This window comes from Megalops cyprinoides, chromosome 17 (genome assembly GCF_013368585.1).
Source record: "Megalops cyprinoides isolate fMegCyp1 chromosome 17, fMegCyp1.pri, whole genome shotgun sequence".
Classification (NCBI taxonomy): Eukaryota; Metazoa; Chordata; class Actinopteri; order Elopiformes; family Megalopidae; genus Megalops; species Megalops cyprinoides.
The window spans coordinates 13,129,139-13,201,227 of NC_050599.1; the positions used below are offsets into that span (position 1 = coordinate 13,129,139).

The 72,089-nt window shown below is 40.5% G+C and overlaps 1 protein-coding gene across 2 annotated transcripts; it reads right to left on the reverse strand.

Annotated features, from left to right (window-relative positions):
- Positions 1-7,423: 7,423 nt before the first annotated feature.
- On the reverse strand, positions 7,424-41,200 carry fam49a (family with sequence similarity 49 member A). 2 transcript variants are annotated; one of them, XM_036549454.1, is made up of 12 exons: positions 41,047-41,200; positions 26,767-26,822; positions 17,502-17,581; positions 14,129-14,250; positions 12,023-12,128; positions 11,761-11,897; positions 11,422-11,499; positions 10,484-10,600; positions 10,197-10,276; positions 9,594-9,720; positions 9,338-9,408; positions 7,424-8,002 (listed from the first exon to the last, which is right to left on the reverse strand). In XM_036549454.1, the coding sequence occupies exons 3-12, from the start codon at positions 17,569-17,571 to the stop codon at positions 7,939-7,941; spliced, it is 972 nt and encodes a 323-aa protein (XP_036405347.1). In that variant the 5' UTR covers positions 17,572-17,581; positions 26,767-26,822; positions 41,047-41,200; the 3' UTR covers positions 7,424-7,938. The 2 variants fall into 2 exon arrangements, with proteins under 2 accessions (XP_036405347.1, XP_036405346.1); XM_036549453.1 differs by lacking the exons at positions 26,767-26,822; positions 41,047-41,200 and having other exon boundaries at positions 17,202-17,581.
- Positions 41,201-72,089: the final 30,889 nt, after the last annotated feature.

Genomic DNA, 72,089 nt, shown 5'->3' on the forward strand with positions numbered 1-72,089 from the left:
TGGCAAAGAAAAATACTGGTTTTAACTATGGCCTTAGCAACAGAGTAGGCAATAGTGGTTTTAAAAATAAGCAAACACAAATAACAAAATTCATGTTTACTCAATATTGCATTCATACATTTATTATAAATACTTCAATCCCTGACTTGTGAGGAGCATTTTGTCTGTCTTGCACAGCTGAGAAAATCGTTAAAAGTTGCTGTTTCGTTTTACAGGCCACGCCTGCCTGCAGGATACAGTCGAGCCTCACAGTTGCGACCACCTTCGAGCATACGGGCCTTATGAAACTGTCGGCACTCCACTGGAATTTACCATGACATCAGAGCGAAGCCTCCTCGGGTGGACTCATTAAAAGGGACCCTTATGCGCTACTGGCCGAAAAAAACGTCCATCCGAACGCAGTGAACTGGTACTTCTCTCTTTATCCCCTCCTGTGTCCTCTCTGTAACCCTGGAAATGGTTCTCAGAAAATGGAATGCCTGGAGCCTGTGTGCCTCTGTTTGGTGCCCTTTGATCCTCCAAATATTTGAGAAATGCACTTGCAGAGCCCTTCCTTGCTGGAGCATATCAGGTTTTTGTTTTTATTTAGTTTTTTTTTCTTCTCTGTGTAATTTCTGCTTTTTCTCTGTGATGCCAGGAGGGCTTGCACTTCCTGTCTCTGGGCCTCAAAATTCAACAACATGAGACTTGCTTTGTACACATGCAGTGGCCATACATTTTGTTCATCGAATGTTTCCTAGTTTTTTGTTTTTTTTTTTGATCTGGTGAAATGAGTGAAACCCTCTCCAGTGTACATGATACTCAGTTACAGAGGACCCCACACCTGGTCCTGACAAGGCCTTACAGTGAGGATTGCAAACAGCTCCATTTCAGCACATTTCAGGCCTCACCTTTGTTGTTATTCCAAATACACTATAATAAATTTTTCAAATGTTTCAATATGTCAAATTAATTGTGATGAACAAAACAAAAAGGCATCTAGAGTGATGCCAATGCGCTCTGGACTGCCTCAACCCAAAGCCCAAAATGAAAGTTAAATTAGTCTGACCTGCTTCTGAATCTCTGCTACTCAGCATCAAACAAACGTTTTATCTTGATCCAAATCAATTATAGCATGCACCGCGACGTATGGTGAACTTTCATGACCTTACGGGAAAAAAAAAGTATATCCTGGATATTTTTGAACAAAGGTATTTTTGAACAACGGCTTGCCTCCGCACGTGAATAATACACCTTCAATTGAATTTACAGTGAGACCACTGTTTCCCTTTTTTGATGTGAACATGTGTTTTCGATGAGTAAATATAGATCTGAATTTCAAATAAAAATAATGGGAAGCAGAGGAACTGTGGGAGGGAATTCTTACGACCTGATGTAAAGGATCTGAATTAAAAATATCCATTATACTTGGAAGGGCTCCAGGGTTTCACATCGAGAAACAGTTAACGCTGCATCAGGACCCCTCTGCTTCCTGAAAGGGGGAACGTCTCACGTCCAATTACGTTTTTGATGTACAGTGCCGCCTGACTGCTTAGCATATCAAACGAAAGCCAGCTTTTTGGATCAAACTTGATGATTAATGGTTTTGTATTTTCCTGACTCAAAAAATGACTGTACTTAAAATAAAAAATGAACATAACACATGTTGTGAAGCAAGACCAGGGAGGAGCTTTCTTATGTCTGCCTCAGTTACACTAAGCAATACTTCAGTTTACCTGCATGCATTCCACTTGTGCTTGTACTTGGTGCCGTCTGCACTCATGTGATATGAGGTGAGTTACTGTTTCAGAAAACTACGGTTTGTCTTTTATAAATGTTAGTCCAAAATATCAATTTACCATTTCATTATAACATGCTCCACTTTTATTTCACTTTCATCTACTAAAAGATTTGTTTCGCCTAAAAAATACTTTTTACTTAGCCCTTCGATCTATTTTAGTAAAAAATGTTTAGCTTTTCCAGTCAGCAAAACTGAGAAAAGTTGACCTGAGTCAAATCTTTCCTTTCCAAAGCTTCCACAACATTTTTTACAGCACGTTGAGGTTGTAAGACCCCTGTGTGACCAACATAAAGAGAAGTGTTACCATGGGTATCCAAGCGTGCACAGTGATGGAAACCAAACACTACCGTATTTTGACATCATGTGATCCATGCTTCCAGATGGACCCATGCCGGTGCCTGATGAATGACAGTCGCTAAAGAAGAATGTTTACAGCAAAAACATCCTACCCTTTTTTCCCCCCCTCAAGCTGCTCCTGTATAAGTCTGAGGTGGTCCTAGGGCAGTCATCAAAACTGTGCATATGCACACACGCACACACACACACAGACACACAGACACACACACAGACTGACCATGAGTGCTGTCAAGGCAAAAATGATCACTTCATACAATAGGTAATGATCTCTCTCTCCAGGATCATAATGAGGGTTAGATGGCACTAATTTGACAATCAACAGAAGACAATCAATTTTGTGCTCTGATTTCATATTTTGCATGCAAGGTGAGTGATTTTAATTTTGTAAGCAGATTTGCTGAAAAATGCACCAGGCATAAGTCACGTGTCGGAAAGCAGACACGCATGCTTCCTGCCCGGATTGATTCTGATCTGAGGCGTGAGTGGGTAACCGAAGACCGCGAGTGAGTCATGAAGGTAATGCTATTGATCTGAAAAGTGAGCTGGATCCTATTTCTCCTGCTCAGCATCGTGGAAGGTGGGCAATAGATCTAGGGTCTGTCTTCTGAAAGTGACCTACAGTGAAGTGGCGGGACCCTCCGGCCAGGAAGCTGCTCACTCAACAAATCGGGGAAAAAAAAAAAAAATCAAACCTCCATTTCCAAGTGAATACATTTACCTGGATATGTTACACAGAGACGTGGTCACAACTGACAGTGCTGTACATTGAACCACATTACATGTCCTGGTTCAACAAAATAAATGAAATACAGCAGCGACTGACACTCCAGTGTAATTGCACAGAAGATATTTTTTGTTTATATTTGTTCAAATTACTCCAAAACATCAAGCACTTACCATTCTTATTACTTATGTCTGACAAGATTCAAGACGGGTAATCTGCCAGCAACGGCACTGGCTGAAGACATGAATGCCTTTTTGTAAAAGAGGAATTCACTCTCACAGATGCTAACACACTGAGCATGTGACATCTAAATAACCTTTGACCTGCAAACCTTGTCAAGAAGCTAGGTTACATCTCCTGACCTCCGGATAAAATGGATCGCTGCGAACACAATAGCCATTGCCAATGGAGCCCTTTGTAGGAGTGGGCATTCAGATCTATGAAGGCCTTTGAAAGGTCAGACCTGAGAATCCTCCACAACAGTAAAGGCTTTTAGTACATAGAGGACGTGCTCTCTGGTATGCAGAGACAGCTTACCAGCGGAATGGGTGTACTGGTACCAAAGACCAAAGATCCCACACAGTTCAATGAAAACAGTAAAATGGAAAAGGTCATCAGTTTGTACAAGGCAGAATATTGAAAAACCTGCATGATCATTTTTGCTTGACTGCCCCACCTGTGGAAATCTAGAAAATGTTCATTCACTGGAAAAGAAAGCTACCACGTTGATAATTTCAACCAAATGGTTGCAAGCAGAGACTGTTCCAAGACATTTTTACAAGCTGAGCACAGTATTACAGCCACTGTCATTGCTGTGGTCATGCGCCAACTGCAATCCGCACAGCTGCCGTCCCCATCGCCGAATTTTTCCCTCCTTTTAATTAGCCCCTTCCTCCTCATGAAACACACTGGTTACATGATTACACGGGCTTTCTACACCCCAAGGTAATGCATACTGATTTTATTCAGTTTGGCTTTTCAGCCTTTTTAATCCAAGTAAAGGCCGGATTTGTTACCGAGCCTTGGAGCTGTTTTACGGCCTCCGTCGGAGAACTTGTGAAAAACCCATGACACATGTTAACAGTGTACAAGAGATTTAAAGCCCCCCTTGTATAAAAGCCAGTCCTGTGGATTGTGGATTTAAATTAGACAAAAATAGGACCAATCAAACTGGAACTTTTTTTTTATTTCATATCCATTTCTGAGCTAAATATAGGTCTTAATGGGGTACAACATAGGAAGTCTGCATTATACAGAATATACCTTTCCTGCCCTGTAGGAAATCCTCATTCCAGTTACTAAAATGTTAGCTGCTCATTTTACTGATTGTTGACAAAACCAAAATATTCAGAAATATCTTGAAATGTTGAAATGCAACAGACTGTATTTGTATTATTGTTGCTAATTATGGAGGTCTGTGTTAGTTGAAAATACATCTAAACAAGAGTTAAACTCAGTAGTCAGTAAACAACCACAAACTTAAGAGTAAAAAGTCTGGTCAGCTCTTGGTCAGATCACAAAGTGGGCAGTGTGCTTTGGTGCCAAGTGTCCTTGGAAGTCAACAAGCTTGCACACAGCTATCCAGCAGAAAACACATTCACTATCACAGGTAGGTTCAGTTTACATAAAAAAGGCTACACACATTGATTAAAGAGCCTAAAATTGACTCAGACAAAGTGAATTGCTAACAACATTCAACATCATCATCCTTTTCTGCTCTGCCAAAGGCTCCATCTTCATGCAGGAGCATTATGCTGGGCTCCCCATACTGCAGACATCATATATGGCAAATGGGCAGGACAAATGAGGAGGACAACACCAATATAAATATTAAACATAGATAGGCAAGTGGTGGAAATGTACCAGTTTTATTTTCACTTCACACATCCATTCAATACGCAATATAAATCAAAACCAATAATGAACATATAATCAGTTTTCAAAAGTACTGAACATATAACAATAATATCAGTTAAAACATTTTAATGCATTGAAATGTAACCTGCAGTTAGCTTAATTTGCACATTTTAAGCTTAAAGATGTAATTATTTTACTGATTTAGTCAATATTGATGCTGGAAGGAATTTCACAAACATATTTAATGGGATTGCTGAACGTTTTCAATCTTTTGTCATGTCATCAGGCAATTGGTGGATATATATCTACATAGCCAAGTTTTTGAAAAGACAGTTCTTGAAATTCAAAGAATTTCTAAGCATGTAAAAACTGCATTGACTACACTTGAGAGTATTGTGCACACACTTGAAATTATAGTCTACTAAGTATTACATGGTGGCAAAAAGTAATATGTTGTTAGTTACTGGTAACATTTTATGAGGCAAACATATAGTTATTGTTGATTTTTAGTATTACTTTCTATATTTTTATATAAATGCTGAAGGCATGTCTAGATCATCTATATGTCTGGTGTGTGAAGCCTGAATTCTGCATCAACAAGAGAATAACTGGTGTTGGTGCTGTCCACTGTCCACTACAAATTCAAAAGTCAAGATTTCTCTCATTTTATTTATCATAATCTGATGAAACAGTCTGAAGACAAACTACTAACCAGCAGCAAAAAATTTAATTTGTTTACGCTATTAACTGAACGAGCCTTCTAACAATTAATGTTATCTAACCAAGTGTTTCATTTCTCATTTAAGGGACTCATTTTGAGCAGATCTTTTAAACTAAGAAGTGTTTCATTGATATCCTCCAAAGCATTTTGGCAATTTAATTTGTTATCTTGTGGTTAATACTGATATCACTACTGTACCATAAGATGCGCGTTCCTGCATACACACGCAAAATGAGCTCAGGTATTCACATATCTATAATGCCCCTTTGGTCAACATTTATCAACAGGAAATAATGTTGCAAGAAAAAAAGGAAAAAAAGAAAAAGTACACAGGTTCAGACTAATGACAGGTATTGTTATATTCAACCCAACATCCAACAGTATACAGTCCCACAGTCACTTGTTCAGTCAAACTTGCTTTCTAAGAAATGGCACCTGTTATGTTTGAAAATTAAACTTGTATCAATCTGATGGGCACATTTGGCTGTTTAACTAGCCTGATGCCAATGGTCTTCTACCTCTAGACAGCACAGATAATGAATTCTTAAATGCTTCTGCTATTGACCATTTTTTTTTACATTTTTGATTACCCTCAAATGAACTGACTCAATTCTGTCAATACAAGCAAAGTGACCTGCTGAGAGACTAAACTTTGTTACCACAGAGTGAAATAGGTTATTACACAGTATTTTTAGTGGTAATGAGCTGTAAAAACGGAAAATTACGGTGATCTGCATTATCGCAAGGCTCTGAAATCCTGGACCTGCAGGGCCTCAATCCAGCAGGCTTTCCAGGCTTCTTTACATGAGAAGTTTCATCAGTCCAATCATGGTGATATTGGGTGGGTGGAAAACCAGATTCAATCTAGGACTGTGCTAAGGTAGCCATAAATAAAGCAGCCATGCAATAAAGGGCAGCCCATTTAAATCAGTAGTTCATAGGTAGTCCATGTTAATTGTGTCAACATCCAATTATCAATGTGTCATGCACTCAGTGACGCTATTGTACTAAAATGTTAAGCCTGTTTGATCAATAAACCCCAAATTAAATAACAGGCGAAAATGGGTAGTGTAGAGTTATTATGAAACTATTCAATGGCTTTCTTTAACAGCAGTAACTTACAACTGTTAAATAAACAGAATGTAAATAAATTATTGCTAAATTTGAATCCTTACAATATAGGGTGCGATATAATAATTATATGCTACTACTCACTGCACCCTTCTTGGTGATGTGAGGCACTACGATATTCTAACACAGCTAGGCAATTTCACCACTGATATACTGTTCAGGTGCTGTTGAGTGAAGAGTGAAGGTCAGGGTAATTTTAAAAATTATGGGGGAAATAGGTCACAGCTTGGTATAGTAAATATTGGTACAGGTTATGTATCTCAAATGAGTATGTTTTACAAGTGGGAATATGTCAAACTCTGTAATGCAGCCACAATACTGGTGAGATAGGACTGCTTTTCATTAGGAAACTACACCCTCATAGAAGAGTTCAAAAACATCTATTGGCAACCATTTCAATATGGCCATTACAATCTGTCGGTAAATAGGCCATTTATCCCTCCAACTGACAACTGACAACTATTTGTTCTTTTCTCAAAAATTGCGTGCAACTGACTTAATGGTTAGTCTCTGCATGGCCTTGCAGAGTATTGGCAGGGGTCTCCACAAACAAAGTAAAACCGGACTGTTAGTCAGTATGAACACTATTGACAAAACTGACTATTCATAGGCAAAACCCCAAAAGTATACACATTGCTCGACATTTAAATTTAGGAGCTACCTTTTGTAACCACAACGCACTAGCTGAAGAAACAATACCTTGAGGAATAATGACTTTGATCCACATAATGTCATTTTAAAAATACTTCATGTCACATTTTTATTTGAATTTAAAGCTGTATTTTCAAGCGATGCAATTATGTTAGATGCTGAAATATCACAAAGAACCAAATCAACAGGAACAACCACACACACATACCAAAAAAAAAAATCCCAACCTCAGCCACAACATGGTTTCAAATAACAAACAAAAACATTTGGTAGACATATTTCTCATGGCACACTGCCTTTCTTTGTCAGTTACCGCTCACAGAAGACAACTATTTAAACAAACTCACCAAGAATACCTCAAAATGCAAGTCATCACCATGGCTACCTTCACAAAGCTTCTCAGAGCACAATGACAACCAATGACTTTGCCCCTTAAGGTCTCTCACTTACAGTAACTGCGTATTTTTTTTCAAATGATGCACGCCAAGCACTTTGCATGTCTCAGTTTGTAAGGCCGAAAGGTATAATTAATTTGTGCTTCAAACAAACAATAGCATAGGCAATTAATTTTAGAATAAAGGTACACTTTCTAAGTTTCAGTAAATTGGAGGGAATGACTATGTAAATACACACAAGTATTAACATCAAGTCCTTAAATTATGTAAACATATACATCTCTTGAGGTCAGTACATAGATCCTCTTCATATAAAAAAATGTTACTGAAGCATTGCTCTGATGGCTTTTGGAGTCGTCTCATCATTCAGGTGTTTTGTGGTGAACCTGAAAGTTATAAATAAAATGATTAGCCTCAATCACTCTCTATAATGAGAGTTTAAAAGCATAAGGTTATATGCAGATTATTAAAAAAAATAAGACAACCCCCATGACAGCATTCCGTCAGACATGGTTCCTCTTCTAGAAGAGTTTCTCACACTCAGTTTGGGTAGCTATGCTTTATGCCCAGTGGGTGGTATGAACCAGTCTGCACTTTTTAATATGCAAATATGTACTGATAAAAACCTTTTAATGAAGAAAACTCCCCTATCAGTCACTATCAGGGTTAAAATCACCATTATCAATAAACCGATATTAATGGCAGATTTTTACAACAGTTGAAAAAATCTCTGGTTAGATTGCCCTGGTTAATCAAGCTGTTCATCAATGTCCACATACAATTTTCCAAAGTAACAGCAAATACTTGTCTCCAAAATAAGAAAAATCTACCACAAGCCATCATGGACAGTTTAATCTGTGGACTCAATTCCCCACACATTGACATATTATCTCCAATTATCTAGTAATGTGAAAATGTTTGATTGTCTCATGGATATTTTCCTACCATGTATATTTCTGTCAGGCAAATAATGCCATCCCGGCCCACAAAACTGTTTCCCCCCAAATAAGTGCCATCATACCGAATCTCAGAAAACCCAATCACAGAAAGCCAAAATAAATAAATGATAAATGCATTATTACACTTCAGAATGTTCTTTGTAAAACTTTCTTTGTAAAGCAGGGTTCTTTGTAAACTGCTATATTTGCAAAAAAAAAAAAAAACATGACAAATTATATCCTTATTCCATAACCATAACATAAGTTCACTGAAACTTTATTAAAAACTTTGTTAACATTAACTGTATAATCCCTAACATTTGAAATGGTGCATCCAAATAAGCTTCTACACCCCTGGTCATTACACTGGCCATCAAGCAAGTAACACACAGGACTACTGCAACCAAAATTGTAAACTTAATCTTGTTTCATGTTCAGTAACTAATGACTGCATTTTAGTGTATTAATTTTTTACTCAATTCAAATGTGGTATTGGTGACAAACTAACAGGTGATATTGGTAACAGAACACACGTTAAACCAATCAGAGTCTGTTATTCATCAAAGCTGTTGTAAAAAAGCATTTCAATGATTTCCTATTGATGCCACAATGTGGTCTTTACTAACAATTAACATGATGAATGTCCTGAAGGTAATGTGTGAATAGGCTGACTGATAAGGGGAAAGATAGAAAGACATGTAATCAGACATGAATAGGAAAGATATGGGAGAGCAAGCCTGTAGAGTTTAATGACTTAAAAGGAAATAAAGGAAAATAACCTACTTGAGGGCATTGAGTAGACCTTCAACATTATCTGCAGGCTGATCCTTCAGAACCTTGATGCACCCCTTCATCTATGAGAAAGATACAACATTTCCAAAGAATGGAAATTAAGAACTGATTCTAAAACAAAATTCTCCAAATCACTATTCCTTGCAATTTTCCGCACGGTTTTAAGTCACAGAGAACAGGTGTCACTGGGGGGAGAGGAGAAGGGGGAAAGACACAGCAGGAAGATAAATGCTGGCTGAATCCTTACATCGATTTTGGACGACTTTGTGAAGGCACCGGCAGGATGCACGTGGTCATAGAGGATTATGACCCCGACCATGACTCGCATACAGAAGAGCAGGGTGTCCTCACTGTTGAATCTGCTGGTGTACTCTCTAGGGGTCAGTATAAGATGAGGAAATTAAAGACGGTCTCAACAGGCTTTTTTAGAATGATGCACAGTAAACCTGTCTGACCGAATGTGAACGACTTCTCCGAACTGCAAATGTAGAAATGTGGAAAAGAAACCAAATTTTGTCAAACTGTTCACATAAATGCACACACACACACACACACACATGCACATGCACACGCACACACTGACACACACGCGCGCACATTCGCACGCACACAAGCACGCACACCCTGACTACTCTCTACTAAACAGAGAAGAATGGCAAATCTTGCAAAAACTGCTCTCTTCTTGAAACTGGTTTGTATCGCTGGGCAGGTTCTTCTGCAACAGTATATGAATTTACATTCAGAAAGACCGCGACAGTGAACATGAATAACTCCTTTTTTCTACACATTATTGCACATTCACTGGAAGCATTAAAAAGAAGTACACTCGTTCCAATGTGGAGGGACTTACGGTGTTTCCAGCATGACTTTACACACACTAGCCATAGTACTCAAGCAGTCTGTGGTGTTCTCCAAGGGCAATGTTTTGTTCTGAATGCATGAACAAAATAAAACTAAATAAGATTCTGCATGACATCAGGCAGTAAATGGAAACTCATCACAGAAAAATGTTGGGAAACAAAATGAAATAATTGCTTCAAAAATGGTGAACTACAAATAAAATATAATTTAAAATCCCAACGATGATAACTGAAATATAACAAATGCTACCAACAATAATACTAAAGCAAATCTTACCTCAGACACAAAATTTGTCGTTGCAGTGCTGAGGGTTTTCAGCATCGGCGTTGCCTCGGCGTAAAAGAGAGACATCCGATTCGCCATCTCATTGTTGACCTCGTTCTCGATGTCCAACTGCAAAAGCAGAAACAAGCCTTGGATTTCAGGGTCGCTGATCCTCTTCCGATGTAAAACTATACGGCATTCTATTCAGTGTAATACTGCTGTAAAACCCTTGGCAAAATAAACACCAGTACAAACACTTGCCATGCTTTTCTTATTTTAATTATAGATGGCATTCACAAGCAGTCCAAATTTGGAATGACTTGGATTAATCATCGTATTTACCAGGGTAAGAATTAAATTGGGTGTTTACGCTCATTTCATGAATCTGATGCGACTTTTTCATACAAATGTTTCCCCAACAAAAATTACACTCGTTTCTATGAACATTTTGATGAATGAGGCCCAATATGTTCATGAACAACCAAAGCCATACTTCATACCTTAACAGATTTATCAACTGTTTTATAACAGTAAAGCTGGGCACTTAAAATGATGTGTAATGACAAGACTTCATTCCATTAAATCATAACCACATTAATCTATTTATAACTTTGCCCCCACGTCTATGTATCAGTCTCTCTGTCTGACTGTGAACAGGATATCTTACAAAGTGACAGATGATTCTGGATGAAACTCAGAGAAATGCCTGTCCTCGAGACACATAAGAAATTATATTTCAGGGCTGCTAGGACGACGGTAAAGAGAGGCAGCAGTATGTACTCTACTGAGCGCCACTCTAGTTACAAATGAGATGATTTATCATAATATGTAATTACTGTACAGTCAACAAGCGAATTCATTAAGGATCTCAGTGTGGTTTCTCTAGCAGTAATAACAAGATATCACATATGAGAAGCAAAGACACTTTCAGCCGCAGTGATCCAACTTACATTCATGTTATTTATCTTGTTTCGACTAATGGTCCGTCGATAATAACTGAAGTCATTCTGAATGGCTGGAATTCTCATCTAAGGAAAGAGAACATGAGAACAAGAGCATAATGAATAGGTACACATTGTTTCAACATAAGCTACACTATTAAGTAGCGGGAGAGGCACTTCATTTGGTCAAAACTCATTTCCTGGGTCTGCTGTGGCATATTTGAAAAGGAAGAAAAACATTTGGTTGTTTCTGATAAACCATCTAATGACCAAAGTAGCCTCCAAGTTAAATGCAACAATCATTTATCAGGTGATAAATATCTTAAACTGAGCGTGAGGCGGCCAAACCTTGAGCTCGTCGAATCGCAAGGTGAAGTGCAGGATCTCAGCGAACTGCTTGGCCAGGGCCTGCTCTTTCTCCAGGTGCTGCGTTGGAGTTTGTGATGGGCACGTTAGAGACTCCAAGAGGCTCTGCAGGGCTTTCTCTGCATCACAGGAACGAATCGGAAAAAGAAATACCATAAATTCCACATGTGCACGACTGCAAAAAGCCAGAGAGAAAAAAGAAAAACATGAAAGGGCAATCAAGCGTTTGTCTCCATAGATGTACCTAGCCTCAAAGAGAACCCATAGAACTTCTTGAGGCGTATGACCAAAGGACAGACAGAGTTCCATGCTCTCTCCTGCATCAGCATGTCATTTGGATTCTGTATGGCCTGGAACAAAACCAAAGGAATATTTTACTTTACATTATTTAACAGCATTTGGTATTGACACAACAAAGTAAGAATTGGCGGTTTCAGTAAGCATTCACACTGAAGATCTAAAAACCCCCCACAATTATCAGGACAACCCAGGCAGAAAGCCAACTCTGCAACAAACAGTTCATTGTAATTATTTTGTCTATGTATAGGCCACAGTTTTACAACTTCATTTGCTCAACTGTCACTTGGTGGAATACTGAACACCAGAGTGAAATCATATGTCTAAAAGGGCTGTCTGTCCTTGCAGCAGCAGGTCAGGTAACAGAAGGGCGCATACAAAGGCCCCTCTCTGAACGTTTCCATCCGTGCTACTGAATTCACGAAACACTACAGCCAGTTATGTCCTAGCCTTTGGGGATAGTCTACAATAAAATGCTTCACTTCTGGTCAGCGCTCATTATTAAGTCACATTTCAGAGCTATTCCTGGTGTTGTCTTGAGAACTAGTTTACAAGTGCGGAATACTCTGCAAAAGTACTTGTTTGTATTGCTGTTTAGCCTGCAGACACTTCATTATTAAAATTTGTTTATATTTACAGCTCACTGGCAAGAACACAAAAAATGATGCTGGAAAGTGCACAGTTTTAAAATGTCACATAAAAAGGTAATGACACATTGCTTTGGTACATATAAATCATTAGTCAATGAATATTGAATAAACACAAAGAAACACTGTCAGCAGGGCAGTAACTACAGCCAGATGTTGTCCACTAAGGATCCCCATTATCTGTTAAACGGTTTCTTTCGCTACTGCTTCAGTTTATTCTGTAACTTTTCCTCGCAGGTCAAGCACACTTTGTTGTTGCTGTGTGACAGATATGTGCATATGAAATCACGTCTGCCTCTCGGGGGAAGGGCACCTCATTTACAAGGCTCGTGTGTGTGAATGGCTCTTTAAGAGCACAGCGTCTATCTTTCGCCCATATGCTGTTTAAAGACCCGTCTGCAGTTTTCATAGCAAACACGCCAGAGTTCAGAAGCCGATGACAGATTGACAGGTAAATTCATGCAAGCTGTTTTATTCGCTAATTGTGCCTTTTGCCAGGTGGTTCTGACAGTCGGCGGATATTTTTTTGCCACCATTACAGAAGTGCTGGCTGCCCTTTGAAAGACTGATCAAAGAGTTCAGCTCGCATTTTGGCCATCTGCCCAACCAAATGGGCAGAAGCTTCAGGGGTCAGGATATTCTGCATCCATTACAAGCGAGTCAATAAGGTGACAGCTCTTATCTGAAACTATAGACACTCAGTGGACGACAGTGGACTTGCTTTCCTCACAGATGCCCCGGGTATGGTCTGCCGGATCTGACATTTTACACCGTAGCCAGGGCAATAAACTATAAAAACCCTGTGTTAAATACCTGACTTGGGCTTTTAATCTGTATCAGTCCCTGATAACATGACCTTTTTATGCCAGGATAATGAAAAAACAGTGTCACATCATCCTGAAATATGGAGCTAATAATAGCTCTGTCGAGACTACTTCCGAGTTACTTATTTTTTTTTTTTTTTGGGTGTGTGTGTGTGTGTGTGTGGGGGGGGGGGGGTGGGGGGGTATTGCAGTTAAGCCCTTTGCCTGAGCTAAGCAATCAAACTAAGGTAATCAGGAAATAAAAACCACTAACTGTAAATTATGGAAAACAGAGGGGAGGAAACACACATACACACGCCTGCATATAAATGCCGGATGCTCCAAGGAACACTTTTCAAGCGTTCATTTGGCATGAAGAATTCAGCTGCATTTTATCCCCACCCGTTTCCTCTTCCAAGTTCTGTATCGCATTTGATACAGACTTTTTTCCATCCCGCAGAAATAAAATTACATCACTTTCTGGCCGGCTGTAATGCAAACCTCTTTCTTCTGTAATTGTGCCCAGCAGTGGTTTGCAAACAATCTGCGGGAGTACAGGGATGAAAGATGGGTTTGTGTGTACAGTAGCGCTGGCTGACTTACGTCTCTTATCTCCTGCCCGGCTCCCTTGTAGGCCTGGAGGCCAGAGAGAATGCTCTCGGAGTCCTGCAGCACCGCATTGACCTGGTTCCACACTTCTTTCTCACACTCTGTCGGCTGTGCGTCTGGGGGGGGGGGGGGGGGGGCAAGCGACAAGAACCAGCATGAACAGCGGCTAAACGGCAGCAGCTTATACCACAGTTACAGTGTAGATGGCTATTTGATTCATTTTCCAGGGCTTTGCATTGCTGATTTTACCGATTCAGATGTAATTCAGCCTCCAATATCCATCATGGGTGAAATGACAGTATGGTATTGGAACAAATTTTACATGTAGACCTATTAATGCCTATTATTTCAACTGCGGCCCATTCACCAATACAGTGGAGGTGATACTGAAGTTTCTCAGTGAAGGCACGGCTAATGGTGATATTAACATTTTATTCCAAACACCATTAAGTTAATGCTGAAAGTAATTTCCTCCTCCTTTCACTGTGTTTGGAGTGGCCTGCGACCAAACACAAACACATTTTGCCTTGTTATTTAGGTATTTATTGATTGGAAATTGATACCTTTAAAGACTTCATTCATGGAACTTTACAGTGAAGTAAATTTAATAATGCCTCTGCTGGATAGCAGTGCACTTCCTACTCCACAGTATTTTTAAATGGGCCTCAGAGAATCAAACCACTGTTGGCTTACCGTTCCAGTTGACACTTTTCCTGGATTTAGTTTAGCAGCACCTATGTGCAGCTCAATTCATAACCCCTCAAAAAACTTCATGCCATAATGAAAAGTGCTGCTTTGTATGTAACATTTACTACATGTTTATTTTATAAGAATTTAAATTGTTGAAATTTAGAGGAAAAAGCTTGTAGTACATTAATCTCTTTCGATCTAATTTAGTAGCTACTTAGTGACACTCAAAGAGAATTTTTTTTTTTGAGAATTTCATAGCAGGAATTTGTATCCACTAAAAACTGCTTCCATAGTAGTCCTGTTACAAATGAGAGGAAACTGGACTGTAATACACAGTGTAACTGCCACAGGCACCATAAACGCTCTCCGACTTACAGATGAGCAGCAGGATTCATAATAAGCTGAAAGCCTATACCAACCCCTCACTACTTTTCCTCCAGATCCGCTTTAAACTGCTTTGACATTTTCATTTAACATGCAAAGCGCACCCGACCACCAGCCTTTATGTGGGTTCAGGATGGATAATTAAACTTCATTTACCATTTCCAAATACTATAAACTTTAACGAAAAACACAATTTTACAATTACATCGTTAATTAAAGTTGCACCATGTATGTTCCATATAGTGTGACAAACCTGAGAATATGAGAAATGGTTATAGTACCACGAGGCAGATAATTACATTAAGTCACACTGTTGAAATAAATAAGCTGTCCTCTGAATGCCAATAATTTGTCCTCTACATATGGGGTAGCTGGAAAAGCCAATATAGGAAATGAAATGTAAGTCAAGCTCTGATGTATCTTGTAATAGTTTCTCTGGAGCTTCAAGGGCCACATAAAGGTTTAATTTGTTAAGCAGAGCTGATTTTTAGGTGTGATGCAAGAGGAAATGCAAAGCAATCCAGCCATTAAAGAGTTAAATAAAGACAGAGGAACACACAGCACTGTCACAGGCATGCAACAAGAGACATTCTATTGCTACAGTACACTGCAATACCACTGTACCAGCTGACAGCACATAAATGACAAAAAGAATCATGATGCACAAGCTGCCCCATTTCAATAATGCAACTTTGTTACGAGGGAAGTATTATGCTATCGATAATATTGAAGTTGAATCTTGTTTTAGTGAAATGTGATTTACAACTAATTCATTCACAAGTGCAGACACCACAAGAAAGCTGTGGACCTGATATTACATGCTAAAGTGGGACTTCCCAGACTAAATTCTTCAAAACTGTTAAAGCTGCAGTCAGCGTGAAATTTGATTGCGATTCATTCACCTGAATGTCCCTCTGAATGTCGGGCTGTATAAGGTTTAGCAATACATTTATGAGGAGTGTTTCAAGCAATATCTGCAGTACAAAGTGTGCCTCGTTCACAATCTGTGTTAGTAGTGCATGAGAACACAAAACAATGAAACATATAAGACGTGTTAGTTCTTTAATGGCTGTTACCAGACATGCCTCTATGCCATGGTAATTGTAATTTATGAGTTTGTTATTGCAGACATTAAGCGGGGTTTAGAAGTCATGCATATTTACTTAAATACAGACACCAAACAGCAAAATAAAGGCAACGCTATGCTCTTTTGTGATCCACAGTGTGAGAAACTGATTTCTAATTAAATGCCAATTTATGTTACTTAAATCAGGTTCCAAACATGGTTTCTGTTTTGAAGGGTGGTCAGTTCTGAGAAGCAGACATGGTGTACAGCTTTCTTAAAACTTAACGGTGACTCAACAGCCACAGTAAGTGCAAACAGGAACGCTTTTCCCTAATTTTTGGGAGGATTACATGCTGGCTTGGGCACGGATATCTTAAAGATCAAAGCCTGTTTTTACAAAGCAACTTTTTTTTTTGCTTGTCTGATTAAAAAAACAGCAGTAATTGCAGACTGTCTTCAAAATAAAAGCACACAAATAGTCTGCTGTTTGCATCCAGCAAAGTTTTATGCTTAAAACAAATACTGTACATCAGTCTGCCACAAACAAGCTACATTCCTTACAGACCTTCTCCCATCATGGGTCTAATTGTACTTCCCTCATCAAGTTAATGCGACAGCAGACACATGTTACGCCCGTGTCACATCAGCAGGCTGCTCCAATGCCTCCGTTTAGGGAAAGCTGTGCACCATGACATTAGATCAGCAATCAGGGACTGTCCAGGATCACTTTGGAAATGTTCACTCTGATGCCTATAATTATCACATCTTACAATCAAATGACACCGGTTTGCTATTGTTTTGCTGTGGCATGCCTTACACTCCTCCTCCATTTTCGACAAAAAAAAAAAAAAAAAAAAACGACACATGCAAGTTGTTAGTAGCGGAGAGAAACAGAAGAACCCAGGCCAGGCAAAAAGCTCTGCTCACTTTCAAAGTCAAGGAAAAAGTTTGGCCCCTGTTCAAGCTCTGTGCAAGTGAGAACTTTTAACAGATTCCCCATTTGGTTTCTGAAAGAGAGAAGGAAGAAGAGAAGGCGTCTTGTGTTGTGAACAGTAAATCACAGATTCACCGCGGGTCAGGAGAGTCCTCCGTGCGCTGGTAGGAAGTCGTGTCTGTACATTTTTAGCAGCACTGAAGGGGGAAGTCACAGATACAAACCACATGCTGATAGGAGGGAAATCACTGAGAGGTTATGCTTTTCACCCTTGCCCACTCCTTCAAACTTACTTTCGAAGTCCAGGAAAAAATGTGGATAGTTTTCTATTTCCCTTGTAAGGACTTTAAGAAGATTACCCATCCCAGCAAACCTGATCAAAATACAATGATAAACAAAGAAAGCAAAAAAATTATGTGGAAAACACATTCATGATATCAAACACCTAGACTTCATTATTGAAATTACTGTACTATCATTAACATTACATAATTATTGTAGATAAAAATTGCAGTATATCAGCACTAAAATTATACCAAGAGTTTGCATCTGACATCGTACTGCCTGTCTTAGAGTTTGAATATTAATTTGAATTTAACTGCTGCATTATTTCCCACTTGAGTGGTGTTTTGATGGTACTGAAATTCAGATGTGGGCACCAAATCCTACCACTTAGTACATCAAAAATGCTGAAACATGCTTAAAAATTCAAACTTATTTAACCCAAACTTACCTGTGGATATATCTGGTGACACGGACATGGAAAACACATGGCCCTAAATGTACTTGTGACCCAAACCAACTTTCATTTGATTGAAACACCAGATTTGGCTTGATGGATTTGGTAGGCGGTAGTTTCATTTTTTTATTCACAATTAGTAGATCATTAGGTTATTATGTCAAATCCAAGGCTACATTCATGTTTTCTGCAAACTTAATTTTCTTACAGTATCAAAATGGCCATGCATGAGCACTCCCCAGTAGGTCTGGTAAGACTCAATTCCCCTGTGTAATTCATTTCATGAATCTTTTTACTTTTTAAAAGTTGTAACTCCTCAACAGGTGTATCCCTTGACCCTGTCGGTTTCTGAAAATGTTCTGAAAAGACCTTTAACTACCAGTGGCTTTCCACCTCTACTGAATTCTTATAAGCCTCTTTGAAGGTCAAAAAGACAACAATCATCTGCATGAAGCTTGTCAGATACTGTACTGCGGAACAGGTATATATTTCCACTGTAAAGGAAGTGCTGTTATATGTAAGACAAAAGTGAATTAAAATAAGCAATACCTTGCTGAATGTTCTTTAGAGGGAGTAAATGGCAAAACAAATCTTATATGCTCCTAGTACAGAGTATGTCCCAACAACACAAGATTTTAAACAATATAAAAGGACTTGGCTGCTACACTTGTAAACAGTATGACTGGTAATTTCTAACATACGGCTGTAAACATTAAACCATTAACATCAAACAGCCGAATCTCAGCAAAGCTCTGAGATCAGACTCTTCAGAATAAGAATTTCCTAGTCATATGGTCTGTACAAAATCCGCTGACCAAAAACAGCTTAAGTAATTACCAATGAACTCAAAGGAAGAGGGAAAAAAACATTAGCACACAAAAAGGCATTCTTGTAATTTCATATCCTTTCCCCACAAAGATGTTACTGTGACTTATTTTTTTGACTGGTGTACATTTCTAATTGACAAATACAATGATTTATCATTCACCATGATATGGCCACCCCACTGTCTGAAACGTATGAATGGAATATTTCATTTGTTATAAAGTCTTCAACTTTTTACAAATATTCTTTCATTTCTCACAAAGTAAGTACTTCGTTATAAATGCCACATGAACATTTGTGTACTTTTGTGCTCATGAGGAATTTGGTCAGAATTAACACATAATGATCATCTGGGAGTTGAACCTTGGCTTCAAGAATCTCTTTACAACAAAGAGTTGTGGTGGCATGAACAAAGTCAAACTGTCCAAGCTCAGGAACCAATGTTCTTCAAACGCTCAGATGAGCAAGCACAAGGGTTCAATTAGAAAAGCTAACATTTTCAGCATAAAAATCAGAGTTTGCGCTAACGTTTACCCATCGGCGTGACAATGGAATAAAACTAAAAAACCTGGCAAAAACCGAAGCAGGCCTCTTCGGTAGCTTAATTTCAAACAGATGGCAGCCGCCTTTCCTTCCAGTTTCATTAGCTTTCATTAGCTCGCAGGCCGGGTTTTTAAACTGACCGAAGACACCGGGTAGCACAGGGGTAGAGTTTAATTTGAGCCGCCCCTCGCCCTTCTTACGCGTTGTACATGCCGCATTTACATGGTGATTAATCATACAAGGAGCACGCTGTGCGGAACACATGCGAGCGCTTTCATTAGCCGCGAAGCGTCCCCGGCCACAGGAGTGGCATTGTGCGCGGGACGCAGGTTATTGTCTATTGAGAGCGGGGCCGGAGCCGAGCGCGCGCAAGAAAGTGCACATTGTGCGGCTGTTTTGACAACCTTGCAGTGCGGCTCTGTGGATTTCCTGTGCTGCAGACGTTCTGCCCTCTTTTTTTTTTGCCACAGGACTATTGTGGCATGTTGAAACTAGCTGAGGTCGCGCAGGGCTCTTGCTTTTCGGATGGAAAGAGTGATGCTGCCCCCTGCAGGACCTGTTGTGTGGTGCAGGCTGCAAGCTTTTTTTACACCCATTTTACACCGGTCCCATTCACTGTTTGATTACACTGTGATCAGTCAACAGCCTGTCAAACATTAAAGGTGTCAGTACAATCTCTTCACTCATCAGTTATGTTTTGACAACATGCCCTTCTATTGTATTTGGTACCGGGCGGGGGGCCGGGGGGGCGGGGGGGGAACCTACACATGCACTTAAATGCATACTTATATAGGAAAGCTTGATTTGCATGGTTAGGAAACGTGATGTCTCTATCCTTTTGTTTCAGGCTTGTGATCAGTGGCGGCATTCCCTATCAATAATGCAAAACATTCCATACAAACCGAAGGCAGATGTAAAGCAGTACATCTGCAGCCAAAGACATGTGGTCTCCATAACGGAGCGCTGACACCATCCGGGGGCTGAGCAGCCCCTTGTGGCCGGAGTAAAAACATCTACTGCTGTCAGGAAGCACAGCAATTTATTGTTCTGCGCAATCAGCTGTTTTTATGGAGGCGATAATGTAACGGGACACAATGATTTCTGTGTGCGCGCAGCACAAGCACCCTTTCATATACCTCACGTGTGACGGAGGCTCGGAAATCACAGCCGTTATTACACGCTCTGATTTATGAATGCGCAAAATAAAAGACGCTTTCTCTGAGCCTTCAGGAAAATCCCCAAGTTCAACAAAAAGGGATAAAATCAAACACTGCGATACAGTTTAGGTTAAAAAAATCAGCTAATAGAAAACCTCGATTTAAGTATCTTTAATCCTTTTTTTTTAAACTTATCTTCATGTAAAAACAAAACGAAATTACATCATTATCCAAGCACTTGTACTGACCACATGCCTACTCTGTGTCTACAGAAGAGTCCTCCAATTATTCAGCCATTCATAACCTACTCTTCTACTCTCTTAAATCAATCTTATTGCATGTGCTCAATTCAGCCTTCATAAGCTCCCACACTGTAATGAGAATGTGTTAGGAATCACACCTCCCCATCTGCCATGACTATCCTCACATTTTGAAGCATCAAACCATGTAATACCGGTAAGTGATAAAGGAGAATGTTAATAAGGGCTTGATGGCTAATGGGCCTGAGGAAAGGAGGGCTGTGAGGACAGCCCGTGTCAATCAAGCCCCCCTGTCAAAGACCCTTTTCACATTCACTGCCGGGTAGCTGGCCGGTGCGGAGATAGCAGCAGGGGATCCCCGGGCTAGTCAGCTGGCAGCCCGGGCCAACCTGCAGCTCGAGGGGCTTGGCACCGCTCCCCCGCCAGCGAGCGGCCAGCCCGGGCTGGCACCGCCGAGGGATGGCCGTCCCGTTTCGCAGGGGGAACACACACAGACTCACGCCGCGTATTAAAATAATTGGCCCAGAGGTCCGTCTGAAAAGCGCTGCTTGTCTCCAGACGCGCGGGGACTGTTTACGCCTCTCTGTTTGGGCCTTTCAGCAGCATCAGGGATTGGCGTCTTCCATGCTGAGCTTTAGTCATCTGATTCTGTGGGTTTTAATTAAAGGCGACGTGCGCGCAGAATGGCCGCACTGTACGCGAGGGGGTCTGAATCGGTAATGGAATAACGCCGAGGCTCCGCTGTGTCTCATTGTGAATGTGTGCAAGTGTGTGTGTGTGTGTGTGTGTGTGTGTGTGTGTGTGTGTGTGTGTGCGCTCACTTATCCCAGCGCCTGGCCGTCAGGAGACGGGGCGAGAGCTGTGTACTTTGGCTGCCGATCCCGTCTACGCAGAAATTCGCCACACCGAATTTAACGCGAATGTAAATGAGAGGCTCTCATGTACTCGTCTTATCTGCCGAAAGCAGGTTTGACTCGCCCTGCTCGAGCAGAAGACGCCCGCGATGCTGTCGTTTGTGTTTCAGAGAGGAACAAGTGGTTGCAATTTTCCTCAGGAGTACGTAAGGGAACAGCTCGCTTAGATGATAGCTTCCACATTGCAATGGTTACTGTAACTCATAATTACATATAAAGTGCGCTTCAAAGGACTGTTTGGCCTACATAATTGCTATGTTAAGGATGCTTGTGAATTAACCTGTGCATAATGATCGCTCGTGAATTGAACAAGAACTTACGGAGTTCTTCCCCAAAGCATACTGTTTAATAGGTGGCTATAAATATGTTCGTGTTTACAAGCCGCAAATAAAATCAACATTTCACGATTTGTTTTCCTGGAAACTCAAAATCGCACAGCTGGGGTTTTTACTGGAAGGAACCTTGCCATCGGGCACAGCGGTAGGATTAGCATCGCACCTGATCTCTCAGTGCTTCTCCAGTCTATTTATCCTTACTCCAACGGCTAACCAGTTCAATCTGCAGAACACACACAGACAGCTGACAACAGATCACGAATCTAGTGCTTCCTTTGCTCTCGACAGAAGCATGCGTGCGGTGCAATTACAGCCTGCAAACAGGACGAGGGCTAGGAAGCCCGTTTCACAGAAAACACAAAAATACCTTTTCCCAGACGACCAAAATTGCATGTTTTCGAAAGATGAAAGGAATCTACAGTACACTGAAAGTACTCTCCAAACTATGTTTTTGACAGGGGCCCAACAGCATGACTGTGTCTTTTAGAAGTGCGACATAAGATGGGTGGGCAGCAAAAAGCAGTCATTTGGACCGAATGCCACAATGCTGCGAGTTGTGGGTTTGAACCCCACAAAGAACACTGGTGCAGGACCCTCCACAAAGGAGCCTCAGCTGAACGACTGCTCAGTCTAACGCGGCTGGATCAGTTGTTTTCCAAACACGGGACATAAAGTTGTACTTTTCGTGTAAAACACTGTGTATAAAACAAGACTATCGGCACAAAAGTGGCTGTTAAAGAGCTCAAACTTGAAAAGATCAGAGCTGACCGCTCTCGCCCAAGTCACAGGTAGGCCTGTGTAACAGGTCACAGACTGTCGGCACTTTTATGTAAACAGGATGTAAAATTTTGAGCACAACAGGAAAGTGAACCATAGAAAGGAAACCTCAAATACGAGGCCTCCAGTCCGCCTCGCCAAAGCCTCCTCTCGAAAAGGTGGACTGAAAAAACTGAGTTTGTTTAGGTTTTAATCACAGTTTCACGGGCAAAACACAGCATAAACAACCGGACAAATTTATGTAAAGGACAACCTTAAAGGTCAATGTTGTCTACATGGTGTCCATTTTGGATTACACATTTTTCCCCTCATTTTACAGTATGCTTTTAGATCTTCAGTGTTTCAGTTGCGTTTTCAATTCAGTGTTCAGCAGGAGTACTCAAAATGAGTAAGCACTACCAGAGAAACAGCACTTCAGGGAATCCAGAGCTATAGTTGTGATAATTATTACTGCAAGCGGCACTTCTGGTTCAATCTTAAGTATCTAGTTTGCATGTGGGCAACACAGGGCCCCAATTAAAAACTGTTGTGCTTTTTTGGGAGTCAAATTTATATCTATAATATTTGGCCCTGTTACTCAGGGAACCTTTATATTTTTCTGCCTTGTCTTGCAACTGTGACAGAAATGTGCATTTAAAAACTAGACATGCAGAAGAATGAAAAAAAAAGAAAGGAACAAAGATAAAATGAAAAAATGTTTCTAGTCGCCAAGCAAAAATAATATAGTACTTTATTAATCCCAAAAGGAAACTGCTTTCAAAAAGCAGATTGCTTATTCTATAGGAATATATTATATGAGAGTAATCAACACATGCATTTAAAAACACCGGGCTTACAGTCATTTCATCAACAAGGTGAAACCAAATCTGCCGCTGTTACAATTATCATTCCACTTTGATCATAACATTTCTTCACATGCTGTTTGTGCATTGCTGGTATTTAGACTGCAATGCTCTACTTTCCCACAAGAGGGAACCGCTGGCACACCATACAAGTAAACAGCAACTGTATATAGATTAGTGTGTGAATCAGTAATGTGCTGCAGAAACTCAAGCTACCGGAATTCCCTCAGCTAATCTCAGATGGAGGCCCTGCACATCATGAGAAATCCTTCTCGGAAGTAACATGCAGCAAATCTGCACCGCGACTGAATGCACGGTAACACAAAACCTAACCTAACCTATATTTCGTTACACTGGAGAATGTTCTCCAGCAGTATCTGTCTGCTGCACACTGACTGTGTACCTCAGAAACGAAAGGAAACATAACAAATCTTGGTGGCAGTGTCCCACAGCGGTATGGGGCAGGGCTTGAAACCGAAATGTTTCTGTTTCGATTCCCTGCTAAGGAACCCACAATTGCCTCAGTAAATATCCAGCTGTATAAATGGATAACATGTGGAAACTGTAACATATGTAAGACACACTAGATAAGAGTGTGTGCTAAATGACAATAATGTTATGCAGACATAAAATCTGTCCATTCTGTTCTGAGGTGAAGGTCAACCCACTCCTTCAGAAAGTTGAGAGCCAATGTTAAATTATCATACCCACACACATGCACAGCCTAAATGCTAAAGTGCTCATTCTGGCTAGCTTGGACCGCTCAGGACCTACAGAGGAGAGCTTCCCCTGTCTGTTTCAGCTGAGGACCACCTGCCAGGAACTATGGGCGACCCGGGAAAAAGTGGCTCTCAGTCCTCCTCTCCCTGCTAATGGGAGTGTCATGGCAACCCCCAAACAAAAGCACACCGCCCCCCTCTCTGGCAGGCCCTCCCAGGCCTCCTCCAGCACGTGGCTTCTAGGCACATCTGGGTCTGGACCCTTCTGTCACAGCCACGCTGAATAACCCTGTGTGTGCAAATCACACAATGTTCTGCAAAGCGTCTCCCACAAGCCTGCAAATGTTTGCCTCGCAATGCGCGGCTCTTACACGGGTATGGTGAGCAGAAGCTGCGGAGGGCGGTGCATGACGCAGTGCAGGCTGCATTATGCAAAGGAAAAAGTATGGACCCTGAGGAAAGCGCATGCTGCATTTGGCATTCATAGTAGCCATTTACAGAAGTCGCAACTCGGTTCTCTTCGTGCAGAGGATGTGAACACAATAGCATTTCTTCTGTGTGTGGTTACCAGGGTTAGATGGATACTGCAGATTCACAATCATTTCCTGCCTCACGCGCCAATCAGAACACTCCGGGCCTATCTCTAGTCATAACAACTGCAAGCGCAAGAAGAAAAAAAAAAAAAAAAAAGCTACTTCTGTGACTTGTACAACAAGACAAACCTACATCTGACTCAACGGTACAATATAACACCCTGCCCAGAAACAGCCTGTTTACAGTCTAGACAGAGAATACCGTTTGACGCCGTTTTCAGTAACAATGTAGGCTAGAGCGGTTTTAGGCTGGAGATGCTGCTTCTCTGAGGTGACTGGGTGCTCAAAGCGGCTGCTAATTTCCCTCTTACAAACGCCAATCCACAACAACACACAGGAACACGTGATAAGATATACTCAATGCTCTGCTTTGTGCTGTCTGTGACCGAAACTATTAAATATTAATCTAACAAATATTTTCATAAATACCATCAAATATATTCCAACAATGTGACATATATGGAAATGCAGCAATGGCATAATTAAATTACCACAGAAAACACAGTGGAGAAGCATTATGACCCGCCTCTTCAATGAGACAACGCCCCTCTTGTGAGCAGCGGCAGACCTTGACAGCTTGGGTTTTTTTGTGTGTATGTGCATCTTTTATTTATATAGTTTTTTTTTTTTTTTTTTACTTTTTTGTAGTTGATAACAAAACCTACATCGGGTTCCCTGTGACTGATTAGGCCTTTCACAATGTACCCTTCACATGCTCGGAATTTAGAATCGCAAAAATGTGTGGAGAATTCAGGCAGGGTTCCATTTTTAGAGCTGTTCACATGCTGTGGCGTGAGACCGAGGGAGTGCATGACTGAGTTCCCTGCAGGCCTGATGTTTTTGCTTCTTATTTGGCTCAGGACCACACCTAGCCAATCTCAGAGCGCATAAACACATGTACATCAAAACTGTGATATTTGGTCATTTTGTACCAGATTGAATGTCCTACATATTCCATGTAATCTTATTTAGGGGAAGGCATTTTTTTTTGCAGGACAAAAATATCTAAACTATGCTGAATATTTTCCGAGGCACCATGGTACCCTCATTTTTTTTTAATGGGGGGATTTCATGGCACATATACTCAAGTGATTTTCAGGGCTTAAAACTGATGTCTAGAATGCAGATAGCAACAAAAAAATATTAAGACATGGGCCTAGAGAGAGACTGGCAAAGAATTACTCATTTCCCCATTTGTGTTACTTATGAAACATCACTCTTCTGAGCCATTTTACTCTTTTTCTTCTCACCTCCACCTCCACCCCCTCCCCCCCATGTAGTAACATGACAAACTTTATAAACTGAGATTCACTGCCGTAGTTCAGAATCATTGGGAAACTACTCCTTACTTCTGAAAAACAGATACAATTGAAAGGCTTTGTGCTTTGTAATTAAACCATGTGCCTCGCAATTAAACTCAAAATAAGCACATGCTTAACTGCCTTTATCCCTCCGTTTGAAACAACCTCTGTTGGAGAACAAACGCCAAGAACAAACAAGTACACAAGCTTGCACTCCGGACTGAATTATGAACAGAGTAGCTTTACGCAGACCTCATACCAAGGCTCACACTATTTTATTAGCATTTTTATTGTCTGCTTTTCCATGTCTGTATTGTTCTCCCACTGCCTAACAATTTTATGAAGCCAATAACACACCTCAGGAAAGCCAATTTAGCCATCTTTATTCCCTGTCTGTAAAGAATTAAATCATCTTTTGTCCGATTAGTGCAATTCCAGTTCTGCTGATACTAAGCTACGAGCATGACAGTATGCTGTCATCATCATATCCTAATGTACTTTTATCAACATTTATTGATATTAACATCACATTATGAAGGGGGGGGCACTGTACCTTATCAGGAGAAGAAGCTTCACGTCCTTTTTATATCATTCGCTTGTTCTTCCTTGCTGTAAAACAAAAGCAATTTGTGATATTTCATAAACACAGGAATATCTACATTGCCTTTGCTGACTTTAATGCACACAAGCTTTTTTTTCCTTTATAACCCATGGACTGTAACAAATAAAGTGGTTAACCTGGGGTTTTGTGTGGATAATAGGCTTAGAATTTTCCTTTTGGTTCTATTCTTTTCCGTTCTATGGACTGGTTCCCTGTTTTTTCTGGTCCATAAATTATTCAATACCCTGTAACTGATAGTGCTGTTTTAACTGACGAGTGCAAATGATTTAAAACACATCCCTCAGCTGTTTAATGCTAACTGTAGTATCAAATATCTAATTAAACTCACACAGTCATTCTGTTCTGTTCTAAAGGCAATTGGCCTTTTTGGTTTAAAGTATTTTGCTTGGGAGATTTCTGCATATCACCAAGAAGTGTCAAATGCTTTGATTTACTTCTGTACCTCAATCAATTTCATGACTTTGTTCATTGCTTCAATCACAAGATTACACTTTTATCACAGTTGAGTACTTAACTCATTGGCCAGCAAACAAATATATAAATTAAAAAGACCCCTTCCACAGTGTATCCACTCAACAACCTAGGCAAATACAGGCAGTTCCAGATTTTTTTAAAGCATGAACAAGGATATGCTGTATAAAGGTTGGTATGGCAAGAGACTTCAGCAAACTTCAAAACCTTCATTTTACCACCTTCACCTATTTACACACAGAGCAAGGATATACAGCGGCATTCCGGTACGAGTAAATCCGCCACGGGCCACTCGCCAGCGCATCTCAGACAGCATCACAGGGCAGACCGAGTCTGCACGTGGTGACCCTTTTCCAAACGGGAGAAACAGGACCCATCCACTTCCTTTGTCAACACACACAGCTACTCACCCGGCCTCTCGAACAGCTGCCCACACTGGGATCCAATGGCAAGGCCCCCGGGCACAGGCTGTCCGCATCCAGAGCGGAAAATTACCCTAATTAAATCTCACGCGAGTCCCCGCTCTCTCCCTCTCACAGGCAGCACACATATAATTCATAGATGTAAAAGGCACACAGGAGACAGAGAGCAGGAGCTCGCTACGTGTAGGCTAGCCTCCTTATGTCACAACACATAGTCCTCAGTGCTGTCCCCTCCCCCACACCTCTGGAACCTGCGCGGAGAGGAGCAGATCGTTTGGCGGCAGGGGAGGAGGAGGAGGACGCTCTGGTGACTGGGCCCACCGAGACCCCGCCGTAAATCCGCTCGCTCTCCTTATATGGACACGGGCTCCCCACCGCACTCCACACCAGTGGCCTCTCCCTGCCTCATCAGCTGCTGACACCCGCCCTCCTCCAACCCCCCCACTGCACGTTAACCGTCCTGCGGATGCGGCGGGTCTGGCTGTCAAGCTCTTCCCAACATCTCTGCGTCTCCAGGCCAGAGGCCCTCGTTTGTACGGTCAAAACAACTCCCTTTTAATCTCCTGTCCGCTTTACTGATAAGGCAACCAGGTCCAATGATATTAACATGGTTATCTGCTTTCCTGCTAACAGATGCAGGCCTTTGGAATCCCTGGAAATTCAATGTTTTTTGTATTTTTTTTTTCCAACGGAAAAGGCAAATGAAATTTTTCCAGTGGTCCTAACATGCCTTGCAGTCTAATCCCTGCTGACTGCTGACCGCCATACTTCTCTGACACTAAACAGAAATGATGAGGCTGGGCCTGCTCTCTCAGCAGCTGTCTGGTCCTTCACACCAAGGCTAAGGCCTCCTTCTCCTGGGAGGGGCTGCACTCGGCGCCCGCAAGGCCCGTTTCTGCGCCTCCTGTCAGGACAGAAACACCTGCACGGGAGGCCATTTACGAGCACTGGCTCGGAAACGAGGTGCCTGTAATCTCTTCGATTCTGGTAATCGGAGCCACAGAGAATGAAACGGGACACCTCCTCTCTGACCCGTTACCCGGGGGTCTGCTTTGCCGAGCGTTGCGTCTGCGGCACTTGAATGCCACGCACGCCAGGTGTCCCTTAAGGGAAGGCCCTGCTCGCTGTCAGTCATCCCTCCTCAGACCTCCGCGGAAGGCCACGCCGCCGCCTGTGGCCCGCTGCCAAAGCCGCTAATGGTCCCCATGGCAACCCCGAGAGCTTTTAGGCGACATTTCATTAGAAAAGGCTGAGAGGGGAAAAAAACGAGCCTGGCTGAGCAGTGAAGTGCGTTTCTGTGACTCACAGAGACGGAGTGAAGGAAAGAGATATGTCACTGACATCACGTGTGAACTGATCCGTTCTGACAGCGGTAGGGAAGGGCTGTAGACCGGAATGTTCTCATTGAAATTATATGTATCACAAAACAAGGATCACCATTCATTTCAAGTGCAAGTCATGATGAACATAATGATACTCTACTATGTGCTAAATTAGGAAAACAAAACCAACACACACATACTTTCCACTATTTAAACCTCCTTTAGTGACTAATTAAAAACTGTCATTGACAAATTAATGTTTGTTCTTTAGCCAAAAAATAAAACACAAACAGATATTCTAGATATTGACTTAGCCATGTGTACACCTGGATTAATAAAGTATATATCTGGGTTCCATAAGGTTACTTTATTATCAGAGATGTGGTTGCCAGTGACAGAAATAACATATGTGGATGTGCTACCAGTTTCATCACTCAATCTTCCCAAATATTCATTCAGTTTATGTTACACCAGGAACGCTTAGTATCACTTTATTTCTTGTTATTTAGCCCAAATCCTGTAAAATTTAAAAAATTGACAAAGATCACAGTTTGTATACCAAACAAATCAGGCCAAAAAACCCTAACACAAACAAAGGTAATTTACTGCCAATACCAAAAACGTCATCAGTCTTAATAAAAATCCTTAGCCTGGACAGTTCAAGACTTATAATACCCATTACCTCACTACTCAACACAGTACATGGAAACCTTCCAGCAAATTACATGTCTGACTACTGATTAAATGGGGAAACTCTTTGAAATGATTCCAGGCAGAAGTGAAGATTGAGGAACATCTCTCCCTCTCTCTCCGTGCGTGGAGCGATACACACAGCCCCAGAGAGCAAGAGACAAACAAACCTGTGACTTCAGCACAACAATGCTCCTCATTCACACTGCCCGAATAGCTGCCTCATTAACTGCTCTTTCATAACTTTTAAATGGAACTACTTATGGCTGGAGTAAAATTTGCATCTCAGTGTGCAGTTATTGTTCAGGCTGTTTGGGGGGGTGGGGTGTGGGGTGGGGGATACACCACCTGCTACCTCAAGAACAGATTGGGACACAGAGAAGGCTGAACCAATCAGATCGCAACAGAGCCCATTTCAGTGATACAGGTGGTGGCAGGAAGGGCATCAGGCTCTTGAAGGGAGGGCCTCAAATCTCAGGTGGACTTCAGCTGTGCACAAGGTACTTTACCACTACTGGATAAATGTACAGCAGTATTTGCACAATAAAACTGCAGAACAAGTAAAGGACTTCAAAGACTTAAGTAAAGGCTACTATTTACAGTCCAGATTCTATGCATTTTTAAGTTGCTAAACCCAAAGGAATCTGATAATTAATTCACTGGCTGGACTAAACAGACTGAATCACCAGTTCAATGACATTTTGCTTTTTTCAGATGCATTTTCATGTCAAGTGTTGTTCATCCATCATTGTAACCGACTGCAGTTTGGTAAAATTTTGTTACAATTTCAGTTTTTTAAGATTGTCACCACTAGAATTACACACATTTGTTCTCATCTTCAGTAGTATCTAACTAGGGGTTATCTTATGTCAATATCTGTATTTATTTTCTGCTGATTGGCAGAACACCAGTGTAAATGTTGATGCAAGATAACCTTTATGTTGACTATTTTCTGTTTCAGGCTATCGCAGAATTTTCTGTTTCAGGCTCTTGCCGATTTGCCGCTGATCTGGGGCTTTTCTCTGCGATCTCCAAATACTGTCGGCGAGTGAAAAATCAGGGCTAAAACCGTGTAGTGTGATCCTGGCCTAATAGGACAGCTTTACAGATCACTGCAATTGTACCAACTGACCAGCAGGTAGCAGACTTCCCTCCTTCCGAGCAAAAGCATGGCCGGTTATAGTGACTGGGGCCATTGTGATGTAGTAGGTGGTGGTGTGGCCCTGTCCACAGTGTAACATCAAAGCCCTCAATGGCCTGTGGTTAGACCAAATTCCACTCGCATTTCTTCACTTCTGCCCATAAATGACGAAAGACAACATTTCATCCACTGTCTAGATTATATGTGTGTTGTGAGTGCTTTACTTTCTAAAACCTAATAATACCAATAAACTACAACACTTTGCATTCTACACATTATTATCTCAAATCTAAAACGATTTGAAATAAATTTTGATTTTTTTTTATTTGAAACAAAGCCTTTAGACAACATGCTCCTGGGACTTTAATATTTCTTATAAAGTGTTTTACCACAGTGTAAAAGAAGACCCAGCGCTCCATTTGACGTTCCAGGGCTCGCAGGAGGAGCGATCTGCAGAGTTCAACCGGAGGTCAGGTGAAATGGAAGTTCAGTGAACTGTAAAATTTAGATAACCCCTCGAGAATATCAGGCACAAAAGGAAACAAAATAGTAAGCCGACATCTTGCTAATCAAGTGCACCCTCGTTTCCGCAGCCATTGGTAATGCACTGTCACCAGCAATCTTTGTAATAGAGACGTAATAATGTAAGAACATCTTTTTTTCACATAATAATTGCAGAGAACTTCAAAAACTGGATTTTTAAATACACTGATTTTCCTATGTGCTGTTACACTCAAACCTTTTGTGACACATAACAAAGGATTGTAGTTTATTTCTTTCTGCTAGAATTCCATGGTTTTCCTTCTAAAAATGGAGCATACAGCCTACATTTAAATGTGAATGTTATACGAACAAATATAGAAATCCATAGTAGAGAAAAGAAAAACTGTGGTTTCTGGGGATTTTGTGGGGTTTTTTGCAACCTCTAATTTAAAACAAAAAATTCTCAAAACGGTTCCCTGTTCAAGGTATCCACTTCAACCCCATCCTGCAGTACAGTGACATTCTGAAGCTTGAAATGTTACCTGTAAAGCAAGCTGTGGCACACAGACACCTGAGTACACAAGAGGCCTCAGATGCCTATGCAAACACGCAATAATCTACAGCTCTGTAAAGCTTACTTTGCCCCCAGAAACTAAACATTCAAGACAACCTCGAAATTTACAGAGTATTCTGAATAGTAGGTCATGCAAACGTTTTATTATCTGGTAGCTTCAATTGAAGCATAAAAAGGTAACCAGCTGAAATCAAAACAAAATATAAATGGTTTCCCATGTTTCCTACTGTATATCTAAGTTAAGAGATTGAGGTAGCAAAACAAATGCCATACATAACCATATATATTCAATATATAACCATAATCACAAACAGCTTGTCAGGGTTCAGTCTTCACAACAACAGGTATGCTAATTTTTATGGAGCCTTCTGAGGCCACTGAATGACAGTAAAACTAGTCAGTCTACATAGTTTCCACATGAATTTTTCCAAGATGTTGTGCAGTGGAAAATATTTTTTTTGTCTTCAGTGAGATGTGGACAATTGGCAAGGTGCATACCTATGTTGCTTCCTTCAACCTTATACCTCAGATATGATCCAGAGAGTGGTCCAGACTATATGGTGGCCAGCGCCAGCATTCACAGTGGAATTGTGGGTGATGCAATGGTGAACCAATCGTGCTGTGAAGGGTCAGCCATCTGTTGCTTTAGTTTGTGTTAATGTCTTCCCAGCTGTACAGTGGATAAGGGGTATTCGGCTATCTTAAAGCCAATGAAACCTGGTTGTTTATAGCTTCTAAACTCAGCGTAGGTGTTCCAACGTACCTGACATTCTAGTGGTTGCCGAAAAAAGGAAGAGCTCAAAGGCAGATTATTGTAGCTACAAACAGATATAAGGACCAATACCTGACATTACACTTATGACACAGAGAGATTCTTCTGTCATTTAGGGTGAGACTGAGCTCTGTGTGGAGGTCTGGAATCCACAGGAAGATTATTTTTTCAAATACAGATTGGGTAATCGCTTCTGCACTTTTGAGCAAGTGGCTGAGTTCTCAAATTCAAATCCACAAGATTTGCCTCTGCCAGAGACACTTAAGTGTTAGGATAATTATTTCTATATTGAGTCAACTTCCCCCTTTTGAACGTTTACAGCATCTAATCACACAGAACCTCCATGCCGAATCTGACAATTAGGCTAGGACTTCACACAGTCTCCATATCATTGCAAGAAGTGCCTCCATAATTACAACATTTGAAAAGGATTACAAGATGGCCCTTTCAATCTAACGTCTCTTTCAGAGTCAACACATGTCACTGGTTAAGAGCGTCTGCCACTGCAGGGATAGAAATATTGCATAAAATTCAAAGAAAGACTTCAACTGTGTGTCTAACTGATCAGTTGATTTAAAAAGTTATTCGGATATGTTAAAGCAAAGCAAAATATCGGCTTCACAGAGGTGAGCAGTTTAACAGACACCTACATTAAAACTATTAACTATTAAAACTATTAATATGGCAAGACCAAAGGACGGTGCTTTGTTGGACATTTGCAGCAGGCACACTAGCTTTGACAAGTACAAAAATTCCCTTGGATTCCATTTCAAATACTTAATGACTTTCCCAGAAGTGTACAAATCAATTTCAAGCTCCAATTAAGTTGGAAGCAACAGATAATTGTAAGGCAAGCAAAAAGTTATTTTTCGGAGAACATAAAAGTTAGAAGGATACAATCCAACAACACACTGTGCCACATCATTTCTACACTCTGCTGCTACTATAAATAAACAATGGAGCCAATCTTCTATTGTCCATATTACTATTGTCAACAATTAGAACTGACAGCACAGCACACTCCTGGGTTGCTCCCATTAGCTGACAGCAGCAGATGAGAGCTGCAAAACACTATATGTTAAAGTAAATAAATTAAATGAAAATAATGACCGGCTTGGTGCCTCATTATTATTGCTAGCAAGACAAACTACTAGCGGTTTTATCACTGAGGCAGTTTTACTTGTCTGGGACAAACACTTGTTAGTATTATTATTGTTATTGTATTTATTACATTTTATTATTGTTATCACATGTCTTACAGGTTTTTATAATATTTTAGACTTCTATGATTACTTCATGTAGGTAACTTCATCTTACCAACATGTCACCTATATGAGAAGACAAAATAGTCTGGTAGGCATATTTAAAGGACAACTAACGGAGGAACACAAACGTTTGTGGCATTGGAATAACCGTTTAACCCTTAGGCCAAACTGGCTGAACCTCAAGATATGCATGAAGCTTGTAGTATATTATGCAAACACAGAACAATGCTGTGGGCTACAGAGCATAAAAGCTGTTATCACTAATTCACTTAGTCCTGTACCTGCAATGATGGCTACTGGATTATTCATGTGATACTTAAGGCCTGTATATAGATATGTGAGCGCGCACGCACACACACATACGCACACAAATACACATGTATACATTATACACCTATAACTACAGGTATTTCAAGATAAGAAATATTATGCAGGATCAGATAAATTACCTTGAAATACCCCAGACCCACAGATGTCCTCTAAGTCTGAGCATTCCACGCTCCAGAATCATAACAAAACCAAAACAAGCAAGACCTCACAGGCTCCAGAATCCATTATTAAAGGCCTCACTGTTTTGACTGGAGAGAAAACAGAAGTAAAATTGGGTTAAGAGAGCTGCGCCTCCCTCCGGCTCTGGCCAATGTGACTAGGAGTCGGTCTCAGCTGGGATGGGGGGTGGGGGGGTTGACCGAGTTTTACCCTTATATGGGCAGAGGCAGGGGGGAGGCCCCGACCACCGTCACAATGGTTGCCTGGCTTCCTCTGTCGTATCACTCACTTCAGTGGCCGCTCAGCTGCCCTGCCTCCCAGCGCTGCCCGCTACATCTAGACGTGTCCCACGCGTTGCGCCTGACCCCAGCAGAGAGAATCCGGCCTGACAGACCCTGTGGCTTTGGGGGGGATATCACAGGGCAAGAGCAGCTTTTCGTTTTTCCAGCGCCAGTTTCTCAGCACGGTTTGTGAATTTGTGTTTACCTCTCTGACCAAACAGACCTTCTAATATTCTCCAGGGAACACTACAATTATGTAAAACACACTCTCACTCACACACACACACAATCACACTCGAACGCTCGAATACGTAGACGCAGAGCTGGCATTCAGTGATATACTCTTCGCTTAATGCCCAATCTGGGGCGGAGAATTCCACCCACATACCACGGCGGCGTGAATAGCACTTCTGTTCTGTGATCTGAGAATCTCTGAAGCACTGTAGCACAAAAGAACCATGTCTCAGTTCAAAAGGGGAGAGGGGGTCACCACGGCCTAGCAGTTCTACTCCAGCTTCCTTTTGGGGGAATCAAACATTAATGCCCTTTCCATTTTTCTCTGTTCCTAAAATGCCTATTGTTATTCCACATACGGACAGATCAGAACAGAAAGCTCGTGATCTAGGCACAAGAAATCACAGCGGGGGGATTTCTGGCATGTATGTACAGTAAATCTACAAGGAAGTACGAGTTTAAATTATACACCAGACTGTTTTGAAATAAAGAAGCGAGATGAGATTAGAGACTGGTTTCAGAACCGCTTTGCCAGTCTGTTCACATAAGTCTGGGCCTGCGTTTGAATGCTTGGCGTCACTGCCTTTATTCATATTAGTTATAATTTAGCAGGTTAAAAAATAATCGAGAACCTTACTTGTTTTCTTCCCCTCCCCAGTACTTTCACAGACTCTGACCGTGAACAAAAATACCATAAATCTTTGCAGGCCCCGCCAGCTGCTGAAATCAATGAAAATGCTGCAGCGATGAGAACAGCCAGGCAGCTTGGGGCCAAGGTTGCAGTCAAGATCATACGCCAGCTGGGAAACCAGAGAAACGCATTAAACGTAACATCCCCACTTTATACAGTAGGCAGGGTATTGATCCATCAAAAAAATACTAGGTATTACATTCCTAAACAGAATGCAGAGTCTCAGCATCATCTTAACAATGCCCACATGATCCATTTGATCCATTTAACTGTAGACAGATACACCTCCACACATACAGTATATACTAAGTACAACATGTTCTCTGTACTGTGACACATATTCTTTCATTAAAGAAACATCAGTCTGCATTTAATAAATGCATCATGGAAGTTTTTTCTAACTGAGGACAACAGAATGTACTCTATTTTCAAGTTGGAAATTGGAAAAATGTGTGTTAAATGGTATTATATATCATAGCATACATACAATGTATATTAGATATTATATTTAGCCACCAGCTAAAATGAATTAATCAGCCCACATCAACTGTGTAACCAGATCAAGGGAAGCCAAGCACATTCAAAATTTTGTCAGCCTTTTTTCAATCTGGCATGGAATTTGAACATGCTAAATATCAGTATTATGATGTTACATCAACTCATTTTTCAGCATATTTCGGCAACAGTTCTTATGCCTAAGTCAGTCTAAAGCCTCACAGGTCTCACATAACCTGCTTCCTTCCCCACGACCCTATAGGTACAGAGTCTCAGCATGATAACACTTCATATTGACAGGATGTGAATCAGAAAAGTGAAACATGAACAGGAAACCGCTTGAAACAATTGCAAAAAAAAAAAAAAAAAAAAAATTCAAACACTTTTTTGAAGACAGGTGGATTATGATAAAAGTCTGTTGCGCTCTGCTGTAAACATGTAGGGTCATACCAATAACAAGGACCATTCTTCAATACTAATCACATTTTTAACAAAATGAATAGCACTTTCTTGATGCATGAGGCAGGTCTAATGCTTACATGTACCACGAAACAAAGATTCTCTAGTTTACAGTAAGATCTAAACACTTGCAAAATAAATTCTCCAGTTACTATGAAATAAATCGAATGTTTTTACCACAGTGATTATTGTTCAACAATAAGGACGGTATGGAATCCAACAGGTTGAGTACCTAGCAGCCTTGCTGAAATGAGGATCTACAGGACTGTTCTTAACGGCAGGATTCACCTCTTATTTGAGTGTGACTGTTATTTCTGACATTTTCAGAGCTTTATTTGCTAGCCAACCTGGGAAAACTATTCAAAACCTGGAAACTTACACAGTGGTCAAGTGACCGCCAATACTGCTGTACAGAGGGTCACTTTTGTTAAAAGATATGCTGCTAGCATCAATTTCCCACCATCATTAAACAGCACTAAGCAGTATACTAGTGCCAAATCACTGAGTGCCAGTCCTGCCAGAGAACAGGAGAGAAACTTAATTCTGCCAGACCTGCCTCAGTTTAATCCAAATTCTCCTAAGACTTAGCTTGAGGCAATGATGCATTTTGCTAGTGGTTCTTCCCACACAGCAGCAATTGGCAACAACTAAGACTTCAGAAGGTGAAAAGCAGAGAAGGGTTATTGCTGGGTGCGATAATGTGGAGTAAATGAATTACAGGTACATATATTAAATGTATACGATGTATATGATATGTATATGTAATGTATATGATGGTAAAACCATTTGCAGATGCCCGAAAAATCCACCTCTGTCATAGTGTTCAGAGTGATCATACAGAGTGAGTGAAACTACCAGCTCTCTGCTTGGTGCTCAGCATTAAAAGGGACAGATTGAGTTAATGGCCCTGCAATGGAGTGGTATATAGTCCAGATGGCATACTTTGGCTGCTACAGTACACACCATAGTAATTGGAAAACGGTGACCATCTGAGCTGTGAAAGCTTCAGTCCAGCTCTGTGAGCTATTAAGGGTGGGCCTGTACTTTCCGTACCAAAGATTTGCTTTGGGGAACAACAGTCTCGGCAGAGGAAATGGCAAGGACCAGGTCACGTATAGAGATGAGTGGGCAAAACTGTTCTGCTAGAACTACATTTCGCACCAGAGGTGTTTTTGTATCTTTAACAACAAGCTTTCAGATGCTGACCCACCCGAAAGTACACATTGAACAACATAACAGCTTACTCTATGTCCACTTTTTATATTTAAAATAGTCAAATTAAGTCAAATTAAAATAGCTATTCCCTTCTCGGACATTCAATATGAATTATGTGTAGCATAATTAAGCTATAACCATATTCATTCATATTCATATTCATATCATTACTGTGTACAGTATTTTCACAGTTGTGCATACTGCCACCACAATCAAGTGTTCTGCCCACTATTTATGATCAGTTAGGCTATATATTAAAAAAAAACAAACTGACTCAGAACATGGTAAACAAAATATCAATACGTTACTTGCTATGAAGAAGTGACAAAGTTGAACTAATGCAGCTTACAAACCACACTTCACTCAATCACAACCCAGTCATTGTAAGAGTGCTTCCTGTTTTCTGCTGGAAAAAGTACGAAAGTGAACACAGCACCTCCGAAGATTAACAAAAGATTTTACACGTATCCGCGGCCAGCTGGACGTCCAGCAAAGCCTCTTGGCCAACGCACAATATATTTACCGCCTGCCAACGGTCTCTCAGTCAATACAGCTTTTTAGCACACTTTGTGTCCTTTCACATGGTCTGCTGTGACTCTCAGCACGATATCTGGTAGTGGTAAATATCTGACAAAAGCGACACGGCAAATAATTCTAAAACTGATTAGTCATTGTTTGGCAATTCTGGCCTGGTGAAAGAAGCGGCACGAGACTGGCCGCTTGGTTAAGTCATAAAAGTCTGCCTCGCCTCGCGTCACCTTCTTTCATGCTCCGCTGCAGATGGTTATTACCTCCATTTTTTCACATAAACGGCTTCCTGTTCCTCTCAGATTGCATCATAACATGAAAGGCTATCAATTCGGTTCCCAAAATCAATTTTTTTAACACATTTTAACTACAATGATATTAATTTCTTTCTAAAACCTTAACGCCTTCTTTCTCCTTTGCCAGTGAACATTAATGTAATGTCACAAAGAACAAACGGCTTCATTCTGTATTAAATCCAACACAGACAACCAGCAAGCACACAACTTGCAAATATTGAGGGCACCTCTAGATGATCAATCTTGTGAAAAAATGAAGCTTTCTTCTCCCTTTGCAGCTTTGGTTTAAACCAGTCCAATATACTGTACAAACATTTAATTTAGGCTGTTGATAAGGACATAATCAGGTAAAGGCATTTTTCCTGGTTTCAGGTACAGCCCATCTTTTCATTTGCTCCATTTTGCAAACATACACTTCTCTGAGAACTGATGTGCAGAAAAGAGCACTTCAGCATGCTAGCAAGAGCCAGCAACGTTAACCAAACCTACACAGAAAGGACAATGGCACAGTTGAGTCAGAGTGAAGTTAGAGGATAAAGCCATTTTCCTGAGGTTAAAGGAATTTTTCTACAGCGAAGGTCTTCCAATGCTACTTAGCAGTGTGGGAAATGCTACACTATGATCACTCCTTTTTTTGAAAGATAAAAAAGACACACAGGCTTAATACCCCTGCACTGAGACTCACAGCTGTTGCTGCATATCTGGCAAAAGACGCCATTTCACAACAGATGAAGAATAACAATAATAAATCAAGGCCTCTCCGGAGGGATGGCAAACATGTGCAACCTGCCAGCAAATGCACAAATGCAACAAGTTCTGATCTACACCTTCTCAGTAAAAAAAAAAAAAAAAAAAAAGAGAGAGAGAGGGATCCTTTTCTCGCCTCACAGTCTCTGTGTTAGATTTGGGGAAAGTCAGCCTCCAGGGGATGTTCCCATCAATTTCCCAGGAGTGCTGCTGCTGTTCCTTGGCAGCGGATGTCAGCGAGAGAACAGCTGCTCTGGTCTAGTCTTGGCAGCGGGGCCCTGCAGACAGGGCCACTGAAATGATCCCCTCGCTGGACTGGCAGGATGAAACCAACACCACTGATCCAGAGAGGAAAATGGAGAGATCGTACATTCTCCACCTGCCACTGACATGCCTCTGTGGCTCGATGCACAGGTGTACAGCATCAAGTCAAAAGAGTGTGTGTGTGCATGCGTGTGTGTGTGTGTGTGTGTGTGTGTGTGCACATGGGTGTGTGTTCCAGGGGTCATGATAAGTGTTTTGCATGTTCTGGTCAAAAACACTGTCCAAGAAATAGACCAAGTAAAGAGTAGTGACAAAAGGCAACAACAGAAGAATCAACTACAGGTGTCTGCAATGAACACTGGACTGGAAACTGAACCTGAAACCAGAGGGCTGCAAGTTTGAATCCCTGGTGGAAAACGGCTGTTTCTGAAAGGGAGTTAAGCACATCCAGCAATTTAACTAATGCATAATGTTCAAAATGTAAGACATATAAGGAAGCTAGCAATTTAAAAGCGCCTCTAAATGAACGCAATAATAATAAGCTTGTGGGACGTATGAGCTAATATTAATTTGCTGGACAGGTAGTTCAGATTCAGTTCAATGGAGTTAACGTTAGCTTGCAAGTCACATTTCTCACGTAGCTAACTTAGCCGGCTAACCAACAGCCTTGCAATGCCTTAACTCGTTTTTACTAGTTACAAAAGTTTTCTGTTTAGTTCTGACAACTAGCTAGCTCGAAAGCCAGCTACTCGTTTCCAGTTCTCTAACGTTTTCCAGCTAGCAAATTAGCGAATAAGCTAGCTGGCTAAGTTATCTGACCAATTAAACCAAAAAGCAAAACGCATAAAACATATTTTATTGTTGTTGTTGTTGTTGTTGAAGCTAGTTATCTTAACGCTTGCTCTAAGTTCTGAAGAATATTAAGGGGAAATCTGACAAGAAATCTGTAGGCATTGGCTGAAGGAAGCGTTTGTTAAACTAGCCAGCTAGCAATCTCCTGTCAATCCCTGTCCAGCAAACCGCCTGTTTCCAATGCAGAAATCCCTATTACCACCAAGATAACTTAGTTGCATATGGCTAAACAGCACACTTTACATAAATACAGTTAAATCTAGCCAACAGAAAACAAATCATGAGACAAATCAAAGTTATGGCCAAACACCAAAGAAAAGTGATTTCACTTTTGTTTTGGTTTACAATTGCGAACGTTAGCTGGCTAGGCTCACTTCCTGCAGCTACCATGTGAACTCGCCTGACACTTTACCGCCGCCACACACCAGTTTCCATGCAGTTGTTTATATGTGAAGTAGCAAACTTACCATTATCAAGCTAGTTATCTTGCTACATAAACTTCTAAACGACAGGGACTTACCGATTTTTCCTCGAAGCTGGAAGCTAACAGCTTTTGACGCAACTCGGAGAAGCAGCAGAGATGGGATCGTCAACAGCTAACCAACGTTAGCTAGCCAGAAACACACTTTCTCCCCTAGTTTAACGGTACAACCACAAGATCCTTTCTCCGCACCCCTCCCTTTCTCACACCACAGAAAGGCACTAAAATCTGATTCTGGACCCCGCCTAAACATTAGTATCATTGGTCTACATGGACAGCAATCACAACGTATCGACCAATAATGCTTTGTAACAAATTACGCGTCTAACCAATAGAAAACGCGTGCGTGGTAGTGGGTGTGCTTATATATGACAGGTTTTTCCCTGCTGTAGAGGTTGTTTTGGGTGCTGAGACAAACAGGTTCTGAAGCCGTAAATTGGCCTCATGATTATTGTGCTCATAGCAATAAGTAGCTAGCCATAAACTTAATTTTACTTGGAAAATGGCCTAAATAACTGCATGCTTGTAAATGCAGGAGCTCGTTGAACAACTGGATTTTATAAAATTTTATATTTTGACATCTCGAACAAATGGCAACGTTAATTTGCTTACCTACCCATTCCAATCTTAAGTACCTTAGGAGGATGTATTTTTTACATGACAAATTCGAAGTCTGTTTGTGTAGCCTTTTGTCTTTAGACAAAATAGATCATTAAGACAGACAGACCATCTGCGCAAGGACCATGGCTCACTTTTGTACTACGCAGAGCTATTTGAAAGCATGCAGGAACACACCAGAATATCAGAGTGGCTTAGCAAACAGGTGAAAGATGCATTCTCTCAGATGAATTCAAGATGTGTTAAGGAGAGGAGGAAGTATTATTAATACTATTATTATTAATTTTATTATTATTATTACTACTCCTACTACTACTACTACTTCTACTACTATTATATTGTTAAGTTATTACACCTTCATGTAGGCAACGTAGGCATAGGTATCTCCCACATGTTATCCATTTATATCACCGGATATGTACCAAAGGAATTCAGGTTGGCTATCTTGCTCAAGGGTACAACAACAGTGCTCTGGAATATGAACCTTCAGGTCCAGTTCCATCATGCCACTCTATTGCCCTCTCTTCCATTTGGAAGGGTACAATGCACAAAGGCCATTGTTAATGACTGAGCCAGCCAGTAATCACAACAGAAAAAAATGTTCTGTTGTTATGGTGTGAACTGTTTAGGTAGCAACCTATATAGATGTTGTGATTGCTTTTGCCTTTTGCTACCACCGCACTGCAACCTGAAACTCAGGCTGAGTTTATGCAGCCTGCTTGCAACAGCAGTTCCAGAGACCCATGTGCGATACAATAAGCGATCTATAAGATCCACCCATAGACCAAAAAACAAAATTCAATCTCCCAAATTACAGTAAGCATAAATGTAACCACAAACTATACAGCTAATTTTATCCAGTATTAATACACACAACATCCTGAGCCAGCTTTCTCATGTGTGTGTATGTGGGGGTGGAGTTAGGGGTGATGGTTACGATAACCATGACAGAACCAGTTAGACAGGAGGTTCAACACTGAGCATGCTGTTTAACTGCTGTTGAAGACAGAGCAGGGAATCTCCAGGTTGTGGAGCTGCTGATGATAAGGAAGGATACGGCAGATGCAGGGTGGGTTCAACCTCTGGTTAACAGTAACACGCAGGACCTGCACCCTCCTGCTTTAGTCATCGATCAGGGAACCAGCAAGCACCCATTTAGATGTCTGACCCTTGAGGATGTTCCATGATACATGAGCTAGAACAGAAACATAGGGACGGACCTTGGAGCATAACAGAGAGGCAGTTGTATTATAATATTCATACAGTCAGTGTGACTGGAGTCACAGCTGTTGAGGGACTCAGTTGGAATATTAAAGAACACATGTAGTGTAACATTGTTATTTCCTCTTTATGAGAAAATTGCATGTTCTTTGAAATAATCTTTTTGTATGGAAAGTAAACTTTTGAGTGTGTACATGCATTATTATAATTATCTCAGGCAGCTCCCAGAAAGCGTATCCAGATAATATAAAGATCTGTGATGGCGTCCACTTTCGAGGAAATTCTGATGTCTTAGTCCCTAGTTTATGCAGGTTTTGAAGGAGTTTTGCTTTTTATCTCAAAGGGAGCTACTGAGGCATGTGTGGGTGTGAAGATCTTAAGTGTAAAAAAGGAAGCACAGAGACCAGTGAGAAATAAGCTGGGTGTTTTCAAAGTGTAGAATTTGAAGGCTGTCCTTTATGTTATTAATTTGGAAATTTATAATAATACTGTTCTGTCAAGATTTCATTTTGGTTTAGCTTTCACAACAATAGATTAAAAAAAATCTTTAAATCATTGTTTCTCAGCCCTGGTCCTGGTGATGTACTGTGTGTCCTGGTTTTCATATGGTTTTCATCCCAGCTGAGCTCTCAATTCAATAAGTTTAATTGAGCTGTTAAATACGTACAGATCTCTATTTTATTTCACAAATATCTGATGTCACTTCCCTGTTACAGGCACAGAGATGTTTGAAATGATTGCTATAATGGAAGTATACAGGTGAGATCATTTTGTAAGTTATATCTATGCTTTTGAGTCCCTTAAACAAACTAGCAATACAAAGAGGTATTTTCTTTAATTAAGTAGCTATTCCATGGGGCCTAGAACAAGAAATTAAACTAGTGATTATACTTAATGGGGAGAGCTCATTTAAATGTGCTCAAAGGGCAAATATCCACAAAAATGCATTCAACAAACAAATTTCTCTTCATTAGAGTACCAACACATGTTTCATTACAGTACCAATGGCATATTTCTTTCACAAAAAACAAACATAGAGATATAAATACACATATATATATATTAACTAAAATAAAGAGCAATACCTGTAACAGTTCAATCAAACTTAAATAAGCCAGAGCCTAATTGGAATGAAAGCCAGTGTACATGGTTGGCCCCCTACACCAGGATTGAGAGATGCTGCCTTAAATGATCTGTCTGAAGCAATGCATTTCTCACTTTTTCACACAGCTAGTGGATAGGATTTCTTTTTAGTGATTAAGATGATAAACATCACATTATGCAGGTCTGCTGCACTAGGCCCTGAAAGATACAGATATATTGAGCCATCCTGTCAGAGAAGGAGCTGGCCACGTTGACAAAGGCGCAAACGATGAGAGAGAACAGTCTGTGGGACACCAAATTGCAGGTCCTGAAGTGTTACTTCCACAGCGTAGGTGTGGACGTCTCCCAACAGCAAGTGAAAAGTCCCCCCTGTTAGAACCAAGACCGTGTAGAACTAATTTATTTTCTTTTTTTATCTGTATGTCCAAAATTTGCTTAGTGTTACAGTGTAGTCAGCAGGGTAGCAAACAGTTTTGCCATTGCAAGATAAGTGATTATTCAATTACTTTGGATTTGTAAGGTAGAATTGTAACACAGCAAAGTAGTTAGGAAACCGGCCTCTTAACTACCAGCTAGCAAGTTTGGTCCCCAGGTGAGCACAGATGCACATGTGTAGCCTTAAGTAATGTACCAAACTGGGATTACTTCATTAATGGCAAGCTTTATAAATGGATAATATGTAAAATGTTATCTATACAAGTAAACTGTGGTGACAATACATAATAGTATAATGTAAATGTACATTTTTTTAAATGTCAGACATAGCAAAGTTTGAATTCTTTCTATTTTTGTAGAGTTACCACTTGTTAATGCAAACACAGACATTTTAAAAGGCCAAGGCAATGGAATTATTTACTTACTGGTGCAACGGGCAATGCAGATCTGTGGCACCCCTTCTGTTTACTCATTTGCAACAGTGACACCCAGTGGTAATTACATGTAATCATTGTTGGTTTTGATTCTATTTGCCTCACAGTGTATGCACTTTCTCACCATTGGACCATTTTAACGAAGCAGCTGGAATGGATGGTGATCAACTGATCCGGAATGACCCCTGGCCACTGGAGCAGAGGTTGATCGTGTCAAAATAAAATAGCACCTGTAAAGTAATTGCGTGAGTCTTCATCATGCTTTGTCAGCTGCCATCTGTTTCAGAAATTGCTTCAAATTGCTACTCCCTAGCGTGCTGTGTGGTCTATGAATCACTGAACATCCTCTAGCAGATGGTTTCAGATACCCAGTGCTGCTGATCTTGATAGTATAGCCATGCAAGAGAGTACAGCCATGCTACATTGTGCAACATAGTACATCCGTGTTTCCATCTCATTTGTTACTATCTGTGTTGTCTGCTGTGCAAAAGTCTGGAGAATTTTAGCGTTTTATATTCTGATGCATAAGGCTGCTTGTGGATAGTTTAATCTTGTTACACTTAGCACTGACAGACAGTGACACCTCAACCTTCTGTCAGTTTGTTTTCAGATCAATGTTTGTCTTATTCAGTAAGGATAATTTCTTAAAGCAGTGATCATCCTTCCTGGAAAGCTTTTTGGGTCCTCTGATTCTGGGTTTGAAAATTACTGATCATGTTTCTCTGTACTTGATTATGTTTCAGAGAACTACTACGCCTTGAAAATCAAATGACGCAAGCTATTTTACTCAGTTTTTTTCTGTTTTCACGCAGTCTCACAATTCTACAACAAACGCCTCCATGTAGGAAGCTATATACACATTTCTGGATTGTAACTTGAATGTTTCTGACACTTTTGCACAACACTGTATACTGTAGTAGAGGTTGCTTGCATTAACCTGCCAGTAATTCTGAGGGGTCATCAAACGGTCACCATCCATCTTCTGTGTTTCTGCAACAATCCCACGGTCCCTAAGGAAAAGCCTGATGGTGATATTGTTTGTGCTCTTCCCTTAGCTCTACTCTCAAATGTTTTACATTCTGGGTAAATAAATGATGCAGGAAGGTGCTGATAACCTCAGACAAATAAAAAAATGACAACAGGTTAGGGGAGGCTGATCAGAATCTGTCTTACATTGCAAAGACAGCCCTGTCCTCTCTTCTCTGGGGGTTAGTGGAGAGAAATCTTGCTGATTCTGTGGGATGCAGTAGAAACCCAGCAGCTTAAAAGGAACCTCTAGTGCCCCCTCAGTAGAGACCACAGCCAAAGCTAATCAACCCTCCAGTACACTATTGCCCTGTACATCCATTGTGACTTAGCTTAGCAAATCTGGCCCATCCCATCCTACTTGCCTTAGGTTCTCATATGGCCTCCTTTCTTTTTGGGGTACAGGGGTTTACAAAGTTTTAGTGAGCGTGGGCCAACTTCAGCAGCTTTTCAAATGGACTTTTACCCTCAATGCAAGGACCAGAACACTCTCCCCCTGTTGAATGGTACACTCTTAGCGGTGATGACTGACTGATGATGACTGCTGCAGTCTCACACCAATGGCCGCAGCACACTTACAGCATTAACCTGTGAGCTCTCGATCCAATGACCAATCCGTGCTTACTGTGATAACCTTTACACTCTCATGCCAATGACTGCTAAATGACCCCAGAATAACATAAGGGCTGTCTCAGGCTGGCCAATGCACCCAATGCCTGCCAATGTCTTACAGTCTTGGCATGGTCATTGGGTATTTCAACGTAATGCTTTGGATGGATCCCTGGCATGCTCTCAACTTGGCAAAAGGCGCGCAACTTTAGATGGTGGTAATGCTGATTTTAAGCTGGTATCATTATATCAGTGTTTCTTATTCTGTTGGTGCCTTTCATGCTGAAAGCAAAGGTCAGTGGAAATGCTGTGAATGAGTTCTTCTGATGTTAATCTGGTTTGGCGTACAAGTGTTTATTTTTTTTTCCTTGGTTAACTGTTATGACATTTTTCCGATGTCTAACCAGCAACCTTTCGGTTACAAGCCCTGCTCCTTACCACTGTGCTGCACTGCCGCACGCATGGGACAATGTGCTGAGTTTCATCAAACCTCCTTTCATTACCACTGTCTGGCAGTTGTATTGTTACGGGATCTCTGTGTGTTCTAGGCTGTAGCCAACATTATCTTCACCTCACATCCACAGCATTGAAAGTATTGCTTACTAGCAGCCCTGGGGAGGGAATATTGTTCTTGACTGTCTAGCTTTGGAATGAAAATCAACATTACGTGCATCAAGAACAGACGGTGATTGTTCTTTCAAGTATGTTGCTTTGAATGAGACACTCTGCTATGACAAATTTTTAGAAAATTAAAAGTGTCATAATTTCACACAGAAACTATTGAAAATTTACTAACTAATCAGTTCTGACAGCTCATTGGCTGATAGCTCATTGGCAGGCAGCTAAGTTTTTTCCCAATAAAGAAAAACTACACATGGTGACAAGCCTTTATACATCTCAATAAAAACCCCCCACTTTATCAGGTCAATATCCAAGACAATAGTCTGAATGATACTAATAATGATTAAGCTGGAAGGTAAGCTGGAAGTCAGAAGAATCCACAGCACCTACCCTCTATTTCTAGACTACTAATGATTGGAAGCATTTGCAATTTTTAAATAAACACTTGGACATTACTTAGACATTTGGGGTTGTTTTGTAGGGATGACTGGTATACCATCCACCAGCTTTTGGATTGGCAGGGCATACCCCATACCTATGCAGCAGAGTTCAGCCCTTCTGGGGGGTTCCGACAGAAATATCCACCATGAGGTCTGACTCATTACAAACATTTATGTCTGTACTAAGTAAGCTCGTCTAAACAAACAGAATTTGGACTCAATATCATGTGGCCAGCATATCCATAAACGTGGGCTGTCTGAACTTGCCTCTGAATCTTTGTCTGCTTCTTCATCTTCATTTTCCTTCCACTTTGTGTCATTAAAACTGTTTTTATGTTTACCGTCAGTGATCTATCCTACATAGAAGATAATAATAATAACCACATCTCTTCATTGTAGCAAATTGCAAGGCACCTACTGCCCTTGGTAGAAACTAGATGACAGTTATCTTGGTATAGCATTGAAGCTAGTTAGATAGCTTCTAACCAAAAGATGGATAATGCTACTAATATTGCAATACAGCAATACAGCAATATAACAGCAATATAACATAAACAGACTGCAAAAACATTTCTAAAATGCTTTTCCTATCATGTCTTAATTAACAGTATCATCTTAACTCATGACAGATAGGAAGGATCAAAGGAAGGCCTTAAGATTCCAGACCTTTGCTGTTCATCGCCACCTGAAACACAAAATAGGTGCATTCATTAATTTCGGGTGATATCGTAAAGGAAAGAAACAACCAAGTTGCACAGGAAAATTTAGGAAACATTGTTTCCTAAGGGATTGGGTTGTTTCCAGGGTTGGGTTGCTCTAGAATAATGTTTGTTCAGTCTGAGTGAGGTAATGTGGCCCAAATTGTTTAGTGTACCCTGCGTTCATTATTCATTCATTAGTAGTGGACCTGTTCCTACATACGTATAATCAATGAGTACACAGTATGTGTAAGTAACGTGCCATTTTTGTATGCTTAAAGTGTTTAATTCTTGAACTATTATTGAAATATACTGAATTTAAACAGGATGCCTTTGTTCTGCTATTACAAAGGTATTCCAGCAGAGGGCACTCATTCTTCAACATGGACTTAATGACTTAAAATGTAATATATATATATCCCATTAGTTTACTCAAACCGTACTAACGAGATGATTATCACACTAAAAACCTGTGATTTTAAGAAAGTCCATGGGATATCTGAAGCTGAATACAAGAACTGGGGAGTGGTTCTTGTTTAATGTAAACCAGTGTCCTTGGTGCAGCCAGGGGGACTTTGCCTTTGGCTAAAATGACTAAAAGTACAATTATCATCATGCCTCATAACATAGACAAAGCTCTGACATGCTGAAATAGGTCTATATTATAGTGTACAGAGGTCAAGCAGGTGTAACACATTGTATTTTTCTTGCCATTACTGTTATTCTGTAAGTATTATAGTTATGCTGGTTACGTAGACAGCAAGTACAAAGGGGAATAAAGGAATAAAAGCCCTATCTAAATCTTCAAATCTCTGTCAGAACGGCTTGCGAAAATATTCAAACTGAGATAGAGATACTGCTGAAATGGGTATCACAGGCTGAGAGCACAGAGACCATATGGCAGCTCTGTCTGTAAGGGATTACAAACCAATCATTCCATGAATTCTGGGATGGCCAATTGCACAGTAGCGCCTGGTCAACATCATGTCAGTGTATCTTTTACCCAAGTCAAAACAAAAGAGACGTGCATGAAATGCGGTTTTCACCCAACACACCGCTCTTCTATCTGTGTGCTGCTTCATATGCCCCGGCAGCCAAATGCGATCACTGTGTCTTATTAGTTTCCATGGCAACCATTACAGTACAGTAGTTCAAGGTAACCAAGATGGATGGTGTCATGTTATGAATGAGAGCAGGACAAATGAGAGAAACACACATGTACCATGCAAAGGAGTATGACATAATTTGCTGTATTTCTGCACCTACATGAAAGAAAAAATAATGGCATTATGATGAATGAATTATATGAAGGGTATGAGAAATAATATGTTGACCAGTAGTATTCACTTTATCAACTGCGATTTGGAAATATTACTTAACCAGTCCACCATAGCCATAGAGAGATGTTATTCCTATTTGACCTTTGTTGATGTTAGTAGAACTATGTTTGCCTGAGTATTTTTTTTTCCTGAAACAGGGGTGCCCAGCTTTAATGACAAAACGAATTGTATCATCATTGCAAACAATGTAACATTTAAAATAATGGTAGAGGGATTTTTTTTCCCAAAATCCACATTTTTATAAAAGAAATATAGAATTAACAAAATAGAATCAAAATCAAATGGTCAAAGATTCTCAGAGAGGGAGAGATTGATCTGTGGCTGAGGTTGGTCATATGAAGAATTCTCGCTCTTGCAGGTTAAACGCTGAATTTATTGAGAAAGCAAGTGGCACGGTAGGAGTAAGTGCACACTCTCAGCACGAACCCCTGCTGAATTCACAGCACAGGTGTCTGTCTCCTGTAACAGCTTGCAAAACTCTGTCCCTAGCAGCCTTGCCTTCAGGAGCAACACGACAGACTGAGGAATGGTCAGAATGACAAAAGCCCGAAAAGAAATCCCACTGGGCCTTGGAGGAGCTGGGGTGTCTGGACTCAGAAACTGCAGGGTCAGACAGTAGGTGGCTGCAGTTTTTCACCAACAAAAATAAGATGGACGTGTGAGCCCTGAAATGTATACAGGATGTGAACTGAAATTATCGTGGTCCCAGATAAGCAAAGAAGACACAACAACAACCACAACAAGAACAACAACAAAATCCCAGTCTACACCTGTGTCCAGTTCTGTAGGATCGGAATACCAAACCTTACTGGCTTTGAAATACAACATGATTAATGTGATTTTCTTTTGTTTCTGAGAAACTTCCCAAAAGTAGCACTGCCTTCCAATGATAGTAGACAGTCTGCTTCCACATCTGAGAGCAGTGCAGGCTCTAAAAAAAACTCTGGTGAGCCCTTTATGGCCATTTGATCATAATTAGTTTTGTCACAGTCCCCACAGTGGCTGTGCAGACCTCAGTGGAACCTGCAGGATGACTGCGGCACTCTTTGCTATAGACCAATCAGACCCTCTCTTTGATGCTCCTACACCATAGGGAAAAATAAAATGATTGCATACCAGTACACAGAAAAAAAAAACGTGCATGAATGGTTTTGCCTGCTGGCTAAAAAGGATTTCAGGGTTATTGATGGCAACATAATCTTCCTCTGTGCACCAATCGATCAGCGGCACAGGGTGGAATTATTGCCAGTGCGCTCTGAGAAAGATGAGAATAGCTCCAGCCTTGGGACTACTCTGCCTACATAAAAAGATGGTTCCTTTAAAAGCATACATGGCTATGCCATCCAGGGACTTACACTGTCAAGAATAGAATCAGCAGTACAATGTTAATTAAGCCTCTGGTGGTCTGTAATCAGATGAGTGTAATGCATTATGGATAATAGGATACCTTTAATTAGATTTTAGCAGATTATTACAATAATTACTTAGCTTTTTTCTTAATGAAATACATTTTGGATGATATTTGTTCACATCTATCTGACTTACAGAAAGGAACATCGGTCAGAATGTCCTCCATCTGTTATTGACCATGGGTATGAATATTTTATATTGTTTATCATTTCATTATAATGCCGTTATTTTCAATACGGCTATATGTTAAAGTTTAAATATTGTTCTGCAGCATGCGGTGTTGTTACACAGGGGACACTGAAACATTGAAAAACTACCCAGAGGGCCTATGAAGACACGTTACAAAAAACATGATGACAGATAGTTCCACATGAATGACATCTCTCAGTCATTAATGCTGTTCCTTATGCCAACTGTGTGGTTGATGTCTGATATTTTCAACCAACAAAACTCAGAGCCCTGAACAGTGGCATGTACTGCTACCATGGCTCAGCAATAGTGGTTATAGAATAGGCAGGAGTGAAATTGTTAAGCCTCACTAACACCCAGCACTGAGTTGTGAAAGAAGTAAGCCCGGACAATGTGAAAGTACTGAGATGGTAGTGAAAGAGTTAACCCAGCCAATGTGATGGTGCTTGCATGGCAATGAAAGAGTTAAGATTAGCTAATGTGACAGCATTGAGATGGCAGTGAAAGAGTTAAGCCCAGCTAACGCATCAACGCTGAGAAAGCATTGAAAGAGTTAAGCCCGTTTAGCATGATGGCACTGAGATGGCAGTGAAAGAGTTAAACTTGGTTTACGCGACAGCACTGACACGGCGGTGAAAGGGTTAAGCTTAGCTAACACAACAGCACTGAGATGGCGGTGAAAGAGTTAAGTCCATTTAACGCAACAGCACCTAGATGGCAGTGAAAGAGTTAAGCCCGGCCAACGCGACGGCGCTGAGAGGTGCGAGTGGGCAGAGGGCAGGCGTGTCAGGGCTGCGTTTGTTTTGTTTGCAGCCCACTGATCGTGACTGAGCCGATACTGACGCATGTCCTGACGTAGGCCGGGGAACCGTTCGGGCTTGGAGAAAGGCAGTCTGGCAGGTGCCAGGGACATGCTCAGGGTGGCACTCTGAAGTCCCGCTGCCTCGGTACAAAACTCTGGCGTGAGACCTTCTTTCTGGGGCCACGTGGCCCCGCGGGATGCCACAACGCAGCGACCCTCCTCTGTGATTTGTCCTGCTTTGAGCAGCAAGATTTCGGCAAACGCAGCAAATAAAGAGGTGATGATTAAGCAGGCCCTCGTGTTTGCTGTCCCTCAGTTATCCAGATACTCAGAACCTCACCTCATATTAACAGGAACAAACAGGCGTTGAGTTACACAACAGAAATAGCTGTCCTCACCTTGAAGGGCAGAGTCTGATTTCACTCCACATCAGCGAGGAGCAAAAATGCATTGATTTAAAACGAAATACAGAAATGTGTGCTTCTGAATTTTATGTGTCTAGTTTTTGTAAAAACATATTGCATTACAGTATAGTACAGCTAAACTGGCAGAAAATATCGCATTGTAAATCCAGAAAAAGTTCTGTAAAGGATTTATTATGAAACGAGGCAGGCACAACACCAGTGTTGTGAAGTGGTCATCAATTAATAACACTAGAAAACTCTCATAGTAAAACAGTGGTGTGCAACTTCTTTTTTCATTTAAACAGACTATCCACACCTCCCTGTTCTGGGTGTCTGTTGATTTTTCAACAGGCTGAAAACTTTTTGGCAAATAGGGCATGATAAAACTGTCTAAAGGCAGCCTCACTATTTGGCACAACAGTGCTGCTGTGAGAGGTGCCACATGCTTGTACCCCTGACCAGGACAGGCCTGGGATCAGTTGGAGCAGACAGGAAAATACAAGGGTGTGAAAAACTCACCCACTGACTGAATCAGGCAGTCAGGCAACCTGTTAATAAACCTGTGCACGTATTTTTTTCTCTTGGCCTCTGGTCTCCGTGCAGGGATGTCCCAGGGATAGCCCTCTGTGGAAATCAGCGCAAATTCCCGAAGAGGATTGATATTTAGCTAATTATGTTACCTCAAGCATAGATGTAATAATAACATTTTGGAACATCGGGGGACAGACCATAATATTTTTTAAAGTATAAAAGGGATTTGCCTAGAATGTGTGTATAGTGTGGATGGGGGGAGGGGAGGGAGGAATGGTGAGAAAGAGAATCCAAGCAAAAATCAATCTCCCTTACAGAAAAAAAATCAAATGCAGTTTTTCTTTTTCAACCAATGCCATTTATATTACCTGTGCTCACCCCTTTTAGAAGTTTTGAATCAAATGAAAAATACATTTTGCCACAGGGAATTTACTGTCAGTGTGCAGGCAATGAACCATGAAACTGCAAAAACTAGTAGAAAAGAGGACATTTAGATATGCAGTACAGAGATGTGCTGTTTAACCAGACAGTGGCTAAAACTGTGAGGTAGAGATGAGACATCATTTAGAAACAGGCATATGAAAGAAATAGATTAATATCTCTAACAACGTGTATATAGGAAATTTGCCTAAGGGAAACTGCAAATTCTACCTGGTTTGAATAAAAATGTTCATGATTACTATACCTGAACTTCAAGGTGGATCCATGCACATCTTTAATTAAAACAGTACAATAAATGTATATTACTTGTGCATGTATTATTATGTATATATTTATGTTTATGTTATGCAGCAATACATGTCTTTAATCATTTTGCTATTAGTTATGTCTTTTAAGGTTGAATTTCTTGTCGCTGACTGTACTGTATACTTATTCCATCAGTTTTCAGGAAAGCAATTCTGTTTTTTTTTAACCACAAATAATGAGAAGATTATTCTCAAAAATAACTGAACATATAATAAGGTAATAAATGTTTAATGTGGTTGACAAGTACTCAGAGAGTAGCCTCATTATTACACTATGGAAGAAAATGAATACTAACAGTCTGGTTCTTCAGTGGCAGGTAGAGTAACCTATGTCTACTTACTTTATGTCGGAGCTATGTAAGACTTTTTCACCAAAAACTTTACTGACTGTAATACTTATAACTAATGATAACTAAAAGATTCATGGGGCATATTTCACTGTTAACTAGACACTATGGCATGACAGGTTATACTGTTACATCTACTCTACATGATTAGGAAATGCATAGTTGAATCTGAAAGTGAAATAAAATTTCCAAAAACAAGTAGTTTATACTTTGCAGCACCCGCATCACAGTGTTTCAATGTTCTTTTAAAAATGGAAAAAATATAAATTTTTGTGAACCCCTTCTGCTTCGAGATTCACCATATGGCTTTTAAAATAAAGCACAGTGTAGGCCAGGTTACTGTAACTCAGTAAAACAATGAAATATACATGTTCTTTTTTGTGAATAGCTGATGCCTTTTTTTACTGAAATATAAATGAAAGACCATAGTCTGCTTTCCAATTTGGCTCAGAGCATTATATAACTCGAGACTTGATGAATGAAACATGCCAAGCTCCTCTCAGAATTATGTTGCATAACTGACAAGATGGACTCTTGGACATTCAAGCTCATCTCTTGCGTTTGATTAAAACAGCTTTACACTTGCAGAGTTACTGAGCTTTCTGCAATATCCTAGGATTTGAGAGCAGCTGTTAAGTGTTATGTAAAACCAGGATAATTGCCGTTTTTCAGCTAACTAAATCGATGCAGTGACATGTGGCTCCACTGGTGTGAACTCTTTTCCTAGTTTTACGAATAGTACAGTACTAGTCCTTTGACTTACACTCATTCACTCATTCTGCATAAAAGAAAGTGATCAGACATGCTGCATTTTAAAAACATTTTAAAAACATTTTAAAGAGGTCAGTTTTTGACATTATCCTTTCTGGTATGATATACCGGCTATTTCTGCTAAGGAAAGCATGTCATTTATCGACTGTATATGTTATTTTCTCTCAAAAATGAAATATTACAAAGCTAAAGCATTCAAACATATATTCATGGCAGTTTTGTTTTTTAAACATCTTTAATAACATTATTTTTTAGTCATTTTATACACCCTATGCAACATCACATAAGCAAATATAAGTACATTTTTGAAACAGAGTTAATGGCACACTAAATCTATAGATCATCTCTATTCTTTAGTGTGATATTTGTTCCAATTAAGAAGAATGAGGGGATTTCCTAAACACAAGAGTGGCGATTCATATGTAAATTAAGGCTCTGTTCTATTTAATTAGGAAGAAGCTTATAAGAATTTCCATATTTTCACAGTCCCAGGTGTCAGGATTTGTTCTTTGTCATATACTGTGTGTGAGAATGCCCTGGTATTTGAAGAGTCAAATACATTACCTTCACTGTCATTTTGATGTGCACAGATCTCCAAAACTCTTCCTAATATGTTCTCTCATTTCTGTCTATCCTACAGTAACTACAGCTTTGAAAATATGAAGATAATCACCACACAGTACATGAATTAATAAATTCATTAAATAATTTGTATTCAGTTATAGCTGAGAGGCTTGCTCATGTCTCACCGTCTTGTCGTATGAGAGTGATTATAAAGCAGCATAACTCAGATATGTGTGATTCTGGCCATTTGAAAGCATTGAGGATTTCCTGCTTTTTATAATAATTGGTGCAGATAAAAAAGGTATGTTGCATGTTTGGGAAAGTGGCAGTAGTTGGTATATATTAGATATTTGATGAAAAGGGTCCCAGTAGTGCAAATAACATTCTTGCTACAGAGACTCCCCTTATCCTGGAGACTACTCTGTCTGCAACAACATGTCTGTGTGTATGTGCATGCGTGTGTGTTCACTTCAAACAACCAAGAGCTCGGAAACATGCATTATTTAATACCAGCAAGCTAGAAATTTCAACAGACTGAAGTTGTACTCTGTTTTACAATTTCTGTCTGTCATGCGATTTTGCACAAACAAAACAAAAAAGCAAACAAAACATATCGTGCTTAAGATACTGTACTACAGCACTGAGTAATACAGTTATCAAAAAAAAAAACAGGATTCATGGTGATCCTTTTAAATATGACACAAACAGCTTAGGCAAGCAAATATAGACTCAATGTTTCTAAACGCCTCTCTGACTGTGTCATCTGTTTTTATTAATTTATTCATGAAGTCGTATGAGCTGAGATGAGACGTAATTCCCATGCAATGTTAATGGTGAAATAAAGGGTTACTAATTTTGCCGCATTGAGTGCAGATTTAAAAAAAAAAAAAAAAAAAAACGCAGAGTGATCTGGGCAGCCACACCCTCCTGTACCAGACCAGACCAAGCGCCCACCGAGGAGATTCAGTCCGGATCCCTGCCGTTTAGTGATAGCTTATCTGCGGACTGCAGGCAGTAACCTTGTTTGGAACCCGGTATAATGTGCCAGAGAGCCTGGGAGAACCCCATGCCGCGCGTCCTTTGCCGGGGAAAGCGTGCAGGCGAAAGCTCTGAGGCTCTCCTCGGGGAGAAGCCTTTTGTAAAGCGCGACGCTTTTGTAATAACCTGTTGGGCGGCGCTGACTGCGGCGAGGCGCGGTGGCCTCCCGCAGTCCTCCCGGAGTCCTCTCATTGGTATGCGGGTCCAGGCTGCCCTGTTCTGCAGTGCAGTTTTATGAATGCTGGTGCATGTCAAAGGCAGGGGCTCCTACTGCAGTGGGAAACCAGCGTGCGCACACACACACACACACACACACACACACACACACACACACACACACACATCCTGGCTCTGAGCCAAGCACTCTAAGTGGGTTTGAAATAATTACTGGTTAATTATTTTGGCAAAACACAAAGGAGAGTAGGGAGAGGGGGGTGAGGGGGGAGGGAGGAGGGCAGGAGAGAGGGGGGTCAAGAAAAGAGGTATGCCTTGAATACCTCAAATACCTTGCTTTTTCCAATTTCAGGCAGTTCCAGTACAGTTTCTCTTTAGTGCAATACTGGAGTCCAGTAAGCCTTTCAAAGAAACTGTTGAAATAATATGACAAACATATATTCAGTATATTACATGTTACAACTTATGAAAAACAGCTGCAGCACTCATGTTGTCAGTGTTGGAAGCATCTCATGAAAACAGTCTCATGGAGTGCTTACATACTGTATACTCCTGTACAGGATACATATGTAAATATAGTATTTAACTATTTAATTCTCCTATATTGAAAAACTGTCAGCTCAAGACTTCTGCAAAGATAGGGTGTAATTTTCACCAAAATATCGTTTTGCTCATGGCAGTTACTTTAAGTAAAACAGAAGCCAAGAGAATTCCTTCCAATATTTTTGATATGCAGCAAATGCTCAATACGTGTTAGTTAAAAAACCTGGCACAGTCGCAGAGTGAATAACTTTAATCTGAGTCTCATCAGCCAGGGAAAACCATTTTTCATTGCTTTTATTGCCCAGGAAATACCAGTTCAGTAAGATTTTTTATTTTGATCTCAGCAATACATCCAGTAAACACAGGATGAGCAGTCTGCTGTTAGCAGTACAAGACCAACTTCAATAGAGCTTCAATGGTGAGTTTCTAAGAGCATTGGTTGAACCCAATTACTCCTAAAGCAATAAATCTTTACTGCTGCAATTCTCCTGTTCATCCTGCTGAGCCCCCCTCCCCACAGATGACTCTGATTCTGTTTCTCACAAGCTGGTCTCTCTATGTGTCCCCCTCTTTCATCCTCTCTTCCCCCCTCCCTGTCACTCCCATCTCTCCTGGCCTGAGTTCTGTACAGCCAGTCCTTCCTCTCTTGACTTTCCATGTGTTGCCTCTGTCTCAGTTTGTCCTACCAGCAGGCACCGGGGTCTGGGCGCGTTGAGAGGGTATTACAAAACTGCACCTGCCCTACAGGATCCACTCAATATGACCTGGACAACTCGACAGCGAGAGCCTATCCGACTGTAGAACTTGGCAGTGTTTCAGATAGAATACTTGCATACTATACACTTCTATAGTCTGTCAGGCTAAGCATACTGGTGGGTATGCATAATGTGGTATACAGTCTTGCACAATGTATAATAACATTAATTAAATGTTTAATTAATTAATTAAAACAATAACAAGTGACAGAACAAATTTGGAATGCACTTCACATCATTGCCTTGGCAGTGAATAAGGCAGCTGTAAACTTCTCAACTTCCAGTATTGGTTCTTGCATTATTTGGGGCACACTCCTGATGTTGGCTGTAGTGGGTGTCTGCCACTGTATTGTAACCAGTGTAGTGACCCATTCTGTGTTATTTGTAGTAAGCCAAGCATGGCAGGCACTGTGAGTTTTCTTTATAACTATTGGTTAGTTTGTGAAAAATCAAAATGACATCCCCTCATGATCCATTATGCACAATGATGTGGAAAAAGGTTACTGCACCACTAAAAAGGCCACAATTTTTTTTTTTTAAAGCCAATATATTTCAGCTTTTACCATCCTGAACACATTCTCTATAAAGGATTGTATTCCTCAGTCATAGAATATTTTGACTTTTGATGATTTAATAAAAAGAAAAACCTTGAAAATAACAGGTTTGTCACAGTATATCATGCTCACATATAATCTAGTGTTTTTCATATATTGGTGGCTATACTGGATTTCACTAAAGACACTGACATGTCAATCAGGCCATGTGCAAATGATATCAGCTCCTTCTAATCTGTAATTCTTTGGTAGAGGGATTTGGTAATTCTCACACTTTTTCGTCATAATCATCATAATCACCATTTCCACATTCCTATTCACATTCACACGCATATTCATATTGTGTCCCAGTATAATGTTTGGTCAAAATATGTCATTTCGTTTCAGGAAGAGAAAGCAGGGAGATAATTATGACAACGCAGCCCCATCAGTCTTTATAAATTGAATGTCTGCCGAGGGGGAAATTAAAAGCATAAAACAGGGGATGCATGAAGTAATGTCACCACCCTCCAGTGAAAATTCATCCAGACAATATACTGTGCCATGGGTTTCCAGCTCAGCATGGAAGTCCTTATTTTATATCAGCCAGTGGCGTCATTAGATCATTTGGGGCTATAGCCCCGAATATTTTAAGCCTAGCCCCGAATATTTTCGCCCTGAAAAAGGAGGTGTTTATAGCAAAACAACAGACAGACTGTAACAGAGCAGAACTTGACTTGCAGTGTACGAAGGTGTTAATATTTATTTATTATAAAGGTAGATATAACCTCCCCAACCTACCGATGCCGATCTCTCTTCAAAAAAAAGACAAGCCCCAGGCAAACTTGACTTAGCCCCGGATCTTTTAAATAGCTAAAAATGCCCCTGATATCAGCATTTCCATAAATGTGGTGCAGACAGGGTGATGACATACTGCTCTGTTTGCATGCCAAGTGGAAAATAAAGTAACACCAAAGTCACTGACAACCAGAAATCTTTTTGAATATCTGCTAGATTAAATTTATGCCAAGCCCAGTGTAATGATATGCAATAAGGTTTAAATGATATTTTTTAAAAACGAATGGTTTGGATAGTTACACATAGGCATAAACACACTGTGCATGATCCTCTCTTTTAAAAATTACAGCTCTTTTGAAGTGATTTGTGATTGGCCTCAGGGTTTCCGCAGCAAATGGCTGATTATGAAAATTTAGTCAATGAAGCATGCAAACCAAAATAAAATGGAGTGTTTGTACAATGTAATACTCGTTGGTAGATGCTTGTACAGTGAAGTAGTTTTAGTAGTTTAGACTTCAGTTTCCAAGAATAAAAAAGAAAAGAATTTTTCATTGTTTCAGCACTTGACCCACACATGAGTTTGCAGCCATTTGCTCTATGGAAGAAATCGGTATGCTGGATGTGTACACTCAGCCCACTGATGCCTGCAAGGCTAATATTCAGGAAGAAGGAATATGGGTTTGAGGAGGACATTGTGAATATCATTAAAACAACCTTTTGGCTCCAGGCTATCATGGCGTTTGATCACATTTCTAAGCTTATTGTGCCATTATTTTATGGATGGCAATATCAAATTGCATATATTATTTTGTTAGAGCTCACGCTTCAGTATCACAGGTTTTTCAAAAATTAACGTGAAGTTCTATGACAGTTATAGCCAGGAAGTGATGTGATCCCACATAGGTCCTATCAGGTATTTGATTTGATTCTAGTCATAATTGTCTATTACAGTTCTGTTCCATTGTGCTTACTGCAGTCTTAGGTAGCATATGACAGTGGTTCTTGGGATAAGTATCTGCAATCATAAAAAATAGGCCATATCACCTTAAAGCCTTTCTCTTGTCAAATGTCCATGCCTGATTGATGCTTTGAAGGGAGACTTCCCAGAAAACCAGATTTTGCTGCTGCTGGGAGTGGTACTGGTGAGCCATATGGAGGCAGTCTTCCCTCTGGGTAACATACAAAAATACTGACTCAGTGCTGTTGGAGGTGTGGTCTGTTGCTGGGACCCTCATACAACAGGCATGACCCATAGAGGACATTAAAGATGGAACAGATGGCAGAGTGAAGGCCTATGTCCTGGTAAAAGTCTGACATTGATTCTCTGACCCTGGTGTCAAAGTCATGTCCCAGGGTTATCACACCCCCATATCTCCATGCACTCTACAGGTGTGCACCAGTTACTGTCCATTCTACTGTGAAGGACTTTAGAGGCATTTGAATATAAAGGCACTACAAGAATGCAAGTTCATAGCATTATCACATGCTTAAAAAACTCAGCCAGTATGTGCAGTGATTAACACTCATTCGGCATCTAAAACAACAGAATCTGCGCCAACAGGGCCTTTTGTTCCTGTTACAAAGCTGCTGTAATTTCCTATGGAAATGACAATGTTTTTCAAATGCAAAGGATATGTTTCTGACAGGCTGGATCTCCAGTGCCACACATCACAGAGCAAGAATTGTTCTACCCACAATGTACCCTTCAACCATTAAATGCTCAAGAAGTCATCTCCTGAATATTTAATAGGATCTCTTTTGAGCACCTATTTTTATCAGCTTTACTTAATAATTCAGAACATACTTCTAAAAGACTTCCCCATGCAGCTCACAGAGTTATCCTTCTGCAAACTGCAGAGCAAAAATCTGTTGCAGATTTGTTTCTGTGAGATTTTCTATCAATGTATCAGCAATAAAATAATCAATGCACTCTTCCACACAAAAGACCTCAGATGTACCACATGTCAAGAACCAGTAGAATACTGTACAACACACAGTGGTTGTGTGGATTTGTTGTAGTTTTTAAAAGGAGTAAGAACAGTTAAATGTAGACTTTTCCCCTTTTGTTTCTAGGAAACATAGAGCAAAGCTGTCTTATATGGGGCACCCATTAGTAACAAAAGTGGTTTTTACCTCTTACACAAGACAAGTTTTAGAAGAACCTTTTAGAAGAACATGAAGCCCTGTTTTTTTTTTTATCATGGTACTCTGTTTGAATAACCAGCTGTTACTGAGCTAGAATACAAACACTTAATTGGTCTACTTAATCAAACAGAGCAATCAAAGAACCCTGCCGGCTATGTTTTCGCCTTAACCAAGGCACGCACTTTCTCCAGTGTTCTTGACAGTGTTCTTTTCATAACACTTCAAAGGTTGCCTCAGAAAGCATTTAATTGAACACTTTCATGACAGCTCTGAAACCCTACAGAAACTATGCAAAGTAACAGGCCCAACTGTGCCTGTAGGCTTTGCCAATTATCTAACAAAACCCTCATATCCAAGTTCCTTTCTAGCTGCCACATCAGTGAACTGTACAATATAACTGGAAAATAAAAGCTACTGCTTGATAATGAAAAGCAAACCTGTGGAAACAAACTACTGCACATCACCTGCATCAGATTCAGGTCACTATTAAATGTAGCATATATCAATCTGACCTTTAGCTCCATGTCCAGGGCAGTGTTTTATTGATTTTTTGTTTTTCTATCAGCAGTATATTAAGCTCATGCTTAGCATTTGCTGGGTCCACTTTTAACATTTCATAGGACAGGGAGTCCAGCACTGGTATTCGTTATTAGAGATTATTCAAGGGCGATTTTGAGTGATATCTGACAATAGGACAGTGGAGCATCAAATTGGATGACATTAACAAGTTGTGTGGATGAATTCAATGAATCATTAATGCAACGATTTAAAGGTAAATATTTCACAAGCACCCATTCTCAGTGAATTACCCTCCTCTTTTTAAGTTATCGGTTTTAAGAACTACATATTTTCACAAGAAATTTGGGTTAAACGTTTGCACAGGGGCACAAGGGGAGTGCTTTACCTGAGAGCAGCTTCTGCTTTCTTAGTAGAAATAATAATTGCATTAGCAGTTGTAGAAGTAGAGGGAGCACAAACGGAAGGGCCAGCAGCTGTCTTAATCAGGCGGTGATGGATGAGCACATTCCTTGGATACTGGACTGAGGGAATCTGTGGGAACAGGTCAGTGGCATAATGTTCTGGTAGAAGGTGAGAGTGCTGTGATAAGTCACTTCCAGGTTCTTGGCAGGCTGGTTGATGGGATGATATCCATGGTGGTGATGTGAAATTCAAGAGGACTAATTAGTGACATATCAATGTGAAAGCCATTTCTAGAACAGCTGCAGGGGGGTTTAAAGCAGAATCTGGTGGATAATATAATGGGAGACATGTTGTTTTTTAGGATGTCATTTAACGCCTTTTTCCCCGTTTAAACTGCTGAGTGTGTTTCTTCTGGAATGCTGCAAAGCAAAGGACAGCATTAACAACTGCATTCATATTAATCCCAAGAAAATAACAAATTTGAGACTTGTCTAGTTCTGCATGAGGTCAGCAGCGCTCCAGTTGCAACAGAGCAGAAATATACATATTCTAGAGTAACATGCAGCTCTTTTAGCGCACACCAATCCATCGTGCACTTCAAGTTGGCATTTAATACAGCTTTTTTTTTGGGGGGGGGGGGGGGGGGTTTCACTGACATCAACACGGTTATTTGAGAGTTAATACGGCATTGTGGGATTAAGTTTTCAGTTGCAGCTAAGATAAATGTCTGGCTAGCAGCCTCACGAATATGTGGGTGTTGTTTAAGCTGAAAACTGCCTTGGCTGTTTCTTAAAACAGTTTAATTATGTAATTTTGAATTTAGCACTTTATTTTCCATGGCATTCCTTGCGATTGTTATGATATTTATTTTAAATTCAATCATTCCCTAGCTTTTTATGTAGGCAATGGGTTTATTTTCATACACAGCAGCTTCTCTGTACTATTAACTTTATAACAGCTGGCATCAGCCATATTTAAAGTGCTGTGATGTTAAAAAGAACTATGTGTTCACTGGCCGAATCAGTCAGAAATCACTGTGAAAAAATGAAACACCGTCAAAAAACTGCACACACTGTATGTGTTCATGTGCATATCCACATTCCCCACAATGGTATGTTAACAACATTTCCGGGTGTTCTTGACAGAATCCATTTCCAAGTAGGTCAATCTTATTCTAATGTGATCCTCTCTCCCCTCATTTCTCTGTTCTGCGAGGCACACTTTGAGATTAACTTTTGATTGAAATATGCTCCCACTCCCCAGCCTGCCAGATTTATATGTCTGACGATCGTTCTGCACATCAAGCAACAATACTGAATTTCAATCCATCTAATGGTCAAACAATGTACTGCAAGTCTGGCACAGCAGTAGACAATTCTGCCGAGGTTTGAAGTGAGGAAAACGAGATAAAACAGAGGGACGTGTAGCAGGAAAAAGCAAAGGGTGTTAACATGTTATGCACTGTATTGGCTGATCTACACAACAGGAGTGCAAACTCTAGCAGAGAGAAGAACCCACACCAGTCTATTTCCCACCTTTGAAAACCACCATGTTTCCTACTTTAGAGTGGGCTCTCTGTCGACACAAGAAAGAGCCACCCATGTTGTGTTTTTCTTTGCAATCTGTTTTGGCAACTGCCGTTGGTTGTTTTGAGCGCAGAGACAGATGGCAGGGATGCGAGCAGGGTTCCAGTCTGCACCCCCGCCTTTTGCGGCAAGCGTGTTGTTGTGTTTTTTTTTTCATGCTACTACCCCCAGGACAACATTGTGGTATAGGATGGAAATGGGCACCAGCCAATGTACACATGGCATCGTGTTTGTTTTCTGAACAGTATGAACAATACTTTGGGACAGTACACTATAACCGAGGGTGCCACCTGAGTGCAGTATTTACACCTGAAGTAGAAGTGGGCGTATTTAAGACCAGTGGCCAATCAATATCAAGTCGGTTTTCAGTCTGTTATATAATTCTTTTGGGTTTTTTTTGGGGACAGTATAGCAATCCAAACATTTTCCTTTGCAAGATTTTGCAGTTGTGAATGAATGTAGGGGTTGGAGACAACCTAAGAGGGGTTGTGTTAGGTACTGATGTATTCTTTTAAGGAAGCAAACCAGCTGACTATGTCCAAATGGTCTGTGTGAATACAGAAGAAATATGCCTGGAAACATTTTTTGTCAAAAACAATTTGCAGGAAATCAAACTGAGATCAGCCTCTCTTTGTTTCTGGAATGATAAATGCATTCTTAGCTGTGAATAGAACATGGAGAAAGGAGATGTGCATGTCAACATGGCAAACCATATTTCCTCTGTTTGAATACGAAAGAGTAAGCAGGATCCCATAGTGTATTAGCATTACAAAGGACAACTGTATCCACTAACCCACTTGTCAATGTATTTGTGCCTATATAAATATTAATAAAATTAATCAGAATAATCTTATTTCATTAATCTACTGTGCTGATAGCAAAACATTTTGAATGCTATTGGAAAATATACATTGGGGGTAGAATATAGATGCGGGTAGCTAGGAAAAGGGAAACATGCTGTACAATGCTCTTTTAAGTCTAGAGTCTAAGTCTAGGACTTGAGATCCCTTGATTGGCTTTGGCTAGTGAAATGGAGATTGATACAGCAAGAGTCGATGGTGAAGGATATTCACTGCACTCTCAGCCAAATCTCTCAGATACTCCATTTGTTCAAGCTCTGGGTCATGTGAATATTTACCTGTTTCATGAGAATATTTCATAATTTCATAGCTCGCACAGAGCTTTTCATGACAAACTATGGCAGGTTCAACAGGGCGTGCTTGAAAGCAATGCATAATTGATGTACTCTGTGCATGCCCTGCTACCTCTGATTTAAAAGCTGTGATGGTTAGCTGGAAGCTATTCACTGCAACACATTATATAACAGAGATACCGCCGCTAAAAGCACAGCGCAGTGATGGGGCCGCTATAGATCCAAGCCCTCATGACCACAATTACAAAAGGCTGGAAAATATGAGAGAAACTGTGTATATCATGTGTGTATGTAAGACACTGAGAGAGTGATGAGTAAATTTGAAATATATGATTAAAATTACATTTTTTAGTCATTCTCCACATGGCATGCACAGCACTAACAATGCACACACACATGCCTTCATAGTGACTTCACTCTTATTTCAGAGAGCTGGATAGTAGGGCTGCGTTTGTGAGGCTAAGGATTAGGCAGCACAACATTTGTAATACTCTTAACATGTTACAGGAACTTGCCAATGGTTTGGATCTCACAATGCTCAGAGGTAAAATTACCCTAAGACTTTTTTGGCACCATCAAAATTGTCAGGTCCAACAAGCTAGTAATGTCAGCATACATAATTCCAAGAAAGCAAGGTCAGCCATCACAAGTCACAAGAAGATGTCAAAATAAATCAGATTGGCAATGTGGAATCAGCCTCCTCCCTGTCAGAAAATAATTTAGGCAGCTGGACTGAGCACTACAGTTGTTACAGTAGTAATATTATACTCTTCCATTGTAACTGGTCTGCAACCTTTCCCGCTATCTCCAAGGAGTTTACAACTCTTTGTAGCCCACCACAAGTGTCTCCATTGACATTTACATGGTGTCATTTGGAAGTAGGTTTTGTCCAGGGCAACTTACAAAGAGCAAGTACACAGTACACCTAATATACGTGTGATGCCTAATACATACATGCTGCAATGAATAATTAAGTGCAAAACAGCAATACAAGATTCAATCTGAAGAAATGGGTCTTCAATCTGCAGTGGAAAATTGTGAGAGATTGTCATATAAGGGTACTGAAGATATGAGAGAGCTGTCTTATGGGAGACTTGGTTTTGCCCCAGCATGCAAGGAGCAGTACTGTACAGGGCCCTCTGGACATACTGGTGGACTCTGTGACATCTAGAAGGAGCTTATGTCCAATGTAAGCTAACTGGTTGCTTAGGTTTGTATTACATGGAGAGGTTTTAATTTTGCCTGAGAGAGCAGGCATTTATTTATGATTTTATGGTTTTCATCTTGTTTTTTTTTCTGACACAACAGTGAGACATGTAGAAATTTCAGCCATTTTCCTTGATTGAAACAGGCTCCGTGCCTTACAAAATGGTAATTTCTGTGCAATATAGCCTTGGTGATTATAAATAATTGATATTTTGATCAATAAATCAAAACTGAATTCCAGCTCAATGTGAAATGTCAGCTTTTTCTCATCTCTGCTCTCTCAGGCACAATAGATTCTCGTTGACAGATTTCACAGTAGGGGAGGAAGGACAGCACATGAAGTATTGCAGTAATCAAGAAAAGAAGTGTGCATATTTAAATCAGTTAGGTCTTGCATGAGGAAAAACCATGACCCCCTAAAGCCTATGAAAACAGCCAAGTCAACAGAATCATTGCTAAGCAACAGAAGGGATCCATTTGTGGCCTTAATATGGATGCGCTGGGGTTGGACACATAGGTCATTAATGCATTCTCATCTGTGATAAATCAACCTCGAAGTTTTCAATTTGATGCATGGATGCAATACAATGAGTGCCCGCTACTCTAAACATGACATTTCCATGTGTCATCATCTGCACATGGTGGCACAACCATAATTCTACTTCATCATTGGCATAATAGATTTTTGAATACTGTATCTGGATTGTTATTATCAAGCATATCAATCTTGATTTTTTTAGTGCAATATAAAGCCAGTTGTACACAGCATTTGCACACATAAAACACACATGCACACAAAGACGTATGTGCACCATTTAATGTAATGAGACAGCATGTTTGTCAGAATTTATGACTCCATTAATTTCAGTTGCACCGGCTCAGAGCCCACACTGAATTCTTGGGCCAAGAACTAGTGCATTTTGAAAAGGGCCACCTCTGTGTCCATTGAAAAAAAAATACTATTTGAGCAGCAGTTCATACAGTTTAGTCCAGGGTCCAGAACTGTTCAAGGTGTGTCTACTTTGTGACCATGAGCTCAAATCAGAAGGTCCATAGAGAGATGGGGAAATGAAGTCTTAATGAAGTCATAATCTTTTTTCTCTCTCTCTGAAAGAATGCACACTATAGGCAGCTACCTCAATGTCCCATCCTCTTTGTTGCGGTCAAACACATTTAATTGTTCCTTTTCCTTTTAATTTGCCTTGCCTTTGTTTTATTAATCTTGAATTGATGCCGTGATAAACCACAGCATGTGCTGTGGTTTGAGGTTGAGGCTGCATAAGTGGGATGGTTTTGGATGGTGTGTGGGAAGATGCGGGAGAGCAACAGACTGAAGGGGCCACTGCATGTATCTGCTCTGTGGCCTCCACGCCCCCATTAAAGACACAAATGGACAATTCCACCTCTTTGCCTGTGTGTTCTCACAGACAGTACTTTAGAGAAACATGCCTGTTCTGTCTTCGGATTTGCATTAATGGTCTGTCATTTTGCAGCTCAATGCTACACCACTTTCAAGGAGAAGGTGTACAATTATCATTTTCCTAAACAGTGCATGAGCTAAAAGAAGAGAGGCTGGCAAGAACTGCTATGCATCCTGCATGCTAACATTAGACTTTTCTCTTTACAGCAAGAGAAATCTTCATCTGAGCGTGGGCTTTAAAAGTGACATTGCAGATGTACCAACGTAATTGCCTTCAAAGATGAGGAAAAAAGATGAGAGAGATGCAAATTAAGCCTTCTATATGTTATTTAACAAGAATAAAATTATAGTAATAAAACCATTGTTTATTATATCAAAGCCCATACCTTCTTTTCTTATCTAAACACAAGGAATTCATCTCTTCTCATTTTTACAGAATGATTGTATTCTCCTTCAACTATCAAGAAAAAAAAAGAATATATTCACATCTACCAACCTTTCTGTTTTTGCAGTACATGTTATATGAGCCACTCTCAGATAGCAGATTATAAAAACCACTGAATGACAATGACAGATGTAATTTATGGGTGAAGGTAAAAAAATGAGGCAATACGGAAAGGGTACCTTTTCATTTTCTGGTACTTCCATAAAATTGCCATTTGTAAGACAAAATTGCAAGCATTGACTTAAAGGTGGGCTTGTGCACAGAAGAGAAAAATGACAGGTCCACCTCTGAATGAGGGAGAAGCAAAAAAAGGGAAAAAAATCAAACCTGCAGCGATTGGAACATTAAATATTTATCATGCACTTAGTCGTGTGGGTTATTCCAAGGAGCCGGGCAATGCATCTGCGCTGTGCCTCACGGTCCTTTGGAGAGCTGTCAGCGCGGGGCTGCCATAATGATACAGCTAATCTGCCTGCTTCCAGAGGAACCGCTGCATCTCCCGTAACTCATCGCTGTTGGCAGCGAAGGACAGAGGTGACGCATCGTAAATTTCACTTTCAAATAGGTGATGTTATGCAAGTTTTATGGTCCCTGGAGACCATATATGCAGTGAAGTAACAAAAGGCGAGGAAAAAAACGGCATGCAAGAGACGTCGCGGCATGCCCAAAGGCTAAATGCGCAGATGGCAATGGGAACAAAGCTGGAATGCATCGATGAGTTAGCTGTGTGTTACCATTTGCATCACACGAAGCATCTTTTTTTTCCTGTGGATGATTTTATGTGCCAGTGCAAGAGTGCATTCTGTTTTTAAGTTTGAGAACAAAACCTACTCTGCTGACTTTTGTGCTTGATACCCACACAAACCGGAGATAATGAGTTCATGTGGCTTTCCTGTGCAATTTATGAGGATATTTGCATAACTGAGATAACCCTTCTAGCCAGCAGGTGCAGCTGTGGGGTAAAGAAATGCTGCCTTGCAAAGGGCTAAGAAACAACCATGAAAAGAAAACAAAACTGCTGTAGATAGGGTCCTGAGATAGAAGGAAGACCACATCAGTCTGGAATTTGGAAAGTGATGTTGTTTTTCTTTTCAAAAAGGAAGCATTAAAAGCAAGAACTAAAATGGAATCTTTGCTACAAAATTACAACTTGCGCATGTTTGCTCTGACACTTCTTTTCACTCCCTTTACAACCTTGTTGTGGGTTTCTTTGACGTTCGCTTTAACGCACCACAAGTAGAGCTGAGGCTGTTTTTAACCAAAAGCGTCTCTTCAATTTGAGAGCTAAAAATAAAGCAATGAGCACGAAGCCATGGAGGGGAGCAAGAGGACTGCCTCATGTTTTAATCATAACTGCCTTTCCCGCTAACCATCCTCTTAATGTATAAGTGTGCATCACCAGTGTTACATGGTGCTTGCAGCTGTCTGTGCACATCATGTGCGCACATCATAGGCTGGCACACACATCAGTACTCTGCTCTGCGGTAAAGGCCTTTGTGTATGCCTTATGGATGAGTTCATACTGAACGCACACATCTCTTACCTTAAAGCACGCATTAATAGACGCCCCTGTTGGCTGTGAAGCCGTGTGTGGAAGGCCCGTCCGTGAACCGTTTGGTTACAGGCACAGCATGTTTCCTTTTTCCCCAATGTCCAGGGACAGCTTCCCTAACGCTGCGGCGCACTGCTCCACATTGCTCACGGAGGCAATTCAAGAGACATCCGCAAAAAAAAAAAACCATCATCTGCTACAGCGGTTCGCTTCAGATACAAAGGTTACGGAGCACACAGAGTGAAGTCGGAAAAGGAGCAGCGAGGAGTGTTACACTGACAGCGTACATTTTCTGGGCCGCAGTGGGGGCTTGCTGAGAATCACTCAGGCCTCGATTGTGATCTCAGCAGGTAGCCAGTTTCACCGAATTCTGATATAAACTGAAGGGGAAGGAAAATCCTGTCCACAACAACATAAGGCAAAGTTAACATTTAGCAGAGTACTTCATCAAAGAGTATTTCAGCCTATATGAGTATATGCAGTCCTACCATACAGGGATGCACCATGAACATAACAATATGGGGCTCTGATTGTTCAGGTTCACTGAAATGATAACACTAATGGGGCTAATGGATGGATGAATTCTGTATACACTAACACAGGGCTGTGGTTGGATAGGTGGATTTTGGACACGGTAAGACAGGACAGTGATTTGTTTGCCCAGGTGAGAAATGTAGCCCATTTCTACAAGATGCTCATCATTTAAGCATGTTAGCTCATATCTGAAATTGAAGTTTTTCAATGCACACCTTTCTGTTGAATTTGTATTGGAAGAAGTCACTCCTCTTGTTTTGGTTGTTTTTTTTAATTTATTAAAATTACTAATTAATTCAAATTAAAATGATAAATTTATACACTTAAATAAAGGGAGTAAACTTTAGAATCCATTATTTGTCCTCCTTTTTAATTCTTTTGATCTGATTAGCCAACACCATGGGCAGTAGGACCTTGGGAGAGAAAAAATAGTGAGGGTCTTCTGAATTTGGAATTTGGATTTTTCATTAAGCCTGACTCCATTAACACCAATGCCACATACATATTCAGGAATATACTGGTAAACTTTAACCTGGGGGTGATAATCTCTCATTCCAGCAAAGAATGCTGTAAATGAGCCCTTGAGCAAAGTAATTGATTGGTTTTTTATCATTTTATTTTTTGCTCTTGATTTTCTTTCAAAATCTCAGATGTGTCCATTTCTTTTGATTTACAAGGGAGTGCACCAGTCACAAATAATTAATACTCCTCACTTCAGTCACAGTCAGAAATGCTCTCAAGGGTTCTCTCCAGATTTTCTTATCTAATTAGGTAGAAGACTCAAAAGAGGTAATGAGATCTGGTGCACTATTAGTGCGGCACTTTTACAATAGCTGTCAGAATCACTCAGGGTGATGTTAGTCACATCCTAAACCACCATCTCTCAGACAACAAATACAACCAGACACTTAGGAACCTACAAACAAAGCACCAAAGAAAGCCGGGGGAGAGCTTTACATTCAGGATTTCAACAGATCACTCATCTTGGAAACCCCATAAATATCAGTCTTTTCCCCGGTCTCTGTGCCATTTCATGCACTGACCTCAATCATGAGAACAGTCACAATGCTGTCTATTTAAAATCTCAATGAACTGCAGCAGAAGCACAAAGCATATTGACTCTGTCAGTCCTGTAACCCAGTGACCTTGTCTCATCTCCTGCATGTTAAAGTTCAACAAGCAAGAGAAAATATGATAGAAAAATATTATCACTCTTCTTGATGCTGCAGAGGAGTGTTTCTAGTTGTTTCCCAGAATATGGAGCTGGGCAGCATGTTCTTTCAGCCACAAGCTTCCTAGGAGTGTACCAGCATTGGCATCCTGGGGTCAATTCAAGGTCAATGTCACCTTGTCCAATGTGCTGTATGATTCAATAAGTCGCTATCAATATTATGATAACACTCCTGAATGAAGCCCCTTACATCACCTGTTCTTTTCACACACAAGGTCAATCTGTCCATCTGTACTGTGTAAGTGTATCTATGTGCTGTTTGATACCTTTGCATTTGCTGTTTTAAGTCTCTTGGCCAGGTCATTATCAAAAATGAGAAGTAGTTCTCTGTTCACTTCTCGTTAAAAAATTAAGTTTTGGCAGATAGTGCTAGTAAATATGCTGTTATCTCATTGTGATATCTTCATTCATAAAATTGCTTTTTTATTTAGTGTATTTTTGTTGCTCTACTCTGTATGTCCTGTGGATCATTTCAGCAGAGATTATGCAGATATCTTGTTGCCGCCCCCCGAAGGTGATCACTGAAGTTGATATAAGTCGTGTTAGAATGTTGCATAATGAAGTGAAGTCTGCCTCGAGCAGTTGTGGCTGTGTGCATTCATTCAAAAAAAAAAATCAAAATGTCAAAATGTCTCATTTTAAGAATACCTACTGAAAAATCAGTGTGGCAGATATAATGAAGTTGCTGTTTTCCCTCACATCATCGTGCTGTGCAGGTAGGCGAATGTTTTGCAGGTA

Coding starts and splice junctions, on each gene's coding strand:
- fam49a (XM_036549453.1), bottom strand. CDS start 17,274: ATGGGGAATCTGTTAAAAGTTCTCACTTGCACAGAGCTTGAACAGGGG. Junction 12,129..14,128: donor CCGGGCAGGAGATAAGAGAC/GTAAGTCAGCCA, acceptor GTTTTGTTCCAG/GCCATACAGAATCCAAATGA. Junction 10,601..11,421: donor ACAAGATAAATAACATGAAT/GTAAGTTGGATC, acceptor CTGCTTTTGCAG/TTGGACATCGAGAACGAGGT.